The 59,126-nt window shown below is 34.3% G+C and overlaps 6 protein-coding genes across 6 annotated transcripts; all 6 read right to left on the bottom strand.

Moving 5' to 3' along the window:
- Positions 1–16,477: 16,477 nt before the first annotated feature.
- On the bottom strand, positions 16,478–19,316 carry LOC125814340 (LRR receptor-like serine/threonine-protein kinase FEI 1). Its single transcript, XM_049493799.1, has 6 exons — positions 18,695–19,316; positions 17,991–18,140; positions 17,595–17,915; positions 17,279–17,524; positions 16,776–16,909; positions 16,478–16,687 (listed from the first exon to the last, which is right to left on the bottom strand). Exons 1-6 carry the CDS (start codon positions 19,314–19,316, stop codon positions 16,478–16,480), a joined length of 1,683 nt encoding a protein of 560 aa, XP_049349756.1.
- A 5,010-nt stretch (positions 19,317–24,326) lies between these two features.
- On the bottom strand, positions 24,327–33,906 carry LOC125814650 (uncharacterized). The gene is made up of 7 exons (XM_049494123.1): positions 33,568–33,906; positions 31,112–31,263; positions 29,604–29,852; positions 28,299–28,433; positions 27,076–27,255; positions 25,648–25,809; positions 24,327–24,825 (listed from the first exon to the last, which is right to left on the bottom strand). Exons 1-7 carry the CDS (start codon positions 33,893–33,895, stop codon positions 24,415–24,417), a joined length of 1,617 nt encoding a protein of 538 aa, XP_049350080.1. The 5' UTR covers positions 33,896–33,906; the 3' UTR covers positions 24,327–24,414.
- Positions 33,907–34,663: 757 nt separating this feature from the next.
- LOC125814339 (aspartic proteinase CDR1-like) lies at positions 34,664–35,989 on the bottom strand. Its single transcript, XM_049493798.1, has one exon. It carries the CDS (start codon positions 35,987–35,989, stop codon positions 34,664–34,666), a length of 1,326 nt encoding a protein of 441 aa, XP_049349755.1.
- A 1,751-nt stretch (positions 35,990–37,740) lies between these two features.
- Positions 37,741–39,069, bottom strand: LOC125814338 (aspartic proteinase CDR1-like). Its single transcript, XM_049493797.1, has one exon. It carries the CDS (start codon positions 39,067–39,069, stop codon positions 37,741–37,743), a length of 1,329 nt encoding a protein of 442 aa, XP_049349754.1.
- Positions 39,070–39,892: 823 nt separating this feature from the next.
- On the bottom strand, positions 39,893–41,293 carry LOC125814337 (aspartic proteinase CDR1-like). The gene has a single exon (XM_049493795.1). The coding sequence runs from the start codon at positions 41,291–41,293 to the stop codon at positions 39,893–39,895; it is 1,401 nt and encodes a 466-aa protein (XP_049349752.1).
- Positions 41,294–41,886: 593 nt separating this feature from the next.
- On the bottom strand, positions 41,887–43,239 carry LOC125814658 (aspartic proteinase CDR1-like). Its single transcript, XM_049494130.1, has one exon. The coding sequence runs from the start codon at positions 43,237–43,239 to the stop codon at positions 41,887–41,889; it is 1,353 nt and encodes a 450-aa protein (XP_049350087.1).
- Positions 43,240–59,126: the final 15,887 nt, after the last annotated feature.

Raw genomic sequence — 59,126 nt, 5'->3', positions numbered from 1 at the left:
GAGGGTTCGGGGTTCAATTTACACTTCGAGAAGGGTTTAAGCATTCGAAGTGCCCACTAACATGCGGTTGACCTGCGACTTGACTAAAATATATTTGACTATTTTTAGAAAAATGATGATGAAAAATAATAACTTACAATATATTTGATTAACTTTTTGGAAATAATTAAATAAATGACACATTTTATATTATTTTACTTTCTTGAAAATGGGACCTTAATTGAATCATTTGAATTAAAGACAAGTAATTAAAATATTAACAAAACTAGATTAATTGGTTTTTGTTTGAATCATTTTTTAAAATAATAATTTAAACCAAATGGGTTAACCTAAGCATGAAAATAATTTTTAATTAATTGAAGAATAAAAGCAAAGTTTTGACTAGCTTTTTGAGAAAAAGTGACTAAGCAGGTATTTTATAATAATAATTTACATTATTAAATTAACTTTGAGAAAATGGTTAAACAAATAGCAATTTTTATTTTTTAGAAAATGGAACCTTGATTGAAAAATTTGAATTAGAAACAAGTAATTAGAATTGAAACTAAATTAGTTGATTTTTATTTGAGTCATTTTTTTTTGGTTTATGTAAAAAAAAAAAAAAAAAAAAAAAACTATTTTAAACTAAATAAAAAAAATGACTAAAGATTATAAATGAAAATACAAGAGTTGATAAAAATAAGATTTTTGTTAGAAACAAAACAACACAGAGAGATAGTTCGTCTTCTGGGGAATTCGACTAAGTTGATTTGCGATTATAAAGTTAGAGTTAAACAATAAATAGTCACAATTTATATAATTTAAAGAGTAAGGGAGAAAAATGAATTTGAGCCTCCTTTTGGGCCAAATTCGTTGGAATTTTTTGGGTTTTAACCCAATCCCGTTTTTGGTATACAGTGGATGTATATCAGTGTATATGACCGCATATATTAGCTCTTTTCAGGTATTTCTTGCTTCCAAACATATATATTCCGCATCAGCCCTGTATTCCTGCGTTTTGACCTGTATATATTGACGTATATTGAGTATATATAATGTATACATCTCGTATACAACCCTTTTTGAGGCCTTTGGGACCTAAGAATTCAATTTTCCAGCAACTCGAACAAGATGAGGCTGACTCGAAATAATTCATCAATATGCAGGGGTGGAGTCGAAAGAGAACTCAGATAGATGTCACATATAACAAAGAAGAAGAGAAAAAAAAACAAAGAAGAGGATTAGTGTCTATACTTGTACAAATGTTAAAAATAAAACAACACATCATCCATGAAGTCATTATCATGATCTTACTGCCCAAGATAGAAAAAGAACAATGCAACAAGAGAAATGAATTGTAGAGCACCAAGAATCAATTGTAATTTAGTGCCACACTACCTATTGGACTTAAAATTAAGAGACAATTAAATGACAAAAAAAACAAATCAAACAAGTAGGAGCATTAATTCTTACTATTTTCTTCACTGGAACAAGACCAAAATAAATCATGTGAATACCAAATCAGTCCATATTCAATTCTCACATTAGAAGTCCAACATTTTACTCTCTACGGCTGATCATAACTTGGCATATGTGTGAAGGAATTAACACATGATTTTGAAGAAAAATAAAGTGGTAGAGATAATATCAAATACTGTACATTCTTCTTCTTTTTTTTTCTTTTTTTTTTTTTTTTTTTTTTTGATAACCCAAATATCTATATTACATTTAACACTAAGGGCATGGAGGAGGGTCAAAAGTCTTTATAGCTTAGTGATTGAATCAACACAGGGTAAAAAAAAAAAATACTATAAGACAACATCAACCCAACCCCTAACAAGTGTAAAATTCCAATTTAAATACAATTAGCTTACTGGAACATTATAGAGAAAAAAAAACTCAATCAACACATGTTGAAGACACAGACGTGCTTAGTTCGAATGTGAAGATCATATCAAGGTTAACTAACAACGTACAATTTTTTTTAAAATTAAATTCATACATGATGGAGCATACATCTCAATAAGTGAACGAAGGGCATCTATTAGTCAAGATTTTAGATTTTACCCTATTTATCCTAAGCTCCTATCACACGAGTTAAATCCCGTAAGAAATGTACAATGTTAGTAACTATTGCCTAACATATTCATTTGGATCAAACTTACATGAATGCTCGAATCCACAAGGTAAGCAACAATAAATAATCAGATCGGAAAAATGAATTAAAAGCTTAAGATGGAAAGAGTGGCGCAAAGAATGATGCTAAAGTAGGAGCTTATTTCTAGAATAAGTACTAGTTAACTTTAGATGATATCAAAATAAACCGACTAACAAAACATTGACAGGAAAGAGAACATGCCATGTAAAGTAAAAAAAAAAAACAATAAGAACAAGATAAACTAGTGAACATAGACCTCTCGCAGGAAAATGCATATTTTTAATAGTTCACTAAATCTAGCAGGATCTCAAGCTAAGCAATTGTCCTAAATGACATGGCGAGATCAACAAATAATAGATAAGCCGAGCTCGAGAGAACCAAGCTCAGTCAGAGTCACCACTATACATATAAAGATAAGTGACTCCGGAAAGAGGTAAAAACTGAGCAGCCCATATCTTATGGAAAATACAAAACATGAGAGCCACGTAGTTACAAACAACAAAGAAGTTAGTTATAAACAAGCCTTAACAGGAAGGGAGGGAGAAAATAAAAATAAAAATAATCTTAAACTCCAATTTATGTAAGTAATACAGTAACTTGTTTTATATACAAAAAAAAAGAAGCAACGTTTAGCTATGTTCAAAAGCTAAAACGAAAATCTTATATTACGAGTAAGACTAGACATCGAAATCGTTTAAGAGGAGGTACATGGAACATTAAGAGGGAAAGAAAGTAGCAACGAGATTCCTAAAATATATTGGACGAGTAAGATAGATAATACACATAGATCCGAAGTTAAAACGACGAGCTGTAAGTTAGCAAATATTATGTTATAATTTATTAGAGATGAGAAACTATTTCAACATGAACTGTCTATTGAATTCATCGCACTTAAGATAGAAAATAAAATAAAAATTCTCAACCTCAAAATAGGGAACTGGACAGCTACAGATTAAATCAACTACATATTCATACAGTTGAAGTACTTTTATTAAAATTATGTACAATGAGATCCTCGTATTAACAAGAACCAAGAAACTTCATCAACCAAAATGAATTGCAAACCATTGAAAACAAATAGTGAAGTTCGTAGGGAAGGGGGTATTACCTTTTTCGGAGCAGCGATACTGGAGACGACTAGCAAGAGGACTTCTCGCACACCTTCGACTCAGGTAGCAAACCAAGAATTTCTAAGTAACTTCAGACGAAACCTTTCTTAAAACCTAGAATTAGAAAAATCGTTTTAAAATTTCTTGAATGTATTGTCAAAGAACAAGCCCTAAAACGTCTCCCCTCCCTAGACACAACGAGAAAGGGATCTTAAATAAAGTTGAGAATAGGGTTGATTTTTGGGTAAAATCCATTTGAATTTTGAATCCTCCGTTCCTTTTCGAGGCAACAGTAAAAGCAAGAGAGAGTTGTTGTTGCTCTGAAACCTTGAAACAGGGGGAAAATGGGGACGATTGGATGTGAGGGTGACATACGTATGGGCGGACACTGTCGCGCCGGGATTTACTGCTGGATTTTCGGGTTTGCCAGGATTTCTGCGTGAAGAAGACGTTATGGGCAGTGGGGTCGCGGCTGCTGATTGCTGATTTTCAGCGAGGAAGATGAAGACGCCTAAGGCGTGATTTTGTTTGCTATTGTGTATTAGCTGAAAAGTGGGGCATTGAAATTGGGCTTGGGTTTGTTTCTCTTTTTTTTTTTTTTTAATCGTCATGGAACTGAAAAATATAGTGGGCTGATTATTGGTAGAATTAGATTTAGGGTGAGGTCACCAAAATTATAAATTTAGCCAAATTGAGTTTTCTTAGCAAATTCGGCTAAAATTTGAATAAGATGAATTAATATTAATTAATTAACAAGCTTCTTAATTTTAACGAAATAAAAATAATTAACTTAATTATAAACTAATTCATTTAAAATATAAACCATTATATAACTAAACTAATTAACCAAATATTTAGTCAAAACAAAATTAATCTTGACGAAATAAAAATAATTAACTTAATCATAAACTAATTCGTTTAAAATATAAACCATTATATAACTACACTAATTAACTAAATATTTAATCAAAACAAAATTAATCTTAACGAAATAAAATAATTAACTTAATTATAAACTAATTAATTTAAAATATAAACTATTATATAACTAAACTAATTAACTAAATATTTAATCAAACAACATCTTTTGAGACAGTTTTTGAATATTCATAAAATATACTAATTATATACATAATTATTTAAAACATATATATTATTTAAAAATTTATATAAATGACAAGACTACTTAAAAATCTTGCAAACTATATTATTATTATTATTTTTTTTTATTTTTTTTTTGGAATTTTTATAAAACTAGTTATTTTAAATCGTTTGAAATTGAAGAAGCTCGAAATGATTAATTTATATTGTGGAGGTCCAAAATTGGGTGTCAACAATGGAGACTTGAGTTAATATGAACTCGTATCCCCATATCGATGCTCAATACTACTCCCAAAATATACTTAGCTCATATGTTCTTAAAACAAACTTCCTTCTTTGTTTTGAGATAATTACTCAAAACTTAGCTTAAAAGCTCTTTTGGAATTGATGTTCCCTTTCTTGCTCAAATGTGAAAATATTTTTAAACTCTTTGGGAATACATAGTCCCCATATACTTCTTTGAAGAAATGAACTTCAATCTTTACTCTTTACTCTTTACTCAACTTGAACTTTAAGTCTTAAAAAAAAGTTAAAATGTTTGTGAAAGACTTTTGAAAACTTCATAAACTTCTCTTTGACTTGCTTCTTAACTTCTAGACTTGACTCTTAACTTTTCTTGAATTAAATTATGGATTCAAGGTTCATGATCTCATGTTTATGGATGATTTCATGATGTTTAGATGTACCTAAAAGTGTTGGAATCAACTAGAAAACATAGGTACATTGCTAAGAACTAGTACAGAAAGTTGGGGAAGAAATGGGAAGAATTGGCGTCCCTGGCGCTCTGAGAGGCGTGGGGTGCTAGAGGTTGAAGATCAGAGACAGTCTTGGGGCGCGGCGCCCCAAGGGGTGAAACTTCAGAGAGCCTTTTGGGGCGCGCTGGTTGGTGCGACGCCCCACCCTTTCCATAGGTGTTTAACGACTTTTCTTCTCCGTTTTTCATCTCTAAATCCTCTAAACTTAATTGGTTCTTTCCCCAAACACTTAGAATCATTCATACCCTCAATATACATCAGATTCTACTAAAAAACATAGCTAAAAACATGAATCAATCTCAAGAAAACTCCAACAACACAACCCACAAGGATTCAAACGAACTTCATTAAGAATTCAAGGGATTTACTTTCGAATCTAATAAACTTTGCTGAATTGAATCATGATTGACGCATGGGTGAACTAACCATCGCTATGTGATCTCACATACCTCGTAGGGATCACCCCTTGACGAAATCCATAAGCTAAACTCGAACATTCTTGACGATTCTTGATTTCTCTTCACATTTCTCCTTTTTTCTCTTTTCTCCAAGCCCTAGTGTGAACTTCAACTTTTCTAAACTGACTAAAATATGAATTTACCCCAATTAAACTCCTAAAAATGAATTAAAACAATTGGTAAGGAAAAGACTAAAATCCCCTTTCAAAATCCGGATTAGATTTTCCTTATTCAAACAACCCAACTTCCAAAGGGCATATCTCACTCATACGAACTCGGAATCGCGCAAACTCGACGGCATTGGAAATATTATTCCAAGATATTTCCTACCATATCTGTAAGTACACCTAACTCATCCTGAGCTAGAAGTTATGTCCGTTTGAAGTTGACCAAAACTCAACTTATTCTAACTTAACAAAATTTCCAGATTTTCATTCTTTCCAAAAACGACTATTTCCAATTATTAGCTCCTTCCTAGTTATTTCAATTTGTGAGATGTTACAAGTCTCTTTGAAAATAATGCATAATTTGGGGTTTTCTTTTCTTCTCAATACAAATTTATCAAGGTACAAATAATTTAATATCAACATAATTACATAAAATTTCGTGTATGAAGAATATCATGGCAATAAATAGTATAGTTATAAGTTAATCATTATACATAATTAATTACTTAATTTCAAAATGCAATACTTCTTTCGTGTGTTTGGTATGAAGGAGTATGGACAATAATAACCCCCCCCCCCCAACCCCAACCCCAACCCTACCAAGTACAATAATTTTCTCAAATTAAGATTCGAAAAGATTATGTAAAATACACTTTTAATTAGCAAAATTATTGATCATGATATGTCATTCAAATCATAATTAAGGTGTGTGGGGTATAGAGGGAAATACCCCCCCCCCCTTCCACTCCTATGTCATCTGCACCCTAGTACAACTACAGTAGGTCTGTTGATGGACATGATATATTGAGTAGAGTCAAATCATACACTAAATGATAAAAAAATGATTTTTTCGAGAGGAGTAGAGAATTTCACTCCTTGATTAGGCGGTTAGAGCCTTGATTATGAATAAGCCGTAATATGAATAGTCAAGAGCGAGGAAGTCGTTTGTCGATCGGGGGACTCATCCTCAATGCCGTTTAGGCTCTCCAGTTCAGAGACTACTAGACACTAGACGTCTTGTAGAGCGACTCTCAATGAGGACGTTGAGCCTGTTAAAAAAAAAAGGTAGAGCCATAGTATCAACACTATAAGAAAAACAAGAAATTAGTCACATAATTTATTAGTAATTCTTAGCTAATTATGTGTCGCTAAAAATAATTTTAGCTAATTGAATTGTCCTATAATTCGTAGTTAAATGATCAACATTATAGGCTTAACTCAAAACTTAACTCTCTCATGGGCATCTCTCAAGCCCCTCTGGAGTCTCATGACTTCCTTAAAACTATTGCTATGAACAACTCATCGATAAAAGACTGACTTTCCTTTTCAACCACCTCTAGTATGAGGGATAGTCGAATGAATCTGAGAAACGCACTAGTATGAATCAATCTCTATGACTTAGCTCTATTGCACAATTAAGAGTATGAAAGAAGGGGAACTTTTTCTTAAATGTCTATAGTCCCTCATTTATAGAAGTGGGCCCCTCACAACCATAACTAAGATCCTACTTGACACGACTTCATAGACACCCTAAGACACTCTAACTCTTTGCTCTGATACCAAGTTTGTCACGACCCGAGCCTACACCCTGGACGTGGCCGGCACTCGAGAATCATTGTTGGTCCCTAAGTGAATCTTTATCCTGACTGACTACAAGCGGAAGACTAACTCAAGCATACAAAAGCTTAAAAACTGAATAAAATTCATGAAACTCAGATACAAAGCTTTAACTCAAATGATTTACTCTGAATATAGATAGAATATTCAACTAGCCAACAATAGGCAACTCAAGTCTTTAATACATTTAATAAGATAAACGAAACATACTTCTCAAACTCTACTGTCTATCTATGAAGTCTCTAACTGACAAAGATGAAAGTCGGGACAAGACCCACGATGTCCCAACAACTGATATAACTGAAAGTACAAGTGGAACCCTCCGGAAGCAAGGAGGTTCACCATAGCTAACTCGAACTGCATGTGGTATCAACGAAGCGTCTGTTGATGATATTCAAGAATTAAGTAATTTTAGAATGATAGTCAATTTTGCCCCCTTTCAAAATTTAAATTAGAGGTTTTCATGGCTCCATGTAAGTCGGTTTTTCCAAAAGAGAAAATCTAATCAACTAAACAATTTTTTTAAATATTGAAATCAAATAAAGTCAATTTTCCACTTTGATCTATTCAGGTTTTGTCATTTTTTTCAATTATAAAATATATCTTCAAGAACATATCTATATTACAACATGACGCTATCGAATCAAACATATATATGTAATCAAGTTGTGATATACCAACATATCTTAATGATAATTAAACAAAACACTCATAAATAATAAAATGAGTCAATGTAAACATGAAATAAATTCTTGAAATTATCAATAACAATTCAGAGACATACAATTATTTATAATTAGAACATAAGCAAGTTCTTTCTTGATCCTTTGTGGGTAACTCCTGCCCAATGTTCACAGGTACATCGATCTCCATACTTTGTATGCTCACAGAAAGCCCTTTTAAGTTTTTGCCCATAATCATCTTTGCATTCTTTTGTGCATTCATCTATGTTACATGTATAAATAATAACTTCAACTTCACCTTCTACAACATGATTTCCTTCAATCACAAAAATCATCAATACAATCAAAGAAAACACCATTCTAAGGTCCATTTCTTTATATATAAATAATAAAAGATAACGAGACTCAAACACAATACTTCTTTATCAATTTATTTAAATATTGTTCGATATTTATAGAGATAGTAACGTCTCCAATTATCAAAATAAGCATTATTTTAGGTATGTTTATAATGAAATCTAGATTTACTTGCTTAAAATTATTTTAGGTATGTTTATAATGAAATCTAGATTTACTTGCTTAAAATTATTTTTATGGAATCTAAGTTAAATATTTTTCTTACTCTAAGATTGAAATAAAATATTAATTGTATCTGAAAAAGTAATTTAATTATTAATTTAAAATACATACATGCTTGGTTCACATATTATTTTTTAAGTAGTTATCTAAATTTTTAAAAAGTCAAATTGCATTGCAATTTTAGCCAAATTAAATTTAAGATGTGATCAAATTAATTCAATAAGCTGAATTTGGCCATATTTGAAATAAAATTAGTTAATATTCAATTCACTATTGAGCTTATCTAACTTCATTGAGACGAGATAAAATAATTATATTTCAATATATCACTAATATGTTGAGGAAAATAGATGCATAAGCAAATCAATTACTCATTTTAAAAATTGTCCATCTTTCCACTTCCGGCTTTCCACCGGAGCTCGGCGAGTTTTCCTGTGTCCGGCGAAGTTCTTTGTCAAATGCTGCTTCTGCTGTTCTTTTCCCTAGTTTGGGTTCGACCCTTTAGGGCTTTTGCTTCAACAAATGTTCCTCTTGAAGACCCTTGTGTAACTCAGCTTCAGAAATAAGGTAATGTTCTTTCTGAAACATCAATTTTATATAATGAGTCAAAAGGGAAGAAGCATTTTTTTGGAACAACGAAAGTAGGATAAACAAATTGAAATGTATTTTGTTTCAATATCTCTATGTATATGTAAGTAAGATATATGTTAAACTAACATCTTAAATTGTGTATCCATAGGAATTTCGTGACATATAGTAATAGTATGGAAAGGAATGAAACAAACAGAGCAGATAAATTATTGGCGAAACTCAGCAGCGGATTGAGAATTGTTTACCAGAATGCAGGTTGTTTAGAGTACTAAGTTGTGAAGATTTACCATAGAGAGATTATCCAGTCAAATGTTGTGTCATATAGTAATCCAACATATAGAGCAAATGAACGCAGGTGAAACCAACAGCAGATTGAGAGTTGTTTTCGAGAATAAAAAGATCGGATTAGCTTTGATTATTTGGAGATGAAAACTTCAAATCCCAGTGGAGACGAAAAAAGATACTGGGTGATTCCTTTCCATCTACCTAGGCCTTGATGGGGAGAGTTATGTGGTATTTGTGTTGGTGGGAGGTAGCAGGTAGATATCTGGTAGAAGAACACACACATTAAGCATTGTAAAACGCGTAGTTCTGATTGGAGTTTTAAATCTTCTTATATGATCCAAGCATTACTCTAGTTTCTCTTTTGTACATGATACTTCCAAATGTTGGTAGATGTTATGTTTCGTTACATCTTATATGGTCCAAACATTACTCTGTTCATTGTTACACATCGACTAAAGAAATCATAGTTGACTGGACTTGTGTTATTTAATATGAATTAGTAAATTGATCCAATTATCATTGATATGTTGACAAAATTGTACGTCTCAAGTATAAAGTCTCTTTCCTCATTGATGTGTAGGATTTCTGAGTTTGGTCAAAGCCTGCAAGACATTTTTCATGATCTTTGTATACCTTTACAGAAAGGAAAAAATTAATCCTGAATCTGCTCTGGCAGCTGATGTTGTCACTCTTGGTGATACGTAGCTCAGTTATGCCATTGAGAGGAGGTTAATTGAGCCAATGGACGGGATAGAAGATCAAGATTTGTTTGACTGTTTGAATTAGAAATGGAAGGTAAAAAAACTATCTTTCCTTTTTTTTTTTATATGAGGAGTAACATTTGCATAATGTTATCTTTCAGGGTGTCAGTAGCAATCCAAATGTTTTTGCCTTTACCTCCCCCCCCCCCCCCCCCCTTTTTCCTTGTATCATCTTAGCCTTGTTGCAACGAAAATAAACTGTTGAGGCTGAAAACTGAACAAGGCTTTGAAATCTATCTTTGATTTGAAATCATAGCATTGATGTCAGTGGTGATGCCTTGTCTCTTAAATCAATGATTGCATGAAAATCCGTTCACTTCAATGCTATGCAAATTGTCCATGTTATACTTAAAGATGGAACCTTCTTAACTATTAGAGATATCGTAGATGAGTTTTACTTTGCATACAAATATCTACGGGTCTCCTATTCTCATGCTAGGCTGTAATATGTGGCAGCAATGTACAAAACTTCAGTCACTATTGTACCTGGAATGGTGTACAAAGAGACTGCAAGAGATAACACACATAAATAAAACACCTATCACTATTGGTAGATGTGGAACCCTCACTCAATATAGCGGGTCCTGAAACCAATGCATCATTCTTTAGATCGTAGGGGAAAGAGTTGTTGCATCTCTGCACCCAAGGGTGTGACCTAAAGGTCAATGAAGTTGGTTGATAACCATGAGCTCTCAAGTTCAAATCCCAACAAATATTAGGTGATTTCTTTCCATATGTCCAAGCCTTGGTGGATAGAGTTACCTAGTACCCCCTTAGAATTGGTCAAGGTGTGTACAAGCTAGCACAGGGCACCACAGTTATCACAAAAAAAAGTTTAAAAAAATTGCATCTTGTTGACCGTCACCTAACCTCACACAGGAGGCTCTTTGTTTTGATGCCTTAATTTATTTTATTTAGATGATACATGCCTGCTGCTTAAGTATATATTACTGAACTGTCTCTTTTGTGGAAAAAAGAAAAAGGACTTGTCTCTATAAGAAGGAAATGGGAGCTCAACAAGGCCTCAGATTGGCTAGATGGAAATATGTATGGACAAGCCAAGCACCAACCAAGATCAAATGTTTTGTATGGTTGGTAGCTAAGAGGGCTTGCCTGACACAGGAGGCACTGCAAAGGAAAGGTGTACAACTAGTACCAAGGTGTTTTCTATGCAATGAGACAAATGAGACCACAACCATCTTTTTCTACACTGTAGAGTCACAGGTCAACTATGGTCTCTGTTTTTGAGTCTCACCGGTAATAGCTGGACGATGCCAGAACATACTGCTGACCTGTTGAGTTGCTGGATCAGGAAAGGAGGCAGTAAAAGCCAAAAAAAGTGGTGGAGAATTATTCCAGCTTGCATAAGGTGGTCAGTATGGAAGGAAAGAAATGGAAGATGCTATGAGAACAAATCAAACTCCATACAGAAAGTCAAAGAAAATTGCATTGCATATTTGTATTTTTGGTGTAAACAGGAATGTATAGAGGAGGTAGAGCAACTAGTAGATATGTTAGGATCTTTGTAATTAGCCTTCCTAGCCCCTCTATGTACGAATTTTTGGAGGTCACCAGCATATCCTTAATACTGAGGAATACAACATTACTAATTTCAAAAAAAAATAAAAAGGATTTGTCTCTTCAATAGTCCTGTATTGGAAGCATCATCTTATTTACTTTGGCATATATCTTTTACTCAGATTATTTCATACTTCCCTTTGACTTAAAATAATGCCAGGTATATTTGCGCAGGAGTGATGAAGGGAAACTGGATGCTAGTGGTAGGATATGGGCTGCTCCATATAGACGAGGAAACATAGTGATAGCTTACAAGAAAGGTGAATTTCAAAAATGTAAAATGGCTCCCATAGAGGTAACTCGTCTTTGAATTGAGAGTATCACTTTTAAAAGTGAAACCATGAGGCCTGATGCTTTCCTCTTATGCTCATTGCTTGCAATTTTAAACTAGTCATGTTGTGTTTCCAGCTGTAATCAAATTGATTAACAGTATTTTCTACTGCACTTCTTGGAAACTGTACTGCTGTTCCAGTGACCAAAAGTCTAGTATCAGCTCTACCAAGTCTATTGGCATTAGCTCACTATGCTTTCAGTGAAGCACAGACACCTTTGTGAGGGTTTCCTCTCAATTTCCAACCGAAAATGTGCCAGACCCTCAGAATGAAATTTCTAAAATTGTTTCTCTTTATACCATGGTGGATGCATCTCCTTGGTGTGATTCTCAAGTCAGCTAATTGGCTTATTAAATTACAATAATTTCTGTTATCCTTGTTTTCTGCTTTCCTTATATTTTGTTGTTTCTTTTTCTTTTGTTTTGTGTTTTTTTTTTTTTTTCACTTTTGGATAGAAATCAATAGGAACTCCTTGAACAAAACATCCATTGGGAAGTACTTCAATGTGCAGTTCCTGACATTTATGCCATTTCCTTGTTAGCATCTTGTTCTCTTCCAACATTTAACTTTTACGCCATTTTCCTTGTTCGAATATTGTTACCCTATATATTGAATGTTACTCCAATGAAAATTTGAATATTAGAGCATAATATTACTTTTTCCCTATCCGCTACATTGTACGGATTATTCATTTGTCTTGGACATGCTCGTGTTGAATGAGTGTTAAAGTTCACAGGTTCAACGTGTTTGGTTGTTAATATCTTCTTCTTCTTCTTCTTCTTTGGACTGTTGAGCCTGATGGTACCACCTTTAGACAATCTCCTCCTCCTGCTCCTCCTCTGAATAATGCTTCAAATATGGTGAGTTCATATTTACTAAATTACTTCCTTCGTTCCAATTTATGTGTCAACTTTCACATTTACTACTGAATGGATTTTTACTTGATGTTCTTTTGACAAAGTTTGAGTCTTTATAGTTTACCTTTGATAATTTTAGTGTTCTATGCAATGCACTTTCTGAAACCAATTTGAGAGATAGAAAAAGTATTAGTTATTGAAGCATAGAGTGAATTACACTTAATCCATTAGTTATTGAGACAGACTCTAGAGTCTAATGGGTTCCTGTTGAGCAAGACTAAGACAAAAATAATTGAAGTGCAAGTTTAGTGACGTAACTCATGAGGTGGATGTGGAAATGAGGTTTGATACACAAGTCTTCTCCATGTTTCAAGTATCTTGGGTCAATAATACAAGGAGATGGGGAGATTGACAATGATGTTGCATGTCGTATTGGATTGAGATGGATGAAATGGAAGCTTGCATTCAATGTCTTATGCGAAAAGAATGTGCCATGAAGACTTAAAAGTATGTTTTATAAAGTGGTCCTTAGATCAACTATGTTGTACGGGTGGAGTGTTGGCTTGTCAATAACTCACACGTCTAGAAGATAGAAGTAATGGAAATGAGGATGTTGAGATTGATATGTGGGCATAGTAGGAGAGAAATGATTAGGAACGAATCTATTCAGGATAAGCTGGGAGTGATCTCTGTGGTGGACAAGATGAAGGAGACAAGACTGAGATGGTTCGGGCATGTGAAGAAAAGAAGCACAGATGCCCTAGTGAGAAGATGTGAGAGGTTGGTTATGGTGGGTATGAGGAAAGGTAGAGGTAGGTGGAAGAAGTATTAGGGAGAGGTGATTAGACTGGATGTGTCACACTTACATCTTACTGAGTATATGACCCGCTGCAACTTACCACTGATGTCTGAATATATGACTCTAGGTAGGAGGATACCAAGATCGAAGATTAGCGTAGAAGGTTATTAGGTAGAGTTGCCTTATTTCTCTTATCAGTATTATTATTATTTTTATTATTATTGTTCTCCTACTATCTTAGCCTTTGATTTTATTATTACATGTTTCCTTTGCTTCGGTAATCGTATTATATGTTGTTGCTACCCCCCCCCCCCCCCATTGTTTTCAACATGGCTTCTTCACTATTGTATTCCTTTTAATACTGATTTTGTTATGCTTTACTTGAGCCGAGGGTCCATTAGAAACATCCTCTTTACCTGCACAAGGCAAGGTAAGGTTGCGTACGCACCACCCTCCCCATACCCTACTTGTGGGATTACATCGGTTCGTTGTTGTCGTAAAACTGAAAAAATTATGCAATAGTATTAGCTAAAAAATGATATTCATGCCTTTGGCTTTCTTTTATGTTTCACAGAGCCATATTGCTTTGAGCGATTCTTTCCTAGAGTTCCAAAATTTATTATACCTTGACAACCCTTCTTTCGAAGTGTTAGTCTTTGCAATTTTGAAAATTTTACTTTGGCTTGTCAACATTGCGGACAAGGTTTTTAGTTTTTAGGTCATTCTTCCATATTTCTTGGTCTTATGAGTTATGAGATATCTCACTACATTTTGTCCTTCTGACATACCGGTGAATGACTCTCATTTTTCTCCTTGACTCTGAGGTTAATGAGATTCTTTGTGCTATTTAACCCGAAGGAAGTACCGTTCCTCAAACCTTTTAAAGTACTGCTAACCAAACCCAAAAGGTTAATGGGTTAAGCAGAATTTACTCTTTAGTATACTGAATGTGAAGTCTTTCCTAGCTTACTAATATTTACCCGAAGAAGATATTGAATTAACTGGAACAAAGTAAATAATTAAACTTATGTAATTTAATTGAGAAAATGTTGGATGATTTCGACCAGTTGCCATCTTGAAATATACTCGCCAAAGGAATGATCTATGGTGTAATTTGCTGGATGATTAAAAGAGAACTGAACTTTCTTATAAAGAAAAAACAACGTACAAAATATAAATGATGTACTTATATAGTTTGGTGTATGTGGTGCTCTAACTGTAACTTAATGTAATAATTGAGGAGATCATTATTTTCTTTTGTAGAATGTATAGAATAAAAATAAAAGGAACACAACCAAACGCGTTTGTTATTACCGTTTGGTTTGTTCCGTACCAGGCAGTTTCGAGAATCGACCAGGTGTCGAAATCTCGCACCTCCTTCGTCCTTCATCAAGAAATCATACGATCCTCCATTCAATTCCGTTGGAATGGGTACGATTCCAGCTCACCCAAGCCTTATCCTCTAAGAATTTTTGAATTTGGGATTCTCCCACATCGATTCAGACCCTTATATAATTCCTTACATAAAATTATGAACAAAATTAATGTTAAAAAATAGGCAAAAGTTTAGGGGAGGACCAAAAGTGCACCAATATTGCAAACATGAGGAACTATTAATGCTCCATGTGAAAACTCAAGGATGACTTTGAGTCTTAACCCAAAGATGGGGGACTATTTTGGGCCTTCTCTCTAGTATTTTGTGTCTTCTCTTAGGAGTATGTTTAAGCTCTGTGATTAAATTTTAGATATTCTGTGCCTATTTGAATTGTTGTTATTAAAGCTACGTATGAAGTTTAGTACATAATGTTTAATCCATGCTTATCTTCCTCTGGAAATTTAATTTCATGCCTATTTAAAGGGGTTTGCCCATGGATTTGGTCAATTATTGTAAATAAACTGGATGTGTTGAGCTGAGGATTAGTCATTCCATCCAAATAATTTGTTTAATATTTTTGCAGAGTCTCATCGTATGATCAATTGCTAATTTTTATCTCATTTTGTGCATGAACCCCCTTGTCCGAGTGCACTTTGAACTCCATTTTGGACTCCCTCGAGTCTGATACAACAAATTTGAAAGGGAAGCTGAAATACAGGGGAAGAGAGCCAGAAATCGAGCTGTATATAATAGATACAGTGAATTGTATTCCAGGATCTTAAACTTTTCCCATCTTTTCATTACACTGCAATGTAGCACTGTTAATACAACTAGTTGAATTGTTTTAGCATAAATGAGAAGTTATGAAGATACAAATCGCCCGTTTTCTCCCAACAACAATGGAAGATGTTAATGTTGAGTTTCTTCTTTCAATATCTCACATTCATTTTAAGATTAACTCTTGATGCTTCAAAGACTCTAGTAGTGAACAGACTAAGTTGTTGATACTACAACATGGTTTCTTGTAAGCTATTTTTAATTGAAAAAAGGTTGGGTTGATACAACATGGTTGCTTATTGATACATTTGTTCTCCTGTTGGAGGATATCTAACAAGTGCAAGAACTTCACTGTGGAAGTTGTTTTTCATAGACTCAAGGAGGAGGCCAAGCTCTCTCATTTTTAATTGTCTTTCCATATTCACCATTCAAAATAAAACATAAGGAAACACAACCATACTTAAAATCATGTTTTTAACACCACTAATACAAATTAAGAATATGAAAATGAGATTATCATCCGTCGGAGTTTGAATTGCTGGGGCAAGGTGAGACAATCGTATCAATAATTTGTACGATTATCTGCATAGTTGGCCTCTCCTCGGGATTGGAAGAGACACATTGTGTAGCAACGGAAAGCAATGCATCCAAGCTTTCCGTCTTTACCAGTCGACAATGAGGATCAACCATATCCCGCTGTTTATTTTCCGTAGCAAGAAATTTCAACTGCAATAGAGTAGTATCATGAAACTGACTGTTAATTTGTTCAAACAAGTAACTAAGAGCTAGCATATATAAATTTGAATGAACGTACCCAGCCAGCAATGTTGACACCCTTGTCACTGAATGATGCATCAGTGGGCCGCTTCCCACTTACCACTTCAAGAACCAAAACTCCGAAACTATAAACATCACTCTTTTCTGTAGCTCTACCACTCTGCATGTAATCTGGAAAACAACAACAAATGAATGATTCTTCGGAGCTCTAAGACTAGGAAACCACACCACTTTCTCACCCCCATCTAATCTAGTAGCAGTAGCCAGTAGGTGACTTCCCATGCCACTTTCTAAAACACACACCATCTAGTAACAACAATAGTCCAGAAAGAACCAGCAAAATGTACAGATTGTTGAGTTGTTAAAAAAGGAACTGTAACTAGATTAGTAACAACAATAGTCCAGAAAGAACCAGCTACAGATTGTTGTGTTGTTAAATAAGGAACTGTAACTAGATTAGGAAAACCAGACAACACTCTGCCAGATCAAAATCAGGATCCAGAGAACTGAAATGTTAAAGAATGTGTGTGTATAGTATACCTGGATCCAAATACCCAAATGTGCCAGCTACAATGGTTGTGATGTCAGACTCCTCATCCTCCAGGAATTTGGCCAGTCCAAAATCAGATAGTCGAGCCTCAAAATTTCCATCAAGCAAAATGTTACTAGACTTTATGTCTCGATGTATAATTCGAGGCCAGCAATCATGATGTAAATATGCCAACGCTTTTGCAGCTCCCATTATTATAATCAACCGTGTGTTCCAGTCTAGTTGCTCAGATCTCTCTGTAAAAAAAAATCATTTTTAACTAGAAAATCCTATTGAAAGATAATTGACAGTGGAATAATATCTCACCATGCAGAACTTCATCTAAGCGACCTCCGGATAAGAAGTCATACATCAAGAACTTCAATGTTGGTGAATTGCAATAACCTCGCAGATTTACCATGTAACGGTGCTTAAGGCTTCCAAGAATTTCAAGCTCTCTCGAAAAATATCTATCAAATCCCTTCTTCATCTTGATAGCAAATATGTTGCCATCATCCATCCTGAGCTTGTAAGTTGTTCCAAATGGTCCCAAGCCAATTATCTCTTCTTCAGTCAACGCCTCTAACTTGTCGATGATATCCTTCGAAGAGTAAGGCAAATCTCCATGAAACATCACAACGGATGCACCTGAAAAATAAAGAAATTGGACAAAAGGATGGAAAAAAACTTATAATTACAACTTGAATAAATAGTAATTCTGACCTGTACCAACATCCACTGTGAGGCCTCTGCCGTCATTTGTACGCAGTTTCTTGCAGAGGAAATAGCCGCAGAAACATATTAGTGCCACCAATAGCAGTGCACAGACAGAGGCAATGAGTACAGAATGCGTATTCTTCTTTTCGTATTTCCCTGAAAATATTGTAGATGTGAATTATTAAACTTGGTCTAACAAGCAAATTGGTATTGATAGCATCTGTAGCAGAATAGACAGAGCCTTTGGAAACCATGAGTGGATGCATGTCACAATGGGGAAATGTTATAACAGATTTTATCTCAGATGGCTCCCCGATGAAAATGACGATACATACACTCGAAAGTTCCATTTAAGTATTTTAATGTGTGGGCTGAGCATGCAGATTTTCTGCCTATTGTGAAGCAGACTTTGGATGAACAAAATATGAAAGATATATGGTTGAAAGTTAAAGCTCTGAGACCTAATTCAGACATTTAAATATTACTTACTCAGAGCATGTTACTAGCTAGAGAAGATCTCAAATTGACTCATAGGAGAGATATGTAGGATATTTTCTTACCTTTTTTTTTTTTTTTTGGTAGACTGTGAAAAACTTACCATAACCAACAAAGCAACAATACACACTAAAGAGCACATAACAACGAATACCACTTTCTAGGAAGGATGTAAAGGATAGAGAGGCCTCAACAAAATCAAGTAAACTAGTTACAAATCAATTTCTGTATGTGTCCTCGACACCTATCAGCTTTCCTAGACAACTCAAGAAGGTCTAATCTCTCTATAATTTCCTTCTTGATCTGGATTATCACTATGTCTGCCTGTACAATTGTATGCTTAAATTTTTTCCAGTTTCTAGCTCTCCAGGTGTGATATATAACAGCTCCCCATATAGCAGCCACTATCTCTTTTTTGAATGGCTTCCAATGCTTAGCTTTGATACTTTCCAGCATTTGCTTAACTTCACCTGGTAGTAGCTGCACATCAGCCCATGTCAGTATTTTTGAGCTTACTTTGCTTAAACCAGTCACACTCAGCAAATAAATGCATGTAGTTTCTATCTGTTGTCCATCGCATAAACAACATGTACCATCTTCAACTGGGATATGCATATTAGCTAACCTTTCCTTTGTCAATAATCTTCTTTGTTCAGCTAACCACAATATGAACCTGTCTTTAGGCTGAACAACAACAGTCCATGCCAATTCAGCTATCCTCCATCTTCTTTGTTGTCCTAGTAACTTATTATAACTCCTAGTAATAGAGTATTTCCCACCAGGAGTTAGATTGTATCTGCCATTAGTGTACCAATTTAGCATTTTCTTTGATACCATTAATTTTCCTCCAATACTAGATACTGTCAACAGGAGCCTTGTGCGCCCAAATATTTCCATCAGCCTTTATATAAATACCATGAACCCATCTCACCCACAAAGAGTCCTTCTTCTCAGATAATTGCCATAACAACTTCCCAACAGAAGCTATATTCCAGTTCCTGCATCCCTTTATATTCAAACCACCAACTTTTTTAGGACAACAAATCTTATCCCATGATACAAGTGATATTTTCTTTCTGTCATTAGTTGTGCCCCACAAGTATTCTCTACAAATCTTATCTACTTGCTTCAAAACACTTTGAGGGAGAATGAAAACTGCCCCCCAAAAGTTATGAATGGAAAACGAAACAACATTAATAATCTGAAGTCTACCAGCATAAGATAGTTGAACGAATCCGTCAAAAGCTTTCCTCCTTGTTTCACATCTCCTACCAAGAATCTCCTCATAATATTTGACAAATAAGTTGGCAATGGTTGCAGGATCGTGTTGCCAAACACCATTCTCGTCCTTTAATTGTGTGGTAGCCTGTTTCAGTCTTCTCTGTTTGATTACAGAATGAAAGTAATTAGTATTGTCATCCCCCAGTTTAATCCAATTTTCCTTGCTTCTATGTTGTAAGAACATCTCTGCCATATATGATGTATTTTTGAACTTCAAGAATTTCTCCTTCTCTTCTTCTTTGAAGTGTCATATTCATGGGGTCAGCATGCAGCTTGTTCTGTGCTAACTATAGAGCCATTCTGTCATCATTTGCTTCAGCTACAACATTTCTAAAGAACTGAGTATTCAAGACTTTCAATTCTTTCTTCAGTAACTTCAGCTTCTTCACAACATCTTACAACCATTAATAGTTTCGCCCATGCAGCTTGCACCTTACCTATAAACAGAGGATGTTTTGCCCAAACATTGCAGAATTGAAATGACTTGTTGGTGTTAAGCCTCTCCTCTACAAAAGTGACCTTAATGGGACAATAATCACTGATTCCCTCAGGTAAATAGTTAGCTTTGCAAGCAGGAATGGTGTCTAACCAAGCATTATTGATAAAAGTCCAGTCAATTTTGAAAAAATTCTCTGAACAACACCTTTGTCATTCCAAGTGTATATATACATGTAATGTCGATATAATAAATAACCTATTCAGTTCTGTAAACTACAATCTCAAATTGACTCTGGAGAAGATCATTACTCAATGTTGCTCGAAAGAGAGAAACAACTCCTGATTGACTTGGAAAAATGGTCTTTAATTGAGGAAATTGCCGTCAAGACAGAAAGCTTGGTGATTCCAATACCAAGTATTTCTCTGCTTTGGTGAAGGATAGAACTCAGAAGAAACAAATATTAGAGCTCACTTCACTGACTGAAATAAAAGAAGAGATTATGGATTTTTACAAGGCTCTTAGCTGCCACCACTTTGACATCAGTAGATAGATTTACTATGAACAAGGGACCTGTGCTAAACCATCAACACAGAATTGACTTATGTGCACCAATATCTGACCAAGATATACGGGAAGGACTACAAGCTATAGATGATGACAACGCCCCCTGGAATGATGGGTATGTATAGCTCACTCTTCTTTAAAAATGCCTGGCCTTTGAATGCAGCAATACAGAAGGAAAAACACTAACCTTCTAATCGCACCAGTTCCATAACAAAACGGGACCGTACATGACTACCCAGATCACATATCAGACATGTTACTGGATGAGGAAGGCTCATGTCTCAGGGAGAGCGAAAATGGTTGGAAAAATAATGAAGTAGATCAAGATAACGAGGAAGGTAATCGCATCGCTCTGTCTGAAGAAGATAAAAGGAGAATCTATCGACCCTGGACATACTCCATCATTATAAAATTATTAGGCAAGAAGATAAACCATCAATATCTAAAGAAGAAATTGTCCTTATAGACCTAGGGCATGACTAAGTTGTTGATAGAAGAGAACTTGCAACACTCACTACAACAGTTCATCAATGGCTATTTTTTGTCTGTCAAAAGATGGCATCCTAACTTGGTGGCTTCGGAAGCAAGAGAAAAATTTTCCGACCTTTGGATAAGACTACCGGAATTACCAACAGAGTTCTATGATCATTCGATCCTAGCAAGAGCTAGAAAAAGATTAGGGACATAACACCACAAATTGTGTTCTACGCACCTCAGCTATTCTAACACCTTTTGTAACAGATGTGGAGTATCGGGACATAACACCACAAATTGTGTAGCCGCAAATCCTACAGCACAGGTCATGGAAACAACCATGGTGTAGAATCAAAATGAAAGGTCTGAAGAATCAGACGAGCAGTGACGGAAAAGGCAGAACAAAGAGAAATTTGTAGTCGAGAAAGAAGATCATATCTACACTAATTCACTACAACAACGATGAGCTCGGACCGTACATTATATAACTTGCAAAAGGTGAATAAGAAGAAGAAAAAGGAGAAGATATCAAAAATAGAAACAAGCGCGAGAGAGAACAGAAATAACAGCAAGGCGCGCGAGAGACAAGAAACATACATACATATACATGTACAATTTTACCCTTGAAGGTTAATGTGGTGTGGGACTAATTAATTACTTCACTCCATTCATGGACAATTTTACCCTTCTACTTATTGTATAAACGTTAAAAATAGTCTCCTAATAATTTTTTTAGGATCATTCCAAAATGACATAATTTTGATATACTTGTTTATAAGAAAAATGTCAAGAATTTTAGTCAAATTTGCCCCCTTCCAAAATTTAAATTAGAGGTTTTCATGGCTCTCGATTTTTTCAAAAGAGAAAATCTAATCAACTAAACAGATTTTTTAAATGTTGGAATCAAATTAAGTCAATTTTCCACTTTGATCTATTCAGGTTTTGTCCTTCTTTTCAATTATAAAATATATATTCAAGAACAAATTTATATTACAACATGATGCTATCGAATCAAACATATAATTATACCAACATATCTGAATGATAATTAAACAAAAACACTCATAAATAACAAAATGAGTCAATGTAAACATGAAATAAATTTTTGAAATTATCAATAACAATTCAGAGACATACAATTATTTATAATTAGAACATAAGCAAGTTCTTTCTTGATCCTTTGTGGGTAACTCCTGCCCAATGTTCACAGGTACATCGATCTCCATACTTTGTATGCTCACAGAAAGCCCTTTTAAGTTTTGGCCCATAATCATCTTTGCATTCTTTTGTGCATTCATCTATGTTACATGTATAAATAATAACTTCAACTTCACCTTCTACAACATGATTTCCTTCAATCACAAAAATCATCAATACAATCAAAGAAAACACCATTCTAAGATCCATTTTTTTTATAATAAAAGACAACGAGACTCAAACACAGTACTTCTATATCAATTTATTTAAAAATTGTTCGATATTTATAGAGATAGTAGCGTCTCCAATTATCAAAATAAGCATTCTTTTAGGTATGTTTATAATGAAAACTAGATTTACTTGCTTAAAATTATTTTAGGTATGTTTATAATGAAATCTAGATTTACTTGCTTAAAATTATTTTTATGGAATCTAAGTTAAATATTTTTCTTAATCTAAGATTGAAATAAAATACTAATTGTATCCGAAAAAGTAATTTAATTATTAATTTAAAATACATACATACTTGGTTCAAATATTATTTTTAAGTAGTTATCTAAAAATTTTAAAGTCAAATTTTATTGCAATTTTAGCCAAATTAAATTTAAGATGTGATCAAATTAATTCAATTGGCTGAATTTGGCCATATTTGAAATAAAATTAGTTAATATTCAATTAATTATTGAGCTTATCTATCTTTATTGAGTTAAAATAATTATTTCAGTATAAAAACTTAACTAAAGGCTTATTATATCACTAATATGTAACCTAACCAATTTTGAGGAAAATAGATGCATACTTAACTTATACTTTTTTTTGGTAAAATATTTTTTTCTCTAAATATTTATAAAAAGGGAACTTGTATAAATTCATATATTATTATGATTAAATAGAAGTATATATTTTATTGAAAATGGCAAATTGCCTGGTGTCTTTCTTTCGCCCTTATTTTTATTTTTTATTTTTATTGACACACGATATCAAAGAAATCTTTATTTGAATCAACTTTATTTTTACTCTTATTCACTCTTTATTTGAAAGATAATAAAAAAGAAACAAATGGATATTAAAGTTATAATTGTAAATCATGATCGAAGTCAATAAAAATTAAAAAAAATGCAAGAATTTCATCCAAGGGTAAGTCGAGGACCTTACAAAGACGAAGTCATAAAACATCCTCCGGACTTGGTGAAACCACCAAAATCCCAAAATGACCTCTTTAAACCAAAATTTTGATTTTTGTTAGTCCTTTTAAGTTTCAAACTTTCAAAACTCACAAACTCTCTCAAAACACCTATGGCAGCGAAAATCATGTAATGACCTTGAGTAGGGGTGTTTAGGATCGGTTTGAATCGGTTGTTGGTGATTAAAATCAAATCAATTTAATCGATTCGTAAGTTGTCAAAACCAAATATAATATACATTTATCGATTTGGTTAGATTATTCGGTTATACTTACCATAACAAAAACGATTTACTTAAAAGAGGGGGGAGGGGGGGGGGACAAGAATTCATCCAAAACGAAGAATAGTTAGATTTACAAAACTTTCGATCACTGAATTTACAGTTGAGTTGAAATCTCATTCTAACTAAGGATTCTTGTGGTTCTAGAGGATTCAACTACAGGATAACCAAGGTCTAAAAACAAACAAAGGTCTTTCAAATTTAAACTCAACTTTGGTTCGTTACCAAATTCATTGATTAAGGTTAAGAACTCATTAATTTCTGTTGATAAAGATTTTTTATCAACCGTAAACATTTTTTTGTCCAAATTCTTGGTAATCAGTATTCAAAAGAAATATAGTATGAATCCTTGATCTTTTTCATAGTTGAGAAGGGGGAAAGAGTCTAAGTCAGTGTTGTTCTGTAATTGCAAATACATAAAAAATGTTTGGAAAAAAAACCTTCACACATAAAGATACTGTATACACCATTACAAATGTTCAACTAAATTATTTAAACATAACACAATGTTTACTTTCAGGCATCTTTTGACTGCACTTTACAAAGAAGGCTATGAGCTAGTGACGAGATACGATTCCTTAATCTATCCGCCAGAGAACTCTCCGGCTTCTGTACACTATTTATTAGCCACCGATACTCGGACAATGTCTTTTCTGGTAATGGCTCTATAAGTTCACATTTAGCCAAGATATCAGATGGAGGGACTCCAGCAATGAGGTTTGTCTCAAGTTTTGGTCTACCTCTAGTAAGCGCTTCGGAGACTTTAACTGAGGATCCAAGGGTGTTAGGTGAAGCACCTGGGACAACGTCGTCTTTGAATCTTTCAGCTTGCAAACAGAATTCTATCCACTGATGCACTACTGGTGATGGTCCTCTAACTCTTCCACCTATTTGATCAGTTGCAATTCTTGAAGCAGCAGGTATTGCCTGAGAGAGAGATTTTACGTTATTTGTAGAAGAAATGATCCCATCTACGATAAATCTCTATTCTAGCTGCATTTTGTAATACATACTACTATAAATTGTTTCTATTACAAGCACGTTCGAGATATCTAATAGTTAACTCCACAAATCTATTCAGTCTGATCTGACAACTACAACGAACAAAACTTGAGGAAACAAGTGTTACACAACGGTTATACTAGGGTCTTTGTGAAACAGCAACCATAGGAGGGGTAGGGATCTATTTGAGAATAATTCATGTATAAAAATATAACTATCAACACTATAAGAGTTCATGAAGCATTAGACAAACAATCTGAGATAGGACCTGCATCAATCGGAGAATTTCGGACAGAAACAGAAAAGTGTTTTGTCGTGACTGAGACGTATTTTTTTATCCTATTCTTCTGTCTAGATTCTGCTAAATTCTCAAAACAGGAGAGTTTTTCTTACACTTGGTTGTTTTTTCAACTTCACACTAGTGAAGCCTTTATGGAACCTACTTATAAAATTTCAAACGCTTTAGACTTTAACGGGTAGTTTGGTATGAAAGGCTAAATGATAATAATCCCGGGACAAAATGCAGGGTTATTTTATCTTGCATTTGGCTAGGAAAGTTATCCCATCACTCATACCAAACAACCCCTAAAAGATATTTTACTCTTAACCAGACATGTATAAACCAAACACTAACATTAAAGAGTGCACCAAAAAAAAAGCTAACAAAATCGATTCGAAGGAAGAAAAATCAAAAAAAGATTAGACGAAACATTAGGATGTACATGAGTGAGATAATTCTGGACATACCCAGCACTCAGCCCACAAACTTGCACCAGATTTGGGAACAACAACAGCAATATTTGACAAGCGCTTCACAGCTGGAATAACATCATTGCTCCATCCAACAGCTACCCATACATCTCCAACTCCGAAGGCTTTAAGATAGTGGCGACTATCAAATAGCCGGACCTGCGGAGAGATACAAAATTTAGATATAGAAATAGTGACCAGGAAATTTTGTTTGGTGCATAAATGTTACTTTGCATGTAAATAGAGGTCTCACATCAAAATTATAACATCCATGAATTCACTTTTAAAGGATTTTAAATCAGTCAACATAGATATCATTTGAAATCCTAACATCTGTTTGACATAGAACTAGCAGACAAGGACTCAATCAATCAACTCTTTCTAATAACCAAGTATTCAATTTAACCATCAGAAATATGATGTTGCAGGTCTCCATATTCTTGCAATCGTTTGGGAAATCTCATTGCTATTACTCAAACAAGCATGAATTGTATGCTTGCATGTTCGTCCTTGAAATCTATAAATCCAATTGCGGGCCTTAAATATTTGGAAGGATAGCCATAACATTGAAGCACATGATAATACAAGAAAACTGAACATGACCCTGAAAAGCAAGGAAACGTAGATGTAATTGATAGTTGGATAGATCTCTTGAAAGCTCAAAACGGGAATATTTAATTGTCAAGTTTTCGATAGCAGATTGGTGCAATATTAGCGAAATTACTTCTGAATTACCAAAGAAATTTAAGAAAATTGACAAGAATTGTACTTGGTGAGCTTATGTATGACTAACTAAAGCATTTCATGTATAGCTGTGTATCTTGCACTAATAATTCCACATTTATTTCCTATATCTGTGCATATTATAAACTCTCTTTGAAATTCTTTCTACCACTACATTTAACTCATAAATCACAACTTATGTGTTCAAGATCAGTTAAGGACTAGCTGAATAATCTGTGTTCATGACTCACAGTACCCAGCTATTTTGAAACTTACTACAAACATGTATCCAATCAAAGTCAATCAACAGGTTCATGGCATCATATGTATATGTATACACCATAATTAATAAGTTTTATTGTTTTCCAGTAGTGCTATGTCCGCAAGGAAAGCACATGCGGTACCAGAAAATTTTTGCTGGACACTAATTCGAATCCCTGTCCGTTATTTCCTTTGGATATTGCGTCCTTGCAGATTAAGCTCTTCTTCCAGACAATTTTGTAGATTTTTTGCTCTTCTTTATTTTGTAGAAATAAAGAAACACTTAAAACTCATTCATTATAGTGGAAGATTTGTCAGAAACATATATCACCACAGACAGGACAAACCACAGAAATTTGAAATTCTTCAGTACAAAGAACAGAAAATATACCCCAAAGTCAACCTTTCATAAGCACAAGCCTAGACAACTTCAAAGATTACCTGTTTAACAAGTGAAGCAAGATTCTGCTGCACGGCCTCTTTCCCACCAGCAACTTCAGACATGTCTATTGTGTTGTATGATGCTCCCATGTACTTTAACACTGCACCCACAATCTCTCGTGGTGAATCTACCATTGCAATCTTTCCAGCAAGCTCAGGTCGCCATAGATCGGCCCAGTCCTGCATAGGTGGTTTAAAACCCTGTGTTAGCTAGCCATGATACAGATTTTAGCATTTTGAAGATGACATTAACAACAAAGCACGCGGAATCTGTGAACTTTAACACTCTTTCAACACGAGCATGTCCAAGACAAATGAATAATCTGTATAATGTAGCTGACAGGGAAAAAGAAATATTTTGCAATAATATTCATATTTTCATTGGAAGAACATTCAATAACTAGGGGTAACAAGATTCTAACAAGGAAAATGGTGCAAAAGTTAAGAACTGCATGTCGAAGAACTGCACAAGAATGTTGGAAGAAAACAAGATGCTAACAAGGAAATCGCATAGAAGTCAAGAATTGTACGTTGAAGTACTTCCCAATGGATGTTTTGTTCAAGGAGTTCCTACTGATTTCTATCCAAAAGTTGGAAAAACACACAAAACAGAAAAAGAAACAACAAAATAGAAGGAAAGCAGAAAAACAAGGATAACAGAATCACGCTAAGGAGATGCATCTTCCATGGTAGAATAGAGAAACAAATTAAGAAATTTCACTGCAAGGATCTGGCACATGTTTGGTTGGACATTGAGAGGGAAACCTTCATAAAGGTGCTTGTGCTTCATCGAAATCATAGTGAGCTAACGCCAATAGCCTTGGTAGAGCTGATACCAGACTTTTAGTCACTAGAACTTCCCTACCAAGGAGATACATCTTCCATGGTAGAAGAGAGAAACAAATTAAGAAATTTCACTGCAAGGGTCTGGCACATGTTTGGTTGGACATTGAGAGGGAAACCTTCATAAAGGTGTTTGTGCTTCATCGAAATCATAGTGAGCTAACACCATTAGACTTGGTAGAGCTGATACTAAACTTTTAGTAACTAGAACAGAAGAACAGTTTCAAAGGAGTGCAGTAGAAAATACTGTTAATGCGTGATTACAGCTGGAAAGACAAAATTATTAATTTATAATTGCAAGCAATGAGTAATAAAAGGAAAGCATCAGGACTCATGGTTCCACTTTTAAAAGTGACACTCCCAATTCAAAGACAAGTTACCTCTATAGGAGCCATTTTACGCTTTTGAAATTCACTTTTCTTGTAAGCTATCACTATGCTTCCCCATCTATATGGAGCCGCCCATATCCTACCACTAGCATCCAGTTTCCCATCATCACTCCTGCGCAAATATACCTGGCATTATTTCAAGTCAAAGGGAACTATGAAATAATCCGAGTAAAAGATATATGCCAAAGTAAATAAGATGATGCTTCCAATACAGGACTATAGAAGAGACAAGTCCTTTTTCTTTTTTCCACAAAAGAGACAGTTCAGTAATATACACTTAAGCAGCAGGCATGTAATATTTTGGTTAGATGTAAGGTATCATCTAAATAAAATAAATAAAGGCCTCAAAACAAAGTGCCTCCTGTGTGAAGTCAGGTGATGGTCAACAAGATGCAACAACTCCTTCTTTTTTTTCCTTTATTTGATAATCATGGTGTCCGCGCCAGCTTGCACACTCCTTGGCTATTCTATTGGGTACTTGCTACCTCGCACTAACATAGGTACTAGATAACTCTATCCACCAAGGCTTGGACATATGAAAAGAAATCACCTAATGTTTGCTGGGATTTGAACTTGAGACTCATGGTTCTCAACCAACTTCATTAACCACTAGGTCATACCCTTGGGTGCAGAGATGCAAAAACTCTTCCCCCTTGTGAACTAAAAAATAATGCATTGGGTTTTAGGGCCCGCTATGTTGAGTGAGGGCTCCACACCTTCCAATAGTGATAGGTGTGTTATTTCTTGCACTCTATTTCTACATCATTCCAGGTACTAGAGTGACTAAAGTTTTGTACATTGCTGCCACATATTACAGCCTGGCATGATAATAGGAGACACATAGATACTTTTATGCAAAGTAAAACTCATCTAAGATATTTCTAATAGTTAAGAAGGTTTCAACTTAAAGTATAATGTGGACAATTTGCATAGCATTGAAGTGAACAGATTTTCATGCAACCATTGATTTAAGAGATAAGGCATCAAGCCCCACGGTGGGCGTTTAGTTTGCAATTAAAAAAACAAAAGAGATAAGGCATCACCAATGACATCAATGCTATGATTTCAAATCAAAGACGGATTTCAAATCCTTGTTCAGTTTTATGGCTCAACAGTTAATTTTCGTTGCAACAATGCAATCTGGCAATCCTGAGAATGAGACTATCTTTTTAGAAGATGATAAAAGGAAAAAAATTAAGATAAGGCAAAAACACCTGGAATGCTACCGACGCCCTGAAAGATCACATTATGCAAATGTCACTCCTCATAAGAAAAAAAAAAGAAGACAGTTTTTACCTTCCATTTCTCATTCAAATTCTCAAACCAATCTTGATCTTCTAAACCGTCCATCGGCTCAATTAATCTCTTCTCAATGGCATGACTGAGCCATGTATCACCCAGAGTGACAACATCAGCTGCCAGAGCAGATTTAGGATTAATTTTTCCTTTCTGTAAAGGTATACAAAGTTCATGAAAGATGTCTTGCAGGCTTTGACGAAACTCAGAACGTAATTTCACTCTCTTCCCTTGAGATCGCAAAAAATCCTACACATCAATGAGGAAAGAGCCATTATATTTGAGACGTACAATTTTTTCATCATATCAATGATCATTGGATCAGTTCAATACATATTAAATAACACAAGTCCAGTGAACTATGATTTGTCAATGTGTAACAATGAACAGAGTTCTCATCTCATAGTTAACAAATTAAACTAAATAACTTATAGTTTTGTCTCTTAACAAAGGTGGGCATGTGGGTGTACATAAAATAAGTGTTTTAGAGGGGAATACAGGGAGACCTTGAACAGGAGCTAATATCTAGAAATATCCTAAAGTTAGAGCTCAGGATCATTTTCAAACTATAGCATCCACATTGGCAAAGTACCTCAAAAGTACTGTAGCTTGGATTTCATTCTTTAGTTAACCAGATACATTATCAAACAAAAGGAGATTGAAAGTACATAACCACAATTCAAATGATAAATGCTTCTTAAAGCATCAGCGAGAGTACATATTTGAAAGTTCCTAGTATTATTGGGTCGAGGTAGCAATGAGGACATCATTACAACAGTAGCTTTTCTCTTGTTTTCCGTTTTTCGAGCAGATTAGTCCTGCACAGTTCTATAGAAGAGATTTATTTCAAAGTACAATCAAATAATTCCTTTTTGTTTAAAATTTTTCTTATTACCCAAACTAGAACTTAATTTATAGATCAGTAACCTATATTATCCAATGTGCACATCAATATGAAAACAAAATAATTTTGATCTTGATTATTCCTCTTGTTTTTCCTCCATTCCTTTTAATTTGGTGGTCCGCAAACAAACTCAAATAAAACAAATTATTACAGTATTTCTCGTGTAACTTGCAACCTTGGAGCCACTAAGTTCTTACTTTTTTCTCCACCGGAATAACTCTTTTCCGTGATTACACACATTCCAAATTTATTTTAGAGTCGAGGAGCAGCATTTATTGTACAATAAATTTGAGACAAATATCTATAGTGGTGGCACACAAAATACTGGTATCTCCAACAGAGGAATTCATTAGCCAAAACAGGGGTCAATAGTATAGCAAGAGAAGACCAGCATTTTTTTTATGACAAGGAAACCCGCAGCCGCTACCCTTTGGGTGCGCACAGGGTAAAACCCCCGCTCCTATGCAAGAGAAGACCAACATAACATCACAATTACTCTTTGATCCTATATTACAACTTATGAATACAACCTTTACACCACACAAGGTCTGAAATGATCATATCCTGAAAGTAAAAAAGTGAGATATCGAGCAGAGTAGCAGACCTTGAGCCATACAGGAGGAAAAGAGTTACTAAGAGAAACAACTCTTAAAGGAACAGTCAAAGCATATGTCTTAGACTTCCATTTCTCAAATGCTGCTTGAAGTTCTTCATTATCGATATCCTCCACATTTTCTGATTTTCCAACCCTAGTGCCTGTGTAATCCAAAGTCCAAGGCACCAGAATTAAAATAAGAAATAAAAAGAATAAAGAGAGAGAGAGAGAGAAGAAACTCTGATAGATCATAAACAAGACATTTATATATCAATACTATCAAATGCAAATAGCAAAATGAGGGCAACACTCAATAACAATAATAAGAAAAACATTAAATGCAATAAACAAGAACAACAATGATTATTCATATGTTTCACACTAAGCATCATGGTTCAACTTGGATGGTTGAAGATGAAATTTCACATGTAGCTCCCATCTAGGATAAACCTTGGGATAGCAAAAGAATTAATATTGCAGACATGGATCCCATCATTTAGGTTCCCATTTCCCACTCTATAATAGATATCTATAAAAGTCATATGTATGTGTGAGAGACAAAGTTCACATGATAAGACATAAAATCTGCTAAGTTGAAATTTTTTTTACATCTACAAACATATGGAAGTGTCATGTACAAAATGAAACTAGAGTAATGCTTGGATCATATAAGAAGCTTTAAGACTCTAGTCAGAACTACATATTTTACAATGCTTAATGTTTTTCTTTCCTACCGGATACCTACTACCTCCTACCAACACAAGTACCACATAACTCCACCCACCAAGGCCTAGGTAGATGGGAAGGAATCACCTGGTTGCCTCCATTGAGATTTGAATATGAGACCTCATGGTTTTCTCCTCACTTCATTGATCCCTGGGCACATCCTTGGGTGCAATTCTTAATGTGTTATTTTTCCAATGGGAAGTCCAAAAAAATAATTTAGGTTTGTATCCCCCTGCATTATCATCAATTTCCTGTAACTACAAGTCTACAACTATAAAAAGATCCTTATGGACTACAAAACTGAAATGCCAAAGAATTCGCTGCCACCATGTACATACTGTGGTACAGCGGTAAAAGAATTCAATACATTATGGAACTTCATAAACACCACACACTTTGTTTGACGAGATAGTAGTCCAACTCTTAAACACATGGACATCCTTTTTTACTAATGTTAAGCTAACTAGAGAAGGAAGAACAGAACAACTGTCGCCAACTGTCAGTATATGAGTTTCTATCTTTTCTACGTTGCCTATGCTCGAGGTGATAAGGATGGCACTTTTACACTAGCTTGTAAGAGTAAACAAAGAAGAAATAAATAGTACCCACTTTTGCAATTAGGTCTAGACTACTTACTCCATATCTATGACAAAATTGCAACATGGGCTAACATGTAGAGCATAATGTTTCTCTAACTCAGTAGCCATAATTAACCCAAATAACTAAGCTTATCGATCTTTGTATAGCACTAGCTCTAGTGGTACCACACTATCTGTCTCCCTCTCCCCCCCCCTTCTCTTCTCACTCTCTCGGGCAAACCTTTTTTATTCTTTTTAATAAAGTGATACACTCTTTGGAAAACCTCAACAAGGACACAAGGTACTTGCAGTTTCACAGCATAGTCTGTACAACCTACATTCTCAGACAATCTGCTGTTGCGTTTCACCTGCAGTTCATTTGCACTATATGTTCTAGAGAAAATTACTCCTTTCTTTCCGTGCTATATGACACAACATTTGACTAGATAAACTCTCTTTCTCTCTGTGGTAAACCTTCGACAAGGTACTTGCATTTTCACAAATTAGTATTCTATACGACCTACATTCTGGAAAACAATTCTCAATCCATTGCTGAGTTTCACCTACAATTCATTTGCTCTGTTTTTTCGAGAGTAAATAATTCATTCCTTTCCATACTAAATGACACCACATTCATCTAGATACACAATTCAAGATGATTCATTCCTTTCAATACTAAATGACACCACATTCGTCTAGATACACAATTCAAGATGTAAGTTTGACATATATCTTACTTGCATAAACATAGCGATATCAATAAAATACTACTCCCTCCGTTTCACTTTATTTATCTTACTTCCCTTTTCAGTCTATCTCAAAAAACAACGCCTCTTCATTTTTTCCGCAACTCTTTAATTTCAACCTTTCACCTGACATGTTACCACGAATCTTATAAGACATTTTGGTACATTCAACATATCTATAGTTTAGTACCACATGAATAAAAAGCCTTTCGTTTCTTTCTTAAATACTATGCCAAAGTCAAAAGCAGACAAACAAATTGAACCGTCACAGAGTACTACTAAGTAAAGTAATAGTTGGGAAAACAAATATCACATCATAGTTTAAAATTTGAATAGTTCAATGAAATTGAATTCATGAAAATGGAAAGAAATGTCAAACATTTTAATAATTTGGAATTTTCAGAAAAAGCATTACCTTGAGATTCTTGTTCCTGAAGCTGAGTTACACAAGGGTCTGAAGGAGGAACATGGGTTGAAGCAACTGCCCTAAAGGCGAAAAGGGTCGAACCCAAACTAAGAAAAAGAACAGCAGAAGCAGCAATTCGACGAAGAACTTCACCGGACGCCGGAAAATTCGCCGACCTCCGGTGAAGGGGAACTGCAGAAGCTCCGATATAGAGCTTAAGGTTTCTGTGGAAGTGTAAAGATGGAGACTTTTGAAGATTAACAAGACGAAGAGTGCTATAATGGTGTGTAGAGCTATGGAGAATTGGGATTGGGAGAGGAGGTGAAAGCAAAGACATTCTCTATGCAAATTGATTACAAATTGTGTCACTCTTTTGTGAAGTGGAAAATATATGCAATCAAAAAAATATTTTATCAAAAAATATGGAGTAATTTTTTTTTTTAGAAAATGAGTATACTGAATTTCTTAATAAAAGTATATAAAAAAAAGTTATTCAAGTGACGTTTCACATTGATAGATTGGAAAATAGCTCATAGTTTAATGAATTTTCTTATATTTCGTAGGTAAAGGGAATTAGCATGAAATTTTTGTTGTTTAGTTACAAAATTTTGTCCAATGTTAATTTCATGTTTCCCAGAGAAGTTAAAGTTTAAGAAACATTTCAAGTGAAATAACAATTTTTATTTAAACAACTTCAATTTTTTCTTGAATAAAATTCATGTGTATATACAAAATCAAATACTTTTAAAATTTCAACTTCAAGATTCAATCAAATCAAGTAATTAAGTAGTGTAGTGGTCATTTGTAGGTGCTCAAAGTTGTATACTCCATCAGCTCTATCTTAAAATTTTGAATCCGCCACAACTACTAATCTTGCCAAACATTTCATTCAGAAAAAGCAACTACATGACCTATTAAACATCTAATTCCAATTTCAAATCATTATTGAACACATAAAAGATCTCTAAGCATCATATGAAATAAATATAATTCTCAAAAGGGTAATAAAAGATTAATGTATAGTAGCAAGTTAGGCCAATAGCCAAATTCATTACATGTATAAGCATATATATAACTTGTCACCCCCCATCCATAACTAAAATCCTTAATGCTTAGTGCAATCAGTAGGTAAAAATGAAACTTTGTTGGCCACAAGATCAAATCCAATTAAAAAATTCATTTGTGCCAAGTTCCCTAAAATTGAAACCTCTTCATCAGGCACCATTGTAAAACAAACCAAACCTTCAGCCACTTGTACAAATGTGTTTGTTGGTGGCAACTCTAAATCCGCATTTGTAAAATGTACAACAATCTTAGGAACATCGATAGTGCCATTCTCAGACGCGTAACATAGCTTATAAGACTTAGATGGATCGAGTTTCCTAGTAGCATTAATAGAATCCACCAATGTTTTCTCCAACTCCGCGTAAAAATCAATAGGGACAAGCGTAAGTGTTGTACCTGAATCAATGATAATATTACCTTGTGGAGGGATGGAACTAAAATTAGAAGGTCTGAATGGCAAAGTCTTATTTCCAATGCTAATACTTTCCAAAGATAGAGTATAGAAGGTTTGAACTCTTATCAAGGGAGTTGAAACGACCCCAGGGCCTGACACGACAGCAGTGTCACCAAAGTTGATGTGACTAGTTATGCTGGAATTAGTTGATGATGATTCGAATGGGATCAAACAATAAGAGAATTTTCCTTTGATTTCTTGATTTATTTGGTTGACAATTGAGGTCTTGCCACCACCTAAGCCAATGATGCCAGAAGTGACATTAGTGAAAGTGCCCCTATTGGTATGTCCACAACCAAAGGCAATGTTAGGAATTGAGACATTTTCACCACAAGTAGAAGCAAATGTGAAAGTTTCGCTAGAAAGTTCACCTATGGTATAAGAATTGTCACCATAAATCTCTTTATAATTACATGTATCATTCTTACAAAAGAGAAACCCTACTTTTTTATCACAAAGTTCATTGTTACAACCAATAGTTTTATAAGAAGAGCTATTCTTGGGATTGAAAATAGGTGCCAATTGTTTGAAGCAATCAACACAAGGCTCACATTGTGTCCATGTTAAGTCACTTCCAGTGTCAGCAAAGGCAAAAATATCTATTGGAGGAGTTCCAATTGAGATTTTCATGAGGTATTCACCATCGGCTGCAGTAATAGTCGATTGGATTGAATTAACATGAGGGTTTTTCTTAAAGAATGAAGCTCGGGAGGATGATCGATAGAAGGCATTTTGAAGGCGTTCAAATGGAGTGTTTGATGGATTGTGATAAGGCGAGAGAGGAGAATCATGGTGGATAAGATCCAGAGTGAAGCCATTTACATTTTTATGACAAGAAACCAAAGAAAGATGAAAAAACGATAAAACAACTAACATAGGGATAAGAGTAAAAGCTTTAGTATCAATCTCCATGGCTAGGGATTTGGAGAATTGACAAGGTTTTTGGAGAATTATAAGAAATGATGAAAGAGGAGACAATGTTTAGCACCATTTTATAGGTGACAAAATGTATGTCAAGACTAATTAACTAATTAAGTTGTAAAAATTTAATAGTGGAGAAAGTGAGATTTTGTTGTCATGAATAAATGTAATGGCTCGTTTGGTAGAGTGTATAAAAATAATGTTAAATAGAGTTGCATTAGTAATGCTTGCATTGATTATACATAGATAATTTTTATGCATTGTTTGGTTTGGTGTATTAAAAATTGCATGTATTGCATAAAAATATTAATTTACAAAAATATCCTCCACAATTATAGTAGAAAAGATGTAAAAAGGGTTTTGAGGGGTAATTTTGTCTTTAATCATGCTACTGCATACATTAGATTTGTTGCATTACTAATACTTAGAAATCTATGGTATTAATAATACACACTTGAATACACAATAGGATGTAGATAGGTTGAAAAAGTATATAAAATAAGATACTATTAATACACAGAACTAATATATACATTATTTCTCCTAATACACTCTGTCAAACGACCCCCTAGTATGAAGTGGATTTTTTAAAGTTGGGTCTCCCTCTCCATAGAAGGCATTGATATGTAATTAAGTTACTATATCTAATTAGATTTATGAGATATATACTCCTTATTTTCCTTTCATATTTTTTACTAGTAAGAATTTGTATAATTAATGCAATTTATTGACTTTGTAAACTTTAAAGTTGAACTTTCTTTTGTAGTATAGTGATAATTAATTATAACAACGGACATAATTCAAGAGACTTCTCTCTAGATTTGACTTCTAATATATTCGCTTGTTGTTTGCCATATTAAGCTAACCTTGTAAAACTTTTTATTAAAAATTCTTTAAAGTAATTTTCCATTTCTCCCTCCTCTTTCCAAGAAAATAATTGCTAAAGCTTTGGTCAAAGAAACAAAATTTTACCCCTTTATATATATATTTAAAAGAATTGTAATTCGTACCTATAGTTACTGTTTTATAGCAAATATTTATCTCCCCTCTCGCTCACCTTTCCCCTCCCACTCTGCTCTCTCTCTCGCCTCTCTCCTTCAACCCCCCCCCCCCTCTCTCTCCCAAACAATGTTCAAATATATATATATTGTATCAATTTGTACCATTAATTTACAACTTGATACAACAAATACAACATGTATTCATCGTCTCTGTGAAATATAGGTGAGGGATTTTTTTTTCTAACTATTTGTATCCAATATCAATTATATACTGACAACTGAATTTGTATTTTGTGTCAACTGTATTTCTATTTTGTATCAATTGTATCATGATGATTTGTATTTTTCCCACTGTATAAGTTGATATAATTGTATTCGTTAATATAAATTATATTTGTTAATATACTTGATATAATTTTATTCGATGATACAAATAAATTGTATCAATAGAATTCATGATAATACAACAAATACAACATGTCTTCATACTTTCTCTCTTCTCTCCCCCAAATCTCGCTAGTCTCTCTGCTCTTTCTAACATATAGCTAAATATAATACTTTCAATACAATTGTATTGGTTCATACAAAGCAATTGTATTCATAAAAAATTCTCATTAAACACAAAAGATCTTTAAGCACAAAATGACATTGAATACCAACAAACAATGGGGGGTTAAAAGAATTACAAGCTAATCCATTACATGTCTAGATAACTTGTCAACCCATTTTAAACCAAACCCTTTAGTGCTTAGTGCAATCAGTAGGCAAAAATGAAACTTTGTTAGCCACAAGATCAAATCCAATTAAGAAATTCATTTGTGCCAAGTTCCCAAATATAGCAATTTCATCATCTTGCAACATTGTGAAACAAACCAAACATTCATCCAATTGTGTAAATGTGTTTGTTGTTGGCAACTCTATATCTGCATTTGTAAAATGTGCAACAATCTTGGGAACATTGATAGTGCCATTCTGAGACTCATAACATAACTTTAAGAACCCAGATGGATCGTTCTTCCTCGTAGCATTAATCAAAGACACCAATGTTTTCTCCAAATTCGCATAAAAGTCAAAAGGAACAAACGTATATGTTGTCCCAGAATCAATTATAATGTTACCTTGATCGTTGGGACTAATTTTAGAAGATCTGAATGGCAAAGTCTTATTTCCAATGCTAATACTTTCCAAAGTTAGATAATAGGAGATTGGATCCTCTTCACGTAATATCAAGGGAGTTGAAACAACATCAGGACCTAACACGACAGCGTTGTCACCAAAGTTGATGTGACTAGTTGCATTGGAACTATCTAACAATAATTCCAATGGGATGAAACAATATGAGAATTTCCCTTTGATTTCTTTATTCATTTGGTTGACAATTGAGACATTGCCACCACCTAAGCCAATGATGCCAGAAATGGCATTATTAGTGAAACTATCTCTATTGGCATGTCCACAACCAAAGGCAATGTTAGGAATTGAGATATTTTCACCACAAGTAGAAGCAAATGTGAAAGTTTCAATAGAAAGATCACCTATGGTATGAGATTGGTCTTCATAAATTGCTTCATAATTACATGTATTATTCCTACATGTGAGAAAACCATTATCTACTTGACAAATTTTATTGTTACAACCAATAGTCTTGTAAGAAGAGCTACTCTTGGGATTGAAAATAGGTGCCAATTGTTCGAAGCAATCAATACAAGGCTCACATTGTGTCCATGTCAAGTCACTAGCAGTATCAACAATGACAAGAATGTCTATTGGGGGGGTTCCGATTGAGATTTTCATGAGGTATCCATCAACAGAGGTTGTAATAATACTTGGTTGGATTGCATTGACAATTTTTTTCTTGAAGAAGGAAGCGCGGGAGATTGAGTGGTGGAAGGCATTTTGAAGGCGTTCAAATGGAGTGTTTGATGGATTGTAAAAAGGTGAAAGAGGAGAATCGTGATGAATAAGATCCAGAGTGAAGCCATCAACACTTTTACGACAAGCAATCAAAGAAAGATGAAAGAAAGATAAAAGGACTAACATAGGCATACGAGTGAAAGCTTTAATCTTCATGACTAAGGAATTGGAGAGTTGACAAGATTTTGGAGAATGATGTAAAATGAGCCAATGTTTGGTACCATTTTATAGGTAATAAAATCTAACTTCTTCAGTAATTAATTTACCCTATTTAGTATGTTTTTATCTTATTTTAATTTTTAATAATAATCTTTTAATTTATTTACCATCAATGAAAAATAATTATAATTTAAATAATTATTTCTTTATTACTCCTCTTTCTAAGAAAATAATAATTTAAGCTTTGTTCAAAGAAAATTTTGTTTGTCCTTTTCTTAACGACACTTTTCTTTTTCTTTTTTTGCCTCCTGACAAATTTTAGCAATCTCTTCCTTTTTTTTCTTTATTAGGATTTGTCCCGAATTCCTTACTTTAGTTGAATTCTATTATAATTGCATTTCAATCCAAAAAAGGTTTCTAATTTGTATATTAAAAGGTTTTCTTGGTGCAAAAAATATGATTTTACTTTAACCATTCAAGCACACCCCATATATGTTAGCACATAACATTTGACAATTCCATTATAAATTAACATCCATACGTTTTAATATGATGAAAAGTAATAATTATCATTTTCCTCATTTAAGCAAATATTATTTACTTTTATTGTTATTTGCTACTTTTATATATATATATATATATATATATATTATAGTTAAATTAAGGGGACATATATATACGCTTATATGTGCAACGCATGTCACTAAAAAACATTGGGGGAATTATACCAAGAAGATGAAATCTCCATTAGTAAGCATCACATAGAAAGTATTAAGACATCAAGAAATGACAAATAAAATTTGAACTAATGCTAACAACATTAATACTTAGTACAATCTGTACGTTTAAAGGACACTCTGTTAGCCTTAAGATCATATCCAATTAGAAAATTGGCTTGTGCTAAATTTCCTAAAATAGAAATTTGATTTCCTCCTGGCACTATTGTCAAACAAACTATACCTTCCTCCACTTGTGTAAAAATGTTTGAAGTTGACAACTCTAAATCTGCATTTGTAAAATGTGCAACAATCTTTGGAACATCAATAGTACCATTCTCATTAGACTCATAACACAAATCAAGTCCCCCATAAGTACCATCCTTCCTAGTAGCATTGATCGAACGCATCAACAACGATTCCAAATTCAAGTAAAAACCATCAGGCACATATGTTAACGTTGTGCCAGAATCAATTATAATGTTGCCTCTATCATAACTAGGTTGAGAAATCGGAGAAGATTTGAATTGCACCATCTTGTTTCCAATACTGATACCTTTCAAATTTAGATAATAGAAGGTAGATGGTTCCTTTTTAATCAAGAGAGTTGAAACAACGTCAGGACCAGATACAATCGTACTGTTGCCAAAGTTGATGTGACTAGTTGCATTGGAATTATCTAACAATGATTCCAATGGGATCAAACAATAAGAGAATTTCCCTATGATTTGTTGATGCATTTGGTTGACAATTGAGACATTGCCACCACCTAAGCCAATGATACCAGAAGTGGCATTGGTAAATGTGCCACCATTGTCATATCCACAACCAAACACAATGTTAGGAATTGAAACATTTTGACCAGAAGTAGAAGAAAATGTGAAAGTTTCAATAGAAAGATCACCCATAGTGTGAGATTGATCACCATAACTCACTTCATAATTACATGTATTATTGTTACATATAAACCCTTGACAAAGTTTATTGTTACAACCAATAGTTTTATAAGAAGTACTATTCTTGGGATTGAAAATAGGTCCCAATTGTTTGAAGCAATCAACACAAGGCTTACATTGTGTCCATGTCAAGTCACTACCAGTATCAGCAATGACAAGAGTGTCTATTGGGGGAGTTCCAATTGAGATTTTCATGAGGTATTCACCTCCATTTGGAATAAGAGTCGATTGGATTGGATTAACATATTTTTTCTTTATAAAGGAAGCTCGGGAGAATGACCGATATAAGGCATTTTGAAGGAGTTCATATGGAGTGTTTGATGGGTTGTGAAAAGGTGAAAGAGGAGAATCGCGATGGATAAGATCTAGAGTGAAGCTATTTACATTTTTACCACAAGAAATCAAAGAAAAATGAAAGAATGATAAAAGAACTAACATTGGGATAAGAGTGAAAGATTTAGTATTAATCTCCATGGCAAGAGGAGTTGACAAGGTTTTTGGAGAATAATGAGAAATATTGATGTGAGATGAGACAATGTTTAGTACCATTTTATAGATTAAAAAAATGCATATCAAGAGACTAATATAGAAATTAATTAAGTTAAACAGTATATGTGAAGAGACTAATATAGAAATTAATTAAACAAATGTGTATGTCAAGAGACTAACACAGAAATTAATTTAAAAAATGTATGTCAAGAGACTAATGTAGAAATTAATTAAGTAAAAATAATGGAATAGAGGATAAGGTGAGATTTTGTTACCATTACCAATTTTGTGAAGTCGAATTTCACTTCCCATCAAATTATGTAATTGAGAAAATACTATATTTATTAGATTCATTCCATATATACTCTTTTCTTTTTCTTCTATAATTATTTTTTTAACTTTTTTGGCAATACAACTTGATAATCATAAAAATAGTGATAATTTTACAAACAACCATTCAAATTTGATTTCAAAAGAGTAATTTACAATATTACGTTTACCTTACTTTGATAATTAATAAAAGATATATAAAAGACATCAAGAGAATTGATCAACAACATTAATTTGTATTAATACTAATTATAATAACATTGATCAAAAGACCAAACATTAAACAAGAAAAAAACTAACACTAAATAGCAAACACAAATTACTTAGTACTTAGTACAATCTGCTGGCTTAAAGGAGAGTTTGTTAGCCACAAGATCATACCCAATTAAGAAATTTCCTTGTGCCAAGTTTCCAAATATAGCAATTTCATCTGCAGGTACTATTGTAAGACAAACCAAACCTTGCTCAATTTCTGCAAATGTGCTCGATGGCGATAACTCTAAATCCGCATTTGTAAAATGTGTAACAATCGTTGGAGCATCGATAGTACCATTCTCAGACTCATAACATAGACGAAAAGTCCCTGATGGATCTTCCTTCCTAGTAGCACTAATTGAATCCACCAATGTTGATTCCAAAGAGGAGTAAAAGTCGTTAGGTAGAAAAGTCAACGTCGTGCCTGAATCAATTATAATGTTACCTTCCTCACCTCCCGAGCCAATTTTAGAAGATTTGAATTTCAACGTCTTATTCCCAACACTAACTCCTTCCAAGTTAAGATAGTAGAAAGTGGATGGATCTTTTTTAATCAAGGGAGTTGAAACGACGTCAGGGCCGGATACGGTGGCACTACTCCCAAAGTTGATGTGACTTGTGACATTGGAAATTGGTGAATCTAATGGGATTGAGATTAAACAATAAGAGAATTTCCCATTAATCTCTTTATCCAATTGGTTGATAATTGAAACTTCACCGCCACCTAAACCAATAATACCAGACGTATAATTATTAAACGTTCCACCATTATCATGACCGCAACCAAATGCAACGTTGGGAATTGCAACATCTTTACCAGAAGTAGAAGGAAAAGTGAATTTATCAAAAGCAAGGTCACCAATAGTGTGTGATTGATCACCATAACTCATTTGATATTCACAAACATTTCCTTTCACACAAGATGAACTCCCTATTGATGTACATTCTTCAACGTCACACCCCGCGGTTTTATAAGTAGAGCTTTTCTTCGAATCAAAAACAGGTGATGATTGTTCAAAACAATTTTCACAAGGCTTACATTGCGTCCATGTTAAGTCACTGCCCGTATCAGCTATAGCTACAATTTCAACCGGGGGGGTTCCAATTGATAATTTCATAAGGTATTCACCAGGGATGGGTGAAATATCTGATTGAATTGTGTTGGGAGTAGCAAGAGAACTCTTCTTGAAAAAAGAAGCACGTGAAAATGATCGATGAAAGGCATTTCTAAGGCGATTTGATTGAGTGTTTGACGGGTTATAAAAAGGTGAATGAGAAGAATCACGATGGATAAGATCAAGGGTGAAGCCATTTTCGACACGACCACTTATTGTTTTGCAACAAGAAACCAAAGACAGATGAAAGAATGTTAAAAATACAAATGTAGAGAAAAGAATGCTAGCTTTAGTATTCATCTTCATTATGACTATATTTTTTATGAGAGTTGATGAAGAAAATTAGATTGTGATTAGTATCATTTTATAGGTAAAATTAACTTAGTGTGAAGCATATAAGAATATGTAAAATTGAGGAAAATATGGGATTTTGGGGGAATGAATACTAATTAATTTGGAAGAAAATTTTTATAAAATATATATACCAAATGCAGAGTAAGGAAATGAAACATTTTTATTTTTATTTTGAAATTAAGTTAAATGAAGAGTTTCACTTACCATAAACATGAATGTTATTAAGAGACTATACGTAAAAAAAAGATACATTTAATATAATCTTTTCCTTTTATCATATCAGCTTCCATTAATTAATACGTATATCTATACTATGCATTAATTCCAATATATGAAAATGACGTAGTCTATTTTTATTTGTCAAGTATTAACTTGATATACTTTTAGAAAAATAAATAAATAGAATTATAATTTTATTATATCACTCATTAAATATAATGAGTTTAATATTTTGAAAAATAATTATAAGAACTATATGATAACTTGTCTCTCGATTTTTTAAAGTGGACAAGTAGAAGCATTATTTAGATTTCTTTAAATAAAATCATTTCATATGCCACTCTTTTGAAAAATTACCTTAGCGGATATCAAGGTTTAATTGATTTTGAGCCTTAACTATAATGTGAACATAAATTCAATATAACAAAAAATCAGTTTTATTAAAGGTAAAATATTTTGGACGTTCTGATCACATCTAAGAAATAAATATGGAAATAATTTTGCGTATATTTATTTAGTAAATGATTTTAAAAAAAATACCACAGGTTCATTTTAAGAAAACAAAATAAAATTTTACGAGAAAAAGTTAGATCACGATCTAGAAGAATTTTAGTAGCCCAATTGTTTAATTATATGAACTTTCACTTATTCGATTCATTTCTCGTAATTCTCTCTTCCATTTTTTCTGCCCACTTTTGAAGAAAAAATTATTCTAATTTTTTTTAAAGTTATTATAAACGTTAGATAATAATATAATATTTTATAGGTAAGATTGAAAAAATGCAAGTAAACATTAAGCTTGAGTCTAACATTGTCCAGAATTGAACAATTTTTTAAAAAAAGGATAAAATCTTAATGAAGACTATAAAAGAGACATTGAATAAATTAGTCGGAAGAACACAAACCTCACTTTAGTCGGGCTCCAATGTGGATATCGGATACTGAATGGAAAAAAAAAATACAAACCTCACTAGTTTAGAGCTTAATTATGTGTCTTCACTTTAGCTTTCGAAATTATCTTTCGTATCACATTTACTTCGCTAGATACATGTATCTGTCACACTCAAACACTTAAATACATGTATCTCAGATATATACATGCCGGTCTAGTTAGGTGTAATTTGTTTCTGATACACTGTATCCAAGTGTGGTTCGCATGTGTTGACACCCAATTTTGACCCTCCCCGATAGTAATTAATTCCCGAGCTTCTTAAAATTCTAAACAATTTGAAATAATTAGCTTTATAAAATTCGAAATAATTTTCAAGTCATTTTAAGTAGTTTTGTCATTTTTATAAATTTTAAAATAATAAACATGATATTTTATATAATTATGTGTCTAATTAGTATATTTTACGAATGTTCAAAAATTGTCTCAAAAGGATTTTAGTTTTATTTAAATATTAGGCTATTTGGTTTAAATTAATTAATAACTTATATTTCGAGTTAACTAGTTTATAATTAAGTTAATTTATATAATTATGTGTCTAATTAGTATATTCTATAAATATTTGAAAATCATATCAAAAGATTTTTATTTCTTTTAGCTAAGTGTTTTACTAACTTAGTTTAATTTAAATCATAATTACAATTTTGAATTGATTAGTTCATGTTTAAATTAATTATATTATTATCAAATTAATTACTTTATTTCGTTAAGATTGAGAAGCTCCTAAATTAATTATATTAATTCATCTTATTTGAAATTTAGCCAAGTTCACTACATAACATTCAATTTTGGGCTAATTTTGTAATACACTTGGCTATGTTTATTACAAACATACCCATTTCTAACCTCAATTTAAACCCATCCAAAGACCAAATTTGGGCCTTTTTACTTGTCTGTCAGCAGCCCACACGACCCACTCCAACATTCCCATTCCAATTCCCAGCCCAAATTCAATTCTAAAGAAACCCATTCCAATATAATTCCAATTAACCCATATGTACAGCAGCCCAAAACATACCCGACCCCGTATGCATTTCCTCTCCTTCACGCGGCGTGAACAGCAACGTTCACAAACGTTTGCCAGCAATGTTCACAAATCAGAAGCGATGCAGTACACTGCTCATTTTGTCGTCTTCCTCATTTTCCCTCTGCAGCAGCGCGATTCAGAGCAGCAGGGCGACGTGCTTTCGTCCTTGTGGCCTCGAGATAGAGCCACGTTGCTCGCCAAGGACACGGGAATCGATCCCAACCGTCCTTCTACCCTTTCCTCTTTCGGAAATGGCCAAATTTCGGAAAAAGGATGTCTCCCCTTAATGGTGAAAGGATTCTTGAGTTTGAATTGGGAGTGAGTCCATTCCTATCCGAATTTTATCCGTTTCCCCCCAAAAAATTGGAACCCTAATTGCTCCCTATATAAATGTATTTTCTGTTCATTTGCAGGGGGGGTCATTTTTTAGTTGGACATTTAGCATTAGAGAAAATAGTTTTAGAGGAAAATATTAAAAAGGTTGAAAAAAAATAAAATCAGCAAGAGTTCATAGAAGAAGCAATTTGGAAGGCACAAAATCATATATGAAATACTCCCTCATATTTCCTTCCTTTTCTGTGTGCACTGGTAGCTGGAGTTCTCAAAGAATTCTTGAAACCTTTGTGTGGTGGTAGAAGCTTCCTCGTGGTCAGCTCGTTTCCATCCTAGTTCGTTGCCTCGGAAAAGGTATACGACTTCGTTCTCCTTACGGTCATTCTCTTGATTCGAGTCTATTTATTTGTTTACTTAGTCATGTTGTTATGATGGTTCATTAAGGATAAGATTCCCTCGTGTTATTGAAGCTTTGGTCATTTGCTTGTTGAGTATGATTCAAGTATGAATGTGTGGACAATGAATGCATTTCGAAGTTGTTTTCTAGCCTAAATTTCTACTGCTCTTGTTCCTTTTCGGGTTTGCATAGTTGCATTTGGTCTTCGGATTGTTCTACTCGCCTTCGTTTATTTTTGCTCAACAAGAATCTGTAATAATGTTTAGCGTACGACGTCATATCCCTCATTCTTTCACCTTAATTTGAATGAATGAACTAAGATGTCAGTATTTCGAGTCCGTGTGTGGTATCTGTTGCTGCTACCCTGAGTTCTTATATTGTAATGCTTACTGCTCACTTTGTTTCTTGACTTAGTAGGCTTGTTGGGTCGATTTCGAAGTGTAAAGCTCTATTTTCCTCCTCTAGATTACATACGCTCCGTTGTTAGTTTTGCTCTACAAGTTCGCCTTCCTTTGTTCACCCTTTTCGTCTCTTAAATGTTGTAATTTGAAGGTTTGTGTGTCTTTTCTTGCTGCTGTCCGACATTGAGTTTTTTTTTCTTCATCCTATAGTATCATGTATGGTCTAGCACTAATATGCATTTTTTTTTTCTTTTTCGGTTTTGATTTCTCATCTGTTAAAGGTTTTCTTGTTGTGTTGATGTTAGTTTGGATTTTTTTTCTATCTCTATCGATCCAGATTTCCCCTCGTGTCAAAATGAATGTTGTCATATACACATTTTTCCTTAGTTGTAAATTAATACGTTATTGAAACATGCTAGAGTTATGCATTTTTCCTTAGTTGTAAATTAATATATGCATTTTTTCCTTAGTTGTAAATTAATATATGCATTTTTCCTTAGTTATAAATTAATACGTTATTGAAACATGCTAGAGTTATGCATTTTTCCTTAGTTGTAAATTAATATATGCATTTTTCCTTAGTTGTAAATTAATACGTTATTGAAACATGCTAGAGTTATGCATTTTTCCTTAGTTGTAAATTAATATATGCATTTTTTCCTTAGTTGTAAATTAATATATGCATTTTTCCTTAGTTATAAATTAATACGTTATTGAAACATGCTAGAGTTATGCATTTTTCCTTAGTTGTAAATTAATATATGCATTTTTTCCTTAGTTGTAAATTAATATATGCATTTTTCCTTAGTTGTAAATTAATATATGCATTTTTCCTTAGTGGTAAATTAATACGTTATTGAAACATGCTAAAGTTATGCCCTTCTCTATTTATTTCTCTTTATATGAGAACAAATTCATGTATCACTCGATTGATTTAATCGAAGGAGTGCTCTAAATGAGTTTTACTTTCTGTATTCTTTTCATTTTTTTTTTTTTTTTTTTTTTTTTTGTATGTGATTATGATTTAGCCATTAAATTGATATAGTTTATTGATACTTTCACCATGCCTTTTTCAGACAACGTGGGTCTCTTTTAAGTCGGGATTGTCTTCTTTATTTAAATGGCTTAATTATTTGCAAAAAGTGTGTTGCGTTTTTCTTGGCTCGAATGTTAAATTAATTTTTGCTAGTTTTGAATGCAGCCTCTATTGGCTTATGGTGGTCTGTTCTAAAGTGTTAAATTTCCTTTATTTTATTTTTTTTCTCCCGTTAGATGGCATGTGATCTAATTCCTTTTCTTTGTTTGGGTACAACCTGCCGGTTGAGTCTCTTGGACTCTTACTTCTACTAGTTGCATTTCAAGTTGGGCTGTGAAGGCCCAAGATTCTTTCTTTCCAAAGTCCGTCCTTCTCAAATATATTGGCAAGGATAAGGCACCAGCGAACAGGTTTTGAAGTTGGATGGATGTGAGAGCAGAGGAGAATTGGAAAGATTGGGCCAAAGACCCACTCTTTATACAAAAGAATTGTATTTTTGGGCATAAGCCTATTTAGTCATTGTGTTTATTATTTTGTTAGAATTTAGGACAGGTGAAAAATTGGGCCTAAGGCCCAAAGAAATGTCTTATATATTAGACTGGGACATGTGCAGATGACTCAAATGGGCCAAAGGCCCAAAACGAAAATGGGCCCAAATACTGGTCCAGACGGACAGAAATCGGATTTGGGCCTAACTCTCTTTCTCTCTTTACTTTATTGTGCTCATTTTACTCGCTAGTATTTGTCGTTAATCTTAAGGTCAAAAAATTCAAATCCCCGAAAGACGCTTATTTCGTTTTAATAACTTTATCAAATCGATCACCTTTAACAGGACTTAAAGAATTTTTGCAAGGAAAATACCTCACTTAGATGTTAGTATTTCAACATTTTTCTTTTTCCCCTCTGAAATAGTTTCGACTACAAAATAGTTCAAATTTGCAAGATGAGTTAAGTTAAAATTATTTTAGCCAAATAAATTAGTTGTCGGATAACCGCATTAGCGGATATTCTAGGTGCTTTAAAAACCTTCGTAGAATATTAATAGAAACCTCGAACCCCCTTAATAGTTTTCAATAGATTTACTGTTTTAGTCTTTTGAAAACAATAGTTTTCTTGATTTTTCTTAAAAATTAAGTGGCGGCTCTAAACCGGTCCAAAATATATTTTCTAAATAAAACAGCATGTATCTGGAATACACTAACTCTCTCATCATTCACATCTCCCCTATGTCGCTCGTCTCTCCTTTTCTCACTCGCCTCTCTCCCAATGTATATGTATTTCAAAATGTATTTGTAATAAAATATATATGTATCTAGTGTGATTTGCATGTATCATGAGATGCACTGACACTCTTGTTTATCTCCCTCCAATCTCACTCGCTTCTCTCCTTATGTTTGTATTTTATAATATATACAGTATTAGAGATAAATATATCTAACATTTTTGTAAACTTTATATTTGTGTGATAGAATCCATGGAAGCTACTCTTCCATGAATGAGAATGCAGAATGAACAGAATGTTTAAAGAGAAGAATTATATTTTTTGATATATCTGAAATGAAGGAGAGACCTCCTTTTATATTAGAACATCATGTAGCACGTGCATTCTTCTAACAAACTCAATGCACCTAATGCAAGCTAGAATTCAATTACTCTGACAAACTGTAACTAAATTCTAACTACCCTAGCTACTGCGAACTCATTACAAGCTTTTCTATACTACTATTATTCAATCACTTCTTTAATATTCCCCCTCAAGCTTTAGTCTGAGTATAAGTTGAAGACTCCAAGCTTGGACAACAACATATGATGAGAAGCTGCACCTAAACCTTTTGTGAGTATGTCAGTTGGTTGTTGTTTGGTGTTAACATAAGTTGGCTGGATCAGCCCACTCTTGATTCTTTCCCTTACAAAATGACAATCAATCTCTATATGTTTAGTTCGTTCATGGAAAATAGGATTGGCAGCAATTTGCATTGCTGCTTTACTATCACAATGCAATCTGATAGGTGTTGTAATGAATAACATTCAGTTCTTTCAATATTCCTAGTAGCCAAACAATCTTTGCAACCACTCCTGCCATACTCCTGTATTCAGCCTCTGCAGAGTTTCTGCTCACTGTATGCTGTTTTTTTTTATTTCCATGATATAAGGGAGTCTCCTAGCTTGACCATATATCCTGTTACAGACCTTCTAGTATTGGGGCATGCTGCCTAGTCTGAGTCACAAAATGCTTCAAGTTCTACGCTCCTTTTGCTACTTAGCAGCATACCTTGACCAGGGCTACCTTTGATGTATCTTACCAACCTTATAGCTGCCTCCCAGTGTGATTGCTTAGGCTGCTGCATGAACTGTGATAACACTTGAACAGCAAAGCTAATATCAGGTCTAGTAATAGTCAAGTATAACAACCTTCCAATTCCAGCCTTTGATAGCTTGTGATATCCTTCAGAACTGGATCATTATCAACAGTTCCAGTCAACTCATCATACTCCACTGTGGTGAGCTTAATGTTTGCTTCTAAAGGTGTATTTACTGGTTTGCACCACTAAGACCAGTGTCTGAAATTAGCTCAAGAGCATACTTCATTTGGTTTAGCAATATCCCAGCTTTGGACCTTAGGATTTCAATACCTAGAAAATACTTGAGATTACCAAGATCCTTCATCTTGAACTTGTTATGTAGTGAGTCTTTTAACTCTTGTATCAACTTACTACTACTGCCTGTTAGAAGCAAATCATCCACATAGACAAGAATCACAGCTATGTCCTGTCCATCTTTCTTTGTAAAAAGGAAATGATCATAAGGACTTTGTGAGTATCCAGTTGCCAATAAAACTTCTGTAAGCTTTAAATTTCACTGCCTGGAAGCTTGTTTTAATCCATATAAGGATTTGAGCAGCTTACACACCTTGTACTCCTTCTGCCTCTGAAAACCCCGAGGCATCTCCATGTATACATCTTCCATAAGATCACCCTGTAAAAATGCATTATGAACATCCATTTGATAGAAAGGACAATTGTGTGAAGCTGCTACACTTATGGTAGTCCTAACTGTGACCATTTTGGCTACAGGTGAGAATGTCTCATGATAGTCTAGACCTTCTTGTTGGCTATAACCCTTGGCAACTAGCCTTGCTTTGTATCTTTCAACCTCACCATTGGCCTTAAGTTTGACCTTATACACCCATTTGGAACCAATAGCCTTTTTACCAGGTGGAAGATCTACCACTGCCCATGTATGATTGAGTTCTAAAGCTGCAATTTCATCTTGCATTGCTGCCACCCACTCTGGACATTTAGATGCTTCCTTGAAAGTAGCAGGCTCAGAAATTGTGGAAAGGGAAGTCAAAAATGTCATGTAGGAGCAATTAAGTCTGGAATAGGCAACATAATCACTGATGGGATAAAGACATGTGTTAGCTTGTTTGGAAGATGTAGGCACAAAGTAATCTTTATGCCATATAGGAGGTTTAAAGGACCTACTTGGTCTTGACCTTTCATTGATTGGAGTACCAATATTTGCATCACTACGTTCTGCAACAGCTGGTATTGCATCCCCAGAATCTGGTATGGCTCTTTCTTCTTCAATTGCTGAAAGGGAGACCTCATCAGATATATTAGGCAACTCAGCCTCTTCTAAGGGAACTACAGTGTTGACATGCTCAGCAAGGATAACAGGAGTTGTGACATCTTCAGGAACAATTGGATCATATGACAAATGTGTGTATAGAGGCTTAACAAGACTGTCTTTCTTAAAAGGGAATTGAGTCTCTATAAAAGTGACATCTCTGCTGACATGAAAGGTGTGAGTCTCTAAATCAAGCACTCTATATCCTTTCTGTGTTTCTGCATATCCCATTAGTACTCATTTTCTTGCTCTTGGTGCAAACTTATCAGACCTGGGCAAAATAGAAGTGAAACAAAGACAACCAAACACCCTCAAGTGACTCAGTGTTGGTTAAATTCCATAAAGCATCTCATGTGGTGATTTTCCTTGCAAAACTGCAGAGGGAATCCTGTTGATCAAGTAAACTGCTGCCTTTATACAATGACCCCAATAAGAAATAGGAACATCAGACTGTAGTCTTAAGGCTCTAGCAGTATTCAGGATATGCCTATGTTTTCTTTCAACCACCCCATTCTGTTGGGGTGTGTGTGCACATGAAGTTTGATGGACAATACCAAGAGAAGAAAATAAGTCTCTGCAATTGAAATTTATGAATTCTGTGCCATTATCTGATCTCAACATTTTCACTTTTATTCCAAACTGAGTATTCACCATTAACAAGAAATTTTTAAGAACAGTATACACTTCAGCTTTTGAATGAATCAAGCAAGTCCAAGAAAACCTGCTATAATCATCAACTATTGTGACAAAATACTGCTTCATATCATATATTGGAGTCTTGTAAGGACCCATACATCTACATGTATCAACTGAAAAACAACAGTAGAAGTATGTAAACTATCAGGAAATGAAGTCCTACTTTGCTTGGCCTGAGGACATATATGGCAGCATGCTTGATCAGATAGATGGACATTAATAGATGAGATGTGTTTCATAGCATGAAAAGAGAGGTGTCCAAGTCTTAAATGCCACAGTGTGACTAAACTATCATCCTTAATGGCAGCATTAGCTACAACCTTTATTTTGTCTTTTAACAAGTACAGTCCAGCACATTCTCTACCAATCCCAATCAGCTTCCCACTTGAGAGATCCTGCAACACACAAAAATTAGGGAAAAAACTGATACTACATAGTAGTTCTTTAGTTAGCTTGGCAACTGACAACAAGTTAAACTTAAAGTCAGGCACATGTAACACATCCTGCACTGTATACTTTCCAAAAACCACAGAGTTGCCTGTGCCTTGAATGTAAGCCTTATTCCCTGTAGGCAATTGAACAGTACTTGATCTTGGATTATCTATATAGCTCATTTTATTTAGAAGAGCTCTAGAAGATGTAACATGATGAGTAGCACCAGAATCAATAATCCAAGCATGTTCATAAAAGGCAGGTGTCAGTGACACATTACCTGCCATGTTTGCCTTGCAGTCACCAACCTCTGCAGCCTCTGTGTGCTTGGTATTGTGCCTGAGATTTTGTACATGGTTGTATTCCTTCTCGGTGAGATCAAAACCATGTCCTTGATCTTCAGGTGCTACATAGTTAGCATAAGGTTTGAAACCAGGCCCTACATTCTGAGTGTTGTTGGTTGATCTATAACCACAGTTGCCTCCTTGAAACACATTTGGTCCTTGCTTTCTTTTACTCTTAAAATCTGTAGGATAGCCTATAACTCTGTAGCAGTCTTTGGTCAAGTGATTCTTGTAACCACAGTGTTCACAAGCTATGTCTAACAACTTCTTTCCCTTAAAACCTTGTCTTCGATTGACCAACATGGTAAGAGGCTCTTTGTTAATGTCTACAACACCTAGTAACCTTTGACTTTCTTCTTGTATTACAGTAACGTACGCTTGATTAACAGTAGGTACATTAGTTTTAAGCAAAATGTCACTCCTCACATGACTATAGGACTCATTCAACCCCATTAGAAACATCAATAACCTTTGTTGGCTTAGGTGTTCAATGTAAGGCTTAGCCTCATCACAATTACACAATGGAGCTGGAACTAAGACATCCAATTCATCCCATAGATCTCTCAGTTTTGAATAGTAAGTAGTTACAGAATCAGTACCTTGTTTCAGAGAAGATACTTCTGCCCATAGTTGATACACTCTGGTGAGTTTAGATTTGTCAAATCTCTCCTTGAAATCATCCCAAACTCTTTTAGCATTTGATGCATATACGATAGTAGTGATTAATTCTCGAGCTACAGTACTGCTGATCCATGAAAGTACTACAACATTACACCTTTCCCACTGTGTGCCTAAATCAGCTTTGAATGAACTTCTTAAGCAGGTTCCATCTACAAATCCAAGCTTGTTTTTGACCAATAATGCAAGACGTAACGATCTACTCCAAAGCCCATAATTCTCTGGACCTGTGAGTTTAATCGCAATTAGAGCTGCACCTGGCATATCTGAAGCTTGAAGATAGAGGGGACGACTGTGCTCAAGTATGGCTACTGTTAATTCTGCTATATAAAAAATTCAGTTGATAAATCGAAGTGAAATTTGAATGTTGAAGACGACGATACACAGAGCTCAAAGGGAGGAGGATTGCCCAAGCCTTATAAGGAGTCCACCCATCTCATTAACCATCGATGTGGGACTTTTGTCATTCTTTAACACCCCACCTCACGCTCAATGCTTAACATCTGGTGTGTGGGAAATTTTAATTTTGGGGGCCCCAACATCGGGTGAGATGGGTCCTGCTCTGATACCACGTAAACTTTATATTTGTGTGATAGAATCCATGGAAGCTACTCTTCCATGAATGAGAATGCAGAATGAACAGAATGTTTAAAGAGAAGAATTATATTTTTTGATATTTCTGAAATGAAGGAGAGACCTCCTTTTATATTAGTTACATCATGTAGCACGTGCATTCTTCTAACAAACTCAATGCACCTAATGCAAGCTGGAATTCAATTACTCTGACAGACTGTAACTGAATTCTAACTACCCTAGCTACTGCCAACTCATTACAAGCTTTTCTATACTACTATTATTCAATCACTTTTTAAATAATTTTTAATACATATATCTGACTTGAAATCTAAAGGATACGAAATTATTAATTAGTGAGATAATATATAATTATTTCAAACAATGTAGTAGATTAGTATTTATAATAGAAATATTTGTGTAATTAGATAAAAAAATTTCGTTTATTTATTGGATGTCTTATTGTTTATACTTTTATCAGGTGGAATGAAAATTATTCGTTTTGTAATCATTTACTAATTTATTTTAAATCGATCTGAATATAACACATAAATTTTTTATTTTTTTTTAATTAATGGTTATAAAAGCTCATTTCTTCTGTTCTCTTTCAAGCATTTCAGAACAAAATTATCAATGTACATATACGTAATTATCACATTAATTAATTAGCTAATCTGAATTTTGATAATTTATTTAGTTAATAAGGAAAATATATTATCCTCAATTAAGATCTGATTTCGTGTAGAATAAATTAGTAAATGTAAAAATTTCATTTGCAATATTCTGATTGCAGCTGCTAAAATCAAATCTTTTGTGTATAATTTCATATTCTAACAGTTGACAAGTTGTAAAAATCGATCATTAACATAAATATAATTAACAGAATTGTTAGAAAAATAAGAAAGTATAATCAAAGAAAAAAGGCTTTGATATGATATCAATGTCCTTAAATAAATATTGCCCCTTCTATTTTTAAGGGATGTATATAAGTGTTTCTTTTCAAGATTGAATTAGGTCCTATTATACTATAAAATTTTCTTACGCTATTTTTAAAAAGTCCTAATATATATTTATATAATTTAAAAAGATGACTTTTCAGAATAATAATGGCAGTTCATGAATATTTACGTGTTTATTTAATTTAAGACCTCCAAATTTTACAAATTAATTCAACGATTCTCCCACAAATTTATAATATATCTCATAACATCATGCACACTATGAAGCTAGTATCTTGCACAAATTTGGACTTTTTATTAGTGTAAAAATTTTGAAGATCGACAAAATTGATGATATTTTAAGATTTGACCATGCGATTAATCCAAATATTATAAATATTTACAAGATCAACCTTTTAAATCTTATTTGAATTAAGTGACACCACTTCAATATTTACTATTTTTTTGATAAATACTTACCTCCATCAAACGAGGCCCAGATCGGGATAGACCAAATTTATCGTTGTACATGTGCTATAATCCATTGATTTTGGGTGATACGTAATCCCGGCGGGTTTTGGGCCAAATTTTTTTTTGGGCATCCATTAAGACCTTATTAATGGCGTGAATTGGTCCCGAGGGGCAAACGTCGGCATTTTCAAGTTCAAACGAAACTCAGAGCGGGAATGACTAAATTTATCATTTTTCTATGCTATAGTCCATGAATTTTGGGTGATACGTGATCTCGAAGGGTTTTTGGCCGAATTTTTTCGTGGGGAGCCGTTAAGACCTTATTAATGGTGTGAGTTGGTCCCGAGGGGAAAACGGCCGCATTTTCAAGTTCAAACGAGGCCCAGAGCGAGAATGACCAAATTTGTCTTTTTATGTGTCCATGAATTTTGGGTGATACGTGATCCCAATGAATTTTTGGCTGAAGTTTTTGGTGGGCGTCCGTTAAAACCTTATTAATGGCGTGAGTCGGTCCCGAGGGGAAAACATCCGCATTTTCAAGTTCAAACGAGGTCCAAAGTAGGAATGACCAAATATACCATTTTACGTGTGCTATAGTCCATGAATTTTGGATGATATGTGATCCAAATGGATTTTTGGCCGAATTTTTTTATGGGCATCCGTTAAGACCTTATTAATGGCGTGAGTTGGTCCCGAGGGGCAAACATCCGCATTTTCAAGTTCAAATGAGGCCAAGAGCGGGAATGACCAAATTTACCATTTTACGTGTGCTACAGTCCATGTATTTTGTATGATATGTGATCCCGAGGATTTTTGGCCAAAAAGACTTTGTGGGTGTCCGTCAAGACCTTATTAATGGCGTGAGTTAGTCCTGAGGGGCAAACATCCGCAATTTCAAGTTCAAACAAGGCCCACAACGGAAATCATGACCAAATTTACCATTTTACGTATGCTATAGTCCATGGATTTTGGGTGATATGTGAGCTCGATAATTTTTTGGATGAAATTTTTGTAGGCGTCCGTTAAGACATTATTAATAGCGTGAGTTGGTTCCGAAGGGCAAACAACGAGGCCTAGAATAGGAATGACCAAATTTACCATTTTACATGTGATATACTCCATGGATTTTGGGTGATATGTGATCCCGATGGGTTTTTGGCCAAAAATTTTTATGGGTGTCCAAGACCTTATTAATGGCGTGAGTTGGTCCCGAGGGAAAAACGTCTACATTTTAAAGTTCAAACGAGGCCTAGAGCAAGAATGACCAAATTTACCGTTTTACTTGTGTTCTAATCAATGGATTTTGGGGGATACGTGATCCTGATTGGTTTTTGGCCAAATTTTTTTGTGTGCATCCATTAAAACCTTATTAGTTGCGTGATTTGGTCGTGAGGGCAAACATCTGCATTTTCAATTTCAAACGAGGCCTAGAGCGGGAATGACCAAATTTATCATTTTACGTGTGTTATAGTACATTGATTTTGGGTGATACGTGATCCCAATGGATTTTTGGCTAAAATGTTTTGTGGGCGTCTGTTAAGACCATATTAATAGAGTGAATTGGTTCTGAGGCGCAAACATCCGCATTTTCAAGTTCAAATTAGGCCAAGAGCGGGATTGACCAAATTTACCGTTTTATGTGTGCTACAGTCTATGTATTTTGAGTGATACGTGATTTCGAGGGGTTTTGATCAAAAGTTTCTGTGGGCGTCCGTCAACACCTTATTAATGGTGTGAGTTGGTCCTGAGGAGCAAACGTCCGTAATTTCAAGTTCAAATAAGGCCCATAACGAAAATCATGACCAAATTTACCATTTTATGTGTGTTGTAGTCCATTGATTTTGGGTGATACGTGAGCCCGCCAGTTTTTTGGATGAAATTTTTTGTGGGCATCCGTTAAGACTTATTAATGGCGTAAGTTGATCCCGAGGGGAAAACGTCTGCATTTTAAAGTTCAATTGAGGCCTAGAGTAGGAATGACTAAATTTACCATTTTACATGTGATATACTTCATGGATTTTGGGTGATACGTGATCCCAATGGATTTTTGGCCGAAATTTCTTGTGGGTGTATATTAAGACCTTATTAATGGCGTGAGTTGGTCCCGAGGGGCAAACGTCTACATTTTAAAGTTCAAACGAGGCCAGAGCAATAATGACCAAATTTACCGTTTTACCTATGTTCTAGTCTATGGATTTTTAGTGATACGTGATCCTGACGGATTTTTGGCAGAATTTTTTTGTGTGCGTCCATTAAAACCTTATTAGTTGCGTGATTTGGTTGTGAGGGCAAAAATCTGTATTTTCAATTTCAAATGAGGCCTAGAGCAGGAATGACCAATTTTACCATTTTACATGTGCTATGGTACATTGATTTTGGGTGATACGTGATCCCAATGGATTTTTGGCTGAAATGTTTTGTGGGCGTCCGTTAAGACCATATTAATAGTCTGAGTTGGTTCCGAGGCGCAAACATCCGCATTTTCAAGTTGAAATGAGGCCAAGAATAGGAATGACCAAATTTACCATTTTACATGTGATATACTCCATGGATTTTGGGTGATACGTGATCCCGATGGATTTTTGGCCGAAATTTTTTATGGGTGTCCATTAAGACCTTATTAATGACGTGAGTTGGTCCCCAGGGAAAAAACGTCTACATTTGAAAGTTCAAATGAGGCCCAAAGCAAGAATGACCAAATTTACCATTTTACTTGTGTTCTAGTGAATGGATTTTGGGGGATATGTGATCCTGACTGGTTTTTGGCCGAATTTTTTTTTGCACGTCCATTAAAACCTTATTAGTTGTGTGATTTGGTCGTGAGGGCAAACATTTGCATTTTCAATTTCAAACGAGGCCTAGAGCGGGAATGACCAAATTTATCGTTTTATGTGTGCTATAGTACATTGATTTTGGGTGATACGTGATCCCAATGGGTTTTTGGCTAAAATGTTTTATGGGCGTCCGTTAAGACCATATTAATAGTCTGAGTTGGTTCCAAGGCGCAAACATCTGCATTTTCAAGTTCAAATTAGGCCAAGAGCGGGAATGACCAAATTTTCCATTTTATGTGTGCTACAGTCCATGTATTTTTTAGGGATACATGATTCCGAGGGGTTTTGATCAAAAAAATTTGTGGGCGTCCGTCAACACCTTATTAATGGTGTGAGTTGGTCCTGAGGGGCAAACGTCCGTAATTTCAAGTTCAAACAAGGCCCATAACGGAAATCATGACCAAATTTACCATTTTACGTGTGCTATAGTCCATCAATTTTGGGTGATACGTGAGCCCGACAGTTTTTTGGATGAAACTTTTTGTGGGCGTCCGTTAAGAGCTTATTAATGGTGTGAGTTGGTCCCGAGGGGCAAACGTCTACATTTTAAGTTCAAACGAGGCCTAGAGTAGGAATGACCAAATTTACCATTTTATATGTGATATACTTCATGGATTTTGGGTGATACGTGATCCCGATGGGTTTTTGGTCAAAAAAATTTGTGGGCATTTGTTAAGACCATATTAATGGTGTGATTTGGTCGTGAGGGCAAACATCTGCATTTTCAATTTCAAACGAGCCTAGAGCAGGAATGACCAAATTTATCGTTTTACGTGTGCTATAGTACATTGATTTTGGGTGATACGTGATCCCAATGGGTTTTTGGCTGAAATGTTTTTGTGGGCGTCCGTTAAGACCATATTAATAGTCTGAGTTGGTTC

This window comes from Solanum verrucosum, unplaced genomic scaffold (genome assembly GCF_900185275.1).
Source record: "Solanum verrucosum unplaced genomic scaffold, falcon-dt-bn FXZP01000268.1, whole genome shotgun sequence".
NCBI lineage: Eukaryota > Viridiplantae > Streptophyta > Magnoliopsida > Solanales > Solanaceae > Solanum > Solanum verrucosum.
This window is presented reverse-complemented; position numbering and strand designations above follow the sequence as displayed.

Bases quoted from the DNA above. Each gene is read 5' to 3' on its own strand.
- LOC125814340 (XM_049493799.1), bottom strand. From the start codon at position 19,316: ATGGTATCAAAGAAAATGCTAAATTGGTACACTAATGGCAGATACAAT. The intron at 18,141-18,694 runs GTAACTAGTTTA...CAATATTTTCAG, and splicing joins ACACATACAGAAATTGATTT to GGAAATACGAAAAGAAGAAT. The intron at 16,688-16,775 runs GTACGTTCATTC...ACTCTATTGCAG, and splicing joins GTGTCAACATTGCTGGCTGG to TTGAAATTTCTTGCTACGGA.
- LOC125814650 (XM_049494123.1), bottom strand. From the start codon at position 33,895: ATGTCTTTGCTTTCACCTCCTCTCCCAATCCCAATTCTCCATAGCTCT. The intron at 31,264-33,567 runs GTAATGCTTTTT...TGGATTACACAG, and splicing joins TCAGGAACAAGAATCTCAAG to GCACTAGGGTTGGAAAATCA. The intron at 29,853-31,111 runs GTCTGCTACTCT...ATTGATGTGTAG, and splicing joins TTCCTCCTGTATGGCTCAAG to GATTTTTTGCGATCTCAAGG.
- LOC125814339 (XM_049493798.1), bottom strand. From the start codon at position 35,989: ATGGAGATTGATACTAAAGCTTTTACTCTTATCCCTATGTTAGTTGTT.
- LOC125814338 (XM_049493797.1), bottom strand. From the start codon at position 39,069: ATGAAGATTAAAGCTTTCACTCGTATGCCTATGTTAGTCCTTTTATCT.
- LOC125814337 (XM_049493795.1), bottom strand. From the start codon at position 41,293: ATGGTACTAAACATTGTCTCATCTCACATCAATATTTCTCATTATTCT.
- LOC125814658 (XM_049494130.1), bottom strand. From the start codon at position 43,239: ATGAAGATGAATACTAAAGCTAGCATTCTTTTCTCTACATTTGTATTT.